A 72,089-nucleotide genomic window follows, 5' to 3' on the forward strand; every position below is an offset into this window, starting at 1 on the left:
TAGGAGGCAGGGCCACTCCAGAAACCCCAGACTGGTGGAGATACAAATGTGCAATTCTAGCCTGGGGGAGCCACAGGCACCTGATTACAGCCTGTGAAAGCTTGGGTGTGAGGTGTGCTGAGTGAAGCTATGGGTGTAAGGTTTTCCAGAGTCTTGGGGTGCCAGTAGCTGCCCCAGGATGTCCAGAAGGCAAAGTATCAAAGTATCAAGTCAAACCTTAATGTTTTGGACCTGCCCAGAATCTCTAATCCTTCTTTTCTAACCTACTTCTCGCCTTTGGGATGGGAATGTCTATCCTATGCTTGTCTCTGTATTGTATTTTGGAAGCACATAACATGGTTGATTTCATAATTTCACAGATAAAGAGAATTTTGCCTCAGAATGAATTGTACCTTGAGTCTCATCCATATATGATTTAAATGCTTTAAATGATATTAGATGAGACTTTGACTTAGACTTTTGAGATAATTCTGGATATGAGTTAAAATTTGGGGAGCTATTGGGATAAAATGAATGTGTTTTGCATGTGAGAAGGGCATGGATTTTGAAGAGACCAGAAGTTGAATGGTATGGTCTAAATGTGTTCTCCCAAACTTTGTATGTTGAAAATCTAATTACCAATGTGATGGTAGTAGATAGAGCTGTTGGGAATTGATTATATCCCCAGGGCAGAACGCTCATAAGTAAGATTAGTGTCTCTATTAAAGAGAACCCAGAGAGCTGTCCCTTCCACAATGTAAGGACGGAGAGAAGGCATCATCTATCAAGCAGGAAATGGACCCGCACTGGACACCCAATCTGCTGACACTTTGATCTTAAACATCCCAGCTTCCAAAAGGTGAGAAGTAAATTTCTGTTGTTTATAAGCCCCTTTGCTTATGGTATTTTTATAACAACCTGAATAGACTATGACACCTGAATTCCTAGAAAATAAGAGCAAACTTTCTAAGCTCTCGAATCCTTGTCATTAACTACTATCTTCCATAAGCTCCCTATTTGTGGCCAAACGGTCACAACACTTAAAGTCTCAGGAAGTTATTTTTAGCAGTTTTCTCATTTTCAAGAGGTCAATGCCTAATCTCTCCAGAACTGATGTGTCTGTGTGTTTAATAAACATCAGAGATGAGACATAATTCATTTGATATGTACAGTCCTGAGAGGTCAGTAAATATAAAATTTAACTATATATTTATTTATGAATGATATATAGATCCACCTGATAGTTTTCTGATACCGATGCCCTTTATGATTGAAATATAGGCAGAATCCTTCAGCTCTATCCTGGTGTCTATAATGACTATAGCCACAGGTAATTTACAAGAATAATTTTAGACTTTGGTAAACTAGCATTGCCCAATGTTTCAAGGACAACATTTTAAAATGTATTATTATTATTATTATTATTATTTTGTAGAATGAAATGGTTCCATGGTGAAAACAGTGATAAAATCACAGGAATAAATAAATGTGTAAAGATACATTTAGTAAAAATAGTTTTGGTCATTAAAGTGATAAAAGTTTAGTGTAACTCCAAGTGAGAACAGCCTTTCTCAAAATTATTTATCACAACATTTTTTTTTCCCTACAGAGCAAAGGATACTGAGTATTCCATTTTACATGGTTTGAGAAATTCTGCCCAGAATCATGGGATGAAAAATAAATAATAGGCAAATTTAAGACATATCCTGGAATTATATATAGCAGTTTGAAAATAGACTGAATATGAAGGATGAATAAGAATTAGGGATGTGATTCCTATGGTTTTGGTTTGAGATGGTAACAGGATATATATATATATATATATATATATACGTATATATATATATGTATATACACACACAACACATATGTATGTGTATATATATACGTATATGTATACACACATTACGTTTTATGTAATATACAACATTTAAATCAAAGAGATTGAAATCATCCTGGAAGGGGGAATGGATAGAGAAGAGGTAAGACTCTAACATGTTAGCAGTTGAAGTACAAACAAAACAAAATTTTGAATACAAATGTTCAGTTATGTAAGGGGAAAATCAACAGAGTATTAACAAAAGAAAAAGTCTTTGTAAAATTAGAGTGTGATAACCTGTATTAAATGCTGTTGAAAACTTAACTGGCAAAAAAGAAGCATATACAGTAATTAGAAACATGGAAGATTCTGATAACTCTAAGAAAATAGTGACTGGAAGAAGAGGTAAACATTTTCAATTGCTTATTTACTGATCTTTTCACAATCAATAAATATTGTAAGGACAGGATTCCATGACCTACAGACAGAACATGAAGTCAAACTGCTAATAGTTTATTTTATTTTATTTCTAATGAAGGAGTGTCTAAAAGAAGTCATAATATGTTTTTATTTTTATGTACAAAGTAAGCATATATAATTATTTTCCAACAAATTTATAACATACAAACTACTAATTTGGTATTGAATAACTTATTAACACAAGAGCTGTAAGAATTCTGATTTTAAATACTGCTTCAGAGGAATTAATATCTCAAATTGCCATACTAATATTAAGAAAGTATATTCTATAAAATGTACATTATGTCATACTTAGTTATTAACTAACTTTCATTTCCATGAATATAAATCAGCAACTATATTTTAGCACTTTGATTAAATCATAAAGAAATATTAATGAAATGACTTTTAGTTTTGGTTACCAGTGTCTAAATCTTTAGACTATTGTTCAGTGGATTCTAGAGTATAGCCTAGTCATCTTTAAATACAAATTCCCCAGGTCTTCTAATGTACACGAAACTTTGAGATTTGTTTTTGTTAATTTAATCCAAATAAATAGCAATAATGTAAAAACATTTTCTTCTTTAATTTTCAATATGGCTATTCAGAAAAATTCACCTAAATGTAAAGTGTCAAGGCTACAGAAGATACTTAGTAATTATTTAATTGGGTCTTTAATTAATTGGAAACATTGCCCAGCTTCCTAATCTAATCATGTTCCTACAGGCTCCATGGAGACTCACTGACATAATACATAAGATTTGAATCTTTAAGGCACATTTATAAAACAACTCTAAGGTTCTGATAAAATCTTCCCTCCTAACATTTATATATTTCCAACATGCAATAAACAAGCAGTTCATCTTAACGGTACCTGAGCAGCTGGAGCTCTGAGATTTACATCTTGATACCTTCAGTTATCTCCATCTTTGTTCCTCTAATTCTAGCTACACATAATCTCATTCTTTATATTTCACTTTCTCATGTTTGCTGATTATTCATGGCTTTTGATGGTATGTGGCTTGCATTGCCGATGATGTTTGTGAATTGCTTTTCTGTGTGCTTATCTTTTAGTGTCGACTTATTTATGAACGATAAAAGCATGACTGGCCCAAATCATTACTGCTGTTATTTGGGGAGATATTTCTTCCCTCTTAATCCCTTATTGGTTGATTTTTATTCTATATTCCACTCAACTGTGACTAGGGAGATGATTTACATGTCAGGCAACATAGTCATTTATCCATTAAAAACAAAAACAAAAACAAAAAACACTGTTAGGCAATTTCCTCAATGGCAGCTGGCGGATGACATAGTTTCCTTCCAAAAGAAAACTGAGACCATTTGAGATATTTGAGAAAACAACAACAAACAAATGAATAACTCCCCCAGTGTATCAGAACAAATCAATGCTTGAAATTCGTTGTAACACAACAAAACTATGATACCTTTCCTTAAAGATGGATTTATTGTTTAGAATAAGGAATTATATGCCTGTTCATTTATTTAAGATGTAATAAAACCCCAAATCACTATTATCAAATATAAATACGTAAAGTGCTTATCACATAATTTCACATTCTTAATAAGAAATTTCCCTATGTGTAGGAAAAATCAGCAAAGAAGGGCAGGATATTTTTTAAAAATTCATCAGTTGAGAGATTCAATATAATCACTTACTCAAATTGTCATTACTTTTAAAATAGTATCTATTAAAACCAAGTAGGTATTTTTAATTTATAAATAAGCTGTTGCTGAACAAATTATTTTTTAAAAATCAGTCATTGAATTCATATCTAAAAATGAACAACTGAATTAGAATTATAAAATTAGAATTATAAAATTTGTATATTTGAACTTATATAAGAAGGCAAAAGATTATTGCAGAGTGAGTCCTTAATCTGTCTTTTTTCCTTCTTAACATTACAGATAAAATTAATTTTAAAGTTTCGGTATCTAACAACACCATTTTCATATATATATGCTTTTATAAAGTTCTAAACCAAAAAAATAGCTGTTAATTAGTTTTGCTTTTAGTGTTAGCCTTAAACTTTTCAATTTTCAATTACTTCAAACATCTCGTAAGTTAAAAACAATTCATTTTGGCAGTAGCTATATTTGAACAAACCATATATTTGATCAAGAAATAAATTCATAATGAGTTGAAGCTGAAGTTTTGTAACTTAACTGTCTAGCATATATTAAAATCTCTAAAAGTCATTTTGTCAATTATAAGTTAATTTCTTCTTCAATAAGAAAATTGTAATGTCGCGTTCTGACCATGAGTTTTATAACACAATATGTTCAGTGATTAGTTTCTTCATTTAAAACTGTTACATTTGGAGTAATTTCATCACCAATATAGTAACTTCTTAAATTGAATATGTGAACCAACTGCTAATTTAGAGAAATGAAAAATGAAAAAAAAAAGCCTGTTTTTAAGTCTTACAAAGAGCATCTCATTTAATGTGAATGTTCCAGTTGAGAAGCCAAAAACACCCTGCCTCATACTATTTGCCTTTTCCTCTTTCACATTGAACGTTCCGTAAATTACGGGGGTAATGCCTGATTTTCCATCACGCACGTGAATTTCTACTTCTACTAATAGGTCCTGGAGAGAAAATCTGCTTTCCTTCGCTCATTATCCCTGTCGCCTCTTACTTAATTCTCTAAATATCAGTTACAAAGGAGAATTTATTTTATTCAATGTCATTTTACCTTCCTGTCCCTTGATGCAAATGTCCAAATAACTTTGGGCTAGCTTATTAAAACTTTCATTAGCCTTAAAAGTATATTTCAAATTAATGAAGATTTCTCACACTACACACTAACATATACTGGATACTTACAGTGAATAAAGAAAGAATTGGCCATTGGTTACAACTAGCACCATTAACTCCAATTTTCTAATTCCTGCTCTTCAGACAGAATATTTTCAGGATGCTGACATTTTTTCACATGGACTAAATATGCTGGCAGGATATGTTACATAAATCCCCCTTTAAAACTGCAGTGTAATTGTCTTTCAACCTATGCCAAGCCTGCCCATGGAGTGCTGAAACTACTTTATGCCAACAACTCAAATAGTTTAGTAACATTTCACAGCTGAAATCTTTATAGATCTTTAAAGTACTTTTCACTACTACACATTTTCAATAGGGCAAGCCAGCTTCTCAGGAGTCATTTTTCTCCAAAATCTTACATCAGAAGCAGGAGCTTAGTTACCCCTAATATCTGATAAAAAAAGCAGATTGATAGTTAAAATTCTATTGACTCAATGCTTCATTTTAATTACAGGAACACACTTTGTCATACTATGGAAATCAAAACTATCTCTAGCAGTTTTCAATGGTACAAAGTTTTTATTGATTCATTGTAAGCTGTAACTACATAAGAAAAACGTATCTTGTATCCCCAGAACCTAATAAAGAAATTTGGAACATATTAGTCAAATATTATTAAATGAATTTCTAAATTAATGGTATATTTAAACAAAAGCATATCTATCCATGAAGCCTAAATATAGTCAATGTAAGTTTCTCATATTTCTTAATCACGTTTTCTTTTCCCCTAAAGAAAGATAAACATAATAATAATGCTGAAATCTCTCAACTACAAGTAGACATTTTCATCACCTGTTTGGATATCTTTCAAGGACATGTTTTATGTATATTTATACACATACATCAGGTATATGTTTCAGGTATATATAAGAATAATCTTTGTCAGAACTTTTTAAAAAATATAATCATGAGATTATAATTTTTTAATTTTAGATATGTTTTTTTTAGATTAAATCCATGGAATATCTTATTTATTTTTATTTTTTATTTTTGAGATGGAGTCTCACTCAGTCGTCCAGGCTAGAGTGCAATGGCAGGATCTCGGCTCACTGCAAGCTCTGCCTCCCGGGTTCAGGCCATTCTCCTGCCTCAGCCTCTTGGGTAGCTGGGACTACAGGCGCCCGCCACCATGCCCAGCTAATTTTTTTTTGTATTTTTAGTAGAGACAGGGTTTCACCGTGTTAGCCAGGATGGTCTCGATCTCCTGACCTCGTGATCCGTCCATCTCGGCCTCCCAAAGTGCTAGGATTACTGGCGTGAGCCACCACGCCCAGCCTGGAATATTTTATTTTTAATCCAGGAAATTGACTATTAAAATACATTATGATAGAAGTTTCTGTGTTAACTTCATTATTTAAAAAGCTTGGAAGTCATCATTCTAATTCTTGGGAGAAAAAAACTGGACAAACTGACAATCAATTTCTCTTGGCCCTGTCTGAGAACTGAGTTTGCAGAGCAAATGGAAAACTGCCATCCTGAAATCTGCAGCCACAAGCAATCCAGAGAGACACGGTCCAGATCTGCTTACATGGATCAGAAACCACTGGAGCCATAGATTTATAGGAACAGTTAAATGTTAATTTTGACAAATTACTTGAGACTAAGTGTGGTCTATTTGATGGTAAGAAACTCTAGGCTCCAATCCTTGAGCTTTACATCCAATGAATACCATTAGGGTCTCACAGTAAAGAACTGAGGGTTACAAAACTATTTTCTATGATACTGAATTGGTGAATACATGACATTTAGCATTTATTAAAACCCACAGAAATTTAAAACAGAATTAATGTTAGTGTATGAAAGGTTTTAAAAAATGTAAATCAGGAGGTCAGTTAATTCCAAGATCATTAATGCAAGATGTGAGGAAAGAAGCTACATGTATTACAAATGTATGAAACAACCTCTCTCAAGCAGATGGGAGAATAAGATACTGACCTAAGTAATTTTGGAAATGAATCATATCCCTAAAACTAAAGGAAAAAGAACTGTACTTAAGCGCTGTACTCCAGTCGATATATTAGTTCCCCGTGGGGGTACAGGTTGGCAATTTTGAAGGCACTAGTATTCTGTAAATGAAAAAATACACAAATGGATGGCGATGGTAGAAACCAGGGATTTTACTTTTAAAGTGGGAGTTTACAGATAAGTCATGGAATGTGACTAGGATGATTCATGTCAGAGAGTTGGTAACATCAATATGAATATAGATTTTGCTTAAGATAGACACATATAATTACATATAGGAATATTTATAGATATGAGCATATGACACAGGCAGCTTACATACATATATCACCCTGCTTGATTAGACTAGAGGGCCTAGAAGCCACAATACCCAGTAACAATGAGCCAGTGAGCACACTTGGTTCCTGATGGTGGTTTCTCATGTCATTCTCCAGTAAGAGGAATAATGGCTTCCTGGATAAATGGCTGATTTTAGGACTGGGGCAAAAAATATACAAGATAAGCCTGGAGCATCTTGTAGTTACAGAAAGTAAGAGAAGTTAAACGTACACACAAAATCTTCCACAATGATAAGGTATCCCAAAGGAATACAGGAGGAAACTGGAAAATATCCCAATGGCTAAAACTGGAACAATTTAAAAAAAAACAAAGTAAATAAGGAAGTCTTGTATTATTTCCCAAAGTATAACGAATAAATATCCATGTGTCCAAATGGATATGAATAATTCAATAAATGTATGGGGAAAATAGAGCAAACTACTGTCCTTTTAAAATTTCCTGAGATTTCCTTTCTCCCTTCCACCTATCATTGTATCTGCATAATCCAGCAAAGGACCTGGATTCTAGTAGGCAGTCAATTAATATTAGAAGAATGAAGAACAATTGAATAGACCACTTAAATCATCTAGCATCCACTTACCTACATGCCAAATTGATGGTTGACATTTATTGGACCTTGCCCAAGTCTCACAAAGGACACACGACAAAGAACATTTTCTCATACCTTAATTTCAAAATATTCTCAAAGACATTTAACAGCTGAAAAGACAAAGACAGAGTAGTTCATTTTATTACTACAAGGTTTGGCTAGTTGGATTTCCACTGCATATGTTGAAACATTATTACCTTTATATAAATAAATTTACTATATATTGCAGGTGTTTATTTTTAAAATTGAAAGTCTGAAACACTTTGGGAAAAAAACAGGTTTTAGAGGAACATCATTTGTAAGAGAATAAGTGAAAATAACTTTATGACACAGAAACACTTATGTGTTGAGACTCACTGATAATTCTGATAATTCCAAGCTCTCCTAGCCTGTCATCTCTCTTGCTTAAACTCTGAATGCTGTAACAGGAAGTACCCAGATTATTTTCCCTGTCATTTTTGTGAGATTAAAGAGATATGTCATTTAGGTAAATGCCAGTAGTTGTCATTCATTTCAAATAATGAAATTGATATGGTTTGGCTGTGTCCCCACCCAAATCTAATTTTGAATTGTAATAGTCCCCATGTGTCCAGGGAGGGACCCTGTGGGAGGTAACTGAATAATGGGAGTGGATTTTTCCTGCGATGTTCTCCTTATAGTAAGTCTCAGGAGATCTGATGGTTTTATAAAGCAGAGTTCTCCTGCATATGTTCTCTTGCCTGTCACCAAGTAGAAGTCCCTTTGCTCTTCTTCTGTCTTCTGCTGTGGTTGTGAGGCCTTCCCAGCCACGTGGAACTGTGAGTCCATTAAACCTCTTTTTTTTTGTAAATGACCCAGTCTCGGGTATGTCTTTTTATCAGCAGCATGAAAATGGACTAAAACAGGAATCATACACACACACACACACACAGACACACACACACATTTGTCTTCAGGGGGCTAAACACATAGAACATTGGTAATACTAGTTAAAATAAATCACTTTTGAAATGTAGAAACAAACTACTTTTCTTTCAGCATTCTGAATATGTCATTCTGCTGTCTTCCGGACTCCATTTTTCTTAACAAGAACTTAACCATTAATCATATTGTCATGTTCCTATTCATGATTACTTGTTTTTCTCTTGTTTTCAAGATTTTCTTTTATAATCTGACTTTGACTAGTTAAACTCTGATTTTGCCTAGCTGTTAATCTCTGTTTTTGTCCTAATAGGAGTTCATTGAACTTCTTGAATATGTAAATTAATGTATTCTTATCAGTTTTGAGAAAATTTCAGGCGTTAGTTTTCGAATTATTTTTCTGCTCCCTTCTCTCTCCCATCCTTCTCACATTTCCATCACATGCATAGGCACATTTTGTGTGTTTATACAGGTCTCTGAAGCACTGTCGATTTGTCCTCATCTTTATTTCTAGTTTCTTCAGATTAGATAAGTCCTATTGCTCTGGCTTCAAGTTCACTGGATTTTTTTTTCCTGTCATCCCAAATGAACCATATAGCCCCTGGAGAAATTTTACTTTTACTCTCAAATTGGTTTTTCATCCCAGAATTTTCATTTGGCCCTTTTTAATAATTTATATCCCTTTTTGATATTCTCTAATTGTTGATTCTGTTGACACTACACTTCCCATGTTACCTTTATTTCATTAACATTACTTTGGTTCTTTGAATATATTTATATAACTACTTTGAAGTACTTATTTCTGACAAATTCCACATCTAGGCCAACCCAGTGAAAATTACTATTAACTGCTCCTATTTTGCATAGAGTCACACTTTTATGTTTCTTGTTGAAAATATATAATGAGGGAGTATTATGTGGTAACTATTGATTCTGATTCTTTTCCCCTCAGAGTTATTATTGTTTGCTTAATAACTTCCTGAAATAAGCCCCTAGAATATGCTTCTGTCACTGTAGGTATTATTTCAATTCCCTTTTCTGTTTGTTTTGTATTTATTTCTTGTTTATTTACTTATTTTTATATTTGAGCTTGATTTGCTAGGGGACACCTTTGTGTGATGCATCTCAATGGACAGCTTAAATTGGACAGACTTTGTGGTCAAATACGTTGAGCCAGTAAGACTTCAACTCTGTGTGTGGGTTAGAAAATACACTTGATATCTGTCAGTTTTGAGATCTTTCCTGACTCTTACTTTTCACCAGAATTTATTGCATATTTTCTGCTTATTCGTGTAGTGTTTCAGGCAGCCAGAGATGTGCGGATGGCCTGGAACCCTTTCAGTTTCCAGTGCATGTGTGCACAAAGCACCTGAAGAGCTATCAAACTTTTGTATGTCAACCTTATTTCCAGAATCTCCTTATAACATTTCTATCTAGCCTGTTAATCCATTGATTTTTTTTTTTTTCAATCAGGACCACTTCGAGTTAGCACAGTTGCTGTCCTGTTATGTTCATTTGCCACTGATTTCACTACTCTTACTGGGTGCTGCTGATGCAGGTTTTTTACCTTCGTTTCCAACTAAAGTGAGCTACACTGTTCTTATTTGAAGTTCAGTCATTTTCATGAATATATCAATTTGTTCTTTGAGGTATTGCTCCTCACAAGAGGGCATTAGCTGTGGGGGTCTGCCCGCAGACCTTGTCCCAAATGACAGATGAATAAAACGTACACTGACACACAGATATTCTGTTTCACCAGTCCTGCTGAGTGTCCGACCGCCTGCACACCAAGAGAGATTTGTCCCTGAGGCCTGCCCTGAGCAGCTTGCATTCCAGGCATTTATTTAGTATACAATAAACAACAGAAGCTTTGAGTAGACGTGCTTGAAGATAATTAACATGGTTAAGAGAGTAGTTCTACCAGTGATTAAAGCTCAGGTACCCCAGTTTAATGTAAATATTATTAGGGGGCAACATCCTTGGTCGACCTCCCCCAGAGAGGGCCATCTGGCTCAAAGGTTAGTCAATGGAGGCAGGGTAAACAGACTTAACTGGGGAAGTCTCTATTGTCCCTACTATTTACCCTATGACCTAATGCTCTAAGGTAAGAATCGGCTGCCTTCAGCCTGTTCAATTATTACAAGCTATGTAACTTTCCGGCCTTCCAAAAAGGTTTGTGTCTATTCTCTATAACTTTCCCTAATATTTTCTTTTAATATTTCTGCCACCATCCTGAGTGAATCCCAACAGTTCTTTATGGTTGGTCAAATCTGAGAGTTCAGAAACTGTTATTTGTGACATTTTAATCAAGTTCTATTGCTGTTATTTAGAGACAAAGGATTATTTAAACTGGGAAGCCCCCTATACCATATAGTTTTTAAATGACTAGTTGATTTTAGAGCACTTTGTGCACTAGAACTATTACGCTTTTGCCTTTGATGTGATCTGCAAAGAGGCACATACATATACAACATATAAAACCTTCCAATGAATTTATTAATGCACTCAAATTTAATAGTCTTTTTATTGTGTCAAGATTTTAAATTATCATTATGAAACTACTCTCTCATTTAAAAGTATAAGAAATGCAAAACAAGCTTTCTATGAGAAATGATATTGCTTCACCTCTTACATTTTGATATTTGTATTTATCATTGTGAATTGTAAGGTGTATGGATATAACAAATGAGCATGAAAATCTAGAAACCGAACGGAAATATGTATGTACAGATTACTTTCCTTCTCTCTTAGGTCTTTTTTTCTTTATCCTCTTTCTGCTTTCCTTATTTCTTTTTTCCTATGCTTCTTGTTAGTTCCCTTTTTGTTTCTGAAAGTATTTTGTTGGTGACGAACAAGACTACTATAAAACAAAATAGCTCAAATAAAAACTAAGGCAAAATAAAATGTCAAAACATGCTCTATAAATATATTTATTTAGAAAACATTATACCAAAGTCTCATATGTGACTCTTTAGAAGATCATGTAATCAAGGTCACAAAACTCATCAGTGGTAAAACAGGATTTGCAACAGTTAACTGTGATTCCACAAAAGTTTCACAAAACCATTGTGTCTTTAGTATATAAAGCTAATTATCCTAATAGAAAAACGTAAGTTTGAGGTCAAATGCTACCAACATAAAAATAATATTTTTTATGGATAAGAGCATGTTGTATTTTACGATGCCATCTTAGGAAGAATAGCTCCATCCAATTTAAAAATCTTATTATTATACGGATTTTTCTTTTGTAAAGATACTTATTTTACAAGACTTTGCCAGAGTACATTTTACTCTGCAGATTATTCCTTACAGTGATAACAATCAGGTGAGTTTATCTTTTGGTTTTGGAGGCTATTTTACATTTACATTTCCAATTAACACATAACAAAATTGATTTGAAAATGAATTAGGCAAAGGTATGTTTATTGAATTTGTTTATTCATAGTTTTTTGCTGATGAATAAACAAAAGAAGTTGTGGCTAATGATCAAGGAATTTGCTATTGAAAGAAAATCTTTGTATTAAGAGTAAAAGCAACAAAGAAAGAAAATAACAATTTAAGAATTATTCTAAGTGGTTCTTTCTTGCTAGAAAGATACCTGACCTAATTTGTTTTTTCGGTACATCAATCATTTAAAACTTTAATTAGAATACCTAAAGAGCTATGAGCATTTTCAGTTTATTACAAGAAAATAAGATTCACAGGATAGCATGTTAATCAGAAAATTATATTCATAGTTCATAATATTGTATCATTGCCAAATTATCAAGCTGGTACAAAGATGATAAAATACTACTGTGTCTGCTAAAACAAAGAATATTACTTTACTCATCAAAACAAATTAATTTGCTTTAATAATTTTATAAATGCATATGATGATAAGGGAATTTGAAAATACCTAAGGACTTACATTTTATAAATTGTTTCCTATGTGAAAATATGAAATTGGAAAAACATTTTTTAAAAACCAGTGAATTGTTGTTTATGTTTTCCTAGTTATTAGTTATTTCTTTGGTAAATTAAAATATGCAATAGGTTACAAAATAATATTTCATAGATATAAAATATTAAGACATGTATTATTTAAGTTTAAAATGTATTTTATAAAAAAAGTATAGAATCCCTTAATACGAAATGGAGCGTAAGCATTTATTAATATATGATGGCATTATATATAATTTTATATTATGTGCATACAGTAGAAATTAGATACATTACATGTATTGCTTGCAAACTTTTGCAAGAATATAAATGTGTAGGTTTTTATTTTTGATTGGTTGATTTGATTTGTTTGTTTGTTTTTTAAGACACAGTCTCACTCTGTTACCCAGGCTGGAGTGTAGTGGCACTATTATGGCTTACTGTATCCTTGACCTCCTGGGCTCAAGCAATCCCGTCACCTTAGCCTCCAGAGTAGCTGGGACTATAGGAGCACACCAGGAAGACTGGCTATTTTTTTTTTTTATTTTTAGTAGAGACAGGGGTCTCACTATGTTACCCAGGCTCATCTCAGACTCTTGGCCTCAAGCAATCCTCCTGCCTCAGCCTTCTAAACTGCTGGGATTACAGGCACCATGCTCATCAAATGTGTGTTTTTATGGTTTAAGAAAATTAGCCTGCCTGCTAAAATAATTTGCTTCCATTTTGTCTTTGTTTTTGCTATAAAACCTTTTTAAACATTGTTTCTAGTATTTTTCTAGAAATTGTATGTATTTATATACATGTACATATATACATATGTATATAATTCATTAATTTACATGCACAAATATATACATATTTATATGTGTAATGTAAGTATTATTTTGTAACCCAGGTACTAAGCCTAATACCCAATAGTTAGTTTTTCTTCTCCTCTGCCTCATCCTACCCTCCATTCTGAGGTAGAACACAGCGTTTCTTGTTCTTCTCTTTGTGCTCATGAGTTCTCATTATATAGTTCCCACTTATAAGTGAGAACATGTGGTATGTGCTTTTCTGTTCCTGCACTAATTTGCTAAGGATACTGGCCTCCAGCTCCATCCATGTTCCTGCAAAGGACATGATCTTATTCTTTGTTATGGCTACATAGTATTCCATCTTGTATATGTACTACAGTTTTTTTATCCAGTCTACCACTGATGTGCATTTAGATTGATTCCATACCTTTGCTATTGAGAATAGCGCTGCAATGAACATATGCATGCATATATCTTTATGGCAGAAGGATTTATATTTCTTTGGGTGAGTACCCAGTAATGGGATTGCTGGGTTGAATGGTAGTTCTGGTTTTAGCTCTTTAAGGAATTGCCACACTGTTTTCCACAATGCTTGAGCTAATTTACCCTGCCACCAACAGTGTATGTGTTCCTTTCTCCACAACCTTGCCAGCACCTGTTATCTTTGGATTTTTTAGTAATAGCCATTCTGACTGGTATGAGATTGCATCATATTGTGGTTTTGACTTGCATTTCTCTAATAATCAGTGATATTGAGCTTTTTTTCAAATGCTTTGGGGTCATATGTGTGTCTTCTTTGAAAAGTGTCTGTAAATGTCCTTTGCCCACTTCTTAATGGGGTGATTTGTCTTTATTTTGTAAATTTAAGTTCCTTATAGATTGTAGATATTAGACCTTTCTCAGATGCATAGTTTAAAAATATTTTCTTCCATTCTGTAGGTTACCTGTTTATGCTGTTGAAATTTTTTTGCCGTGCAGAAGCTCTTTAGTTTAATTAGATTCTATTTGTCCATTTTTGCTTTTGTTTCAATTGCTTTTGGTGTCTTTGCCATGAAATATTTGTCAGTTCCTATGTCCAGAATGGAATTACTTAGGTTAGTTTCATCATTTACCCAAATGATGTTGTTCAGTTTCCATATAATTGTATAGTTTTGAGTGATTTTCTAAATCTTGAATTTTATTTTTATTGCACTGTGGTCCAAGAAAGTGGTTGGTATAATTTCAGTTCTTTGTATTTGCTGAGGATTGTTTTATGTCTGATTGTGTGGTCAATTTTAGCATATGTATCATGTAATTGTATAGTTTTGAGTGATTTTCTAAATCTTGAATTTTATTTTTATTGCACTGTGTTCCAAGAAAGTGATTGGTACATTTCAGCTCTTTGTATTTGCTGAGGATTGTTTTATGTCTGATTATGTGGTCAATTTTAGCATATGTGCCATGTGGCAATGAGAAGAATGTATATTTTGTTGTTTTTGGATGGAGAGTTCTGTAGAGGTCTATCAGGTCCATGTGGTCTAGTATTGTGTTAAGATCCTGAATATCTTTACAAATTTTCTGCCTTAATGATCTGTCTAATAATGTCAGTGAGGTGTTGAAGTTTCTCAGTGTTATGGTGTGGAAATCAAAATCTTTTTGAAGGTCTCTAAGAATTTGCTTTATGAATCTGGGTGCTCCTCTGTTCAATAAATATCTATTTAAGATAATTAGGTCTTCCTGTTAAATTGAACCCTTTACCATTATGTAATGCCCTTCTTTGTCTTTTTTAATCTTTGTTGATTTACAGTCTGTTTTTTCTAAAATTAGGATCACAACCCTTGTTATTTTCTGTTTTCCATTTGTTTGGTAGATTTTTCTTCATCCCTTTATGTTGAGCCTATGGGTGATACTGCATTTGAGATGGGTATCTTGAAGACAGCATTCCACTGGGTCTTGCACATTTAGCCCGTTTGCATCAAGATTACATTGATATGTGTGGATTTGATATTATCATTATGTTGTTAGCTGCTTATTATGCCAACTTGTTTGTGTGGCTTCTTTATCATGTCACTGATCTGTGTAGTTTAATGTGCTTTTGTAGTGGCTGGTTATGATTTTTCCTTTCTGTATTTAGTGATTCTTTTAAGAATTCTTGTAATGAAGGTCTGAAAAGAAAAAATTCCCCCAGCATTTGCATGTGTGAAAAGGATCTTATTTCTCCTTCACTTATGAAGCTTGGTTTAGTCAGATATGAAATTCTTGGTTGTAATTTCCTTTATTTAAGAATGTTGAATATAGTCACTCAATCTCTCCTGTCTCATAGGGTTTCTCCTCAGGTCAGCTACTAGTCTAATGAGCTTCACTTTTAGGTAACCTGTTCTTTCTCTCTAGCTGCCTTTACCACATTTTCTTTCATTTTGACCTTGGAGAATCTGATGATTTTGTGTCTTGGAGATGATCTTTTTGTGAAGTATTTTGGAGGAGTTCTCTGTGTTTCCTGAATTTAAGTGTTGTCCTCCGTAGCTAGGTTGGGGAAGTTATTCTTGATGATATTATGAAATCTGTCTTCCAAATTTCTTCCATTCTGCCCATCTTTTCCAGGGATGCCAATGAGTAATATATTCATTATCTTTACATAATCTCATATTTCTTAGAGGCTTTGTTCATTCATTTTCATTGTTTTTTCTCTATTCTGTCTGTCTTATTTCAGAAAACCAGACTTCAGACTCTTGAGAGTCTTTCTTCAGGTTTGTCTGTTCAGCTGTTAACACCTGCAACTGCATTATATAATTCTTGTATTGTGTTTTCCAGCTTTCTCTGGTCAGTTATATTTTTTTCCACTTTAAGTTCTAGGATACATGTGCTGAATGTGCAGGTTTGTTACATAGCTATACATGTGCCACAGTGGTTTGCTGAACCTATGAACCCATCATCTAGGTTTTATGCCCTGTATGCATTAGGTATTTATTCTAATACTCTCCCTCCCCCTTTCCCCCACCCCTCCACAGGCCTAGGTGTGTGATGTTCCCCTCCTTGTGTCCATGTGTTCTCATCGTTCAGCTCCCACTTGTGAGTGAGAACATGTGATGTTTGGTTTTCTGTTCCTGTATTAGCTTGCTGAGAATGATAATTTCCAGCCTCATCCATGTTCGTGCAAAGGACATTGACTCATTCTTCTTTATGAATGCATAGTATTCCATGGTGTATAGGTGCCATATTTTCTTTATCCAGTCTATCATTGATGGGCATTTGGGTTGGTTCCAAGTCTTTGCTATTATAAATAGTGCTGCAATAAACATATGTGTGCATGTGTCTTTATAATAGAATGATTTATATTTCTTTGGGTATATACCTAGTAATGGGGTTGCTGGGTCAAATGGTATTTCTGGTTCTAGATCCTAGAGGAATCGCAACAATGTCTTCCACAATGGTTGAACTAATTTACACTCCCACCAACAGTATAAAGGTATTCCTATTTCTCCCCATCCTTGCCAGCATCTGTTATTTCCAGACTTTTTAATGATCACCATTCTAACTGGCATGAGATGGTATCTCATTGTGGTTTTGATTTGCATTTCTCTAATGACCAGTGATGATGAGCTTTTTTTCATATGTCTGTTAGCCACACAAATGTCCTCTTTTAATAAATGTCTGGTCCCCAGCTTTCTTCCAGTTCAGCCTAGCATCTGTGTCTTCTCTCCATTCATTGTCAATGCCTTCCTTCTGAAGATCTGCTACAAGTGCACCAGTCTTTCTGATGTCCTGGTCCCCCAGTGGGAGACATTCCTCCTGGCTTCATCTAATCAGCATCTTGGAGCAGGAATCCACACTTATTTTATAGCAACTGTATAATCAATGTCTAGTTCTTAAAGAAAACAAGCACTAAATAAACTAATCCTGCTATTATTTTGATTAAGTATGATAGAAATTATTTATGGAAAGTTGACATCTTTTTGATAGCAATGTATATTTGGAAATAGAGGAAATCTTGCCATTGATTCAAATAAAAATATGTCTGTTAGTGGCATTTTAAGTATAACTTGTATATTTCTTGCATGTTGTTCCCATCCCGTGTTTGATATTACACCCAAGTAAGTTATTTAATCTCCTTATTTTCCTGCTCATAATAGTAATTTTCTCTCTTATTTTTTATCTTTAAAAAATATAAAATTTCCAATATCTACAACTACAATTGCATATTTTCTTCTATGATAATTCATAGTTCTTTTGCTCCTGGTATGAATCCAAGTGGATATTCCTTTAAATGAGCTATTGCATTCAGATTGTTAATTATTTATTGAGATTTTCAAACAACTGTTACACATGAAATTTGACCAGAGGGTTATTTTTCATAACATCTAAGTCAGGTCAGGTTTGTATAGCAACCTCATGAAAGCATTTTGAATTTTTTCCCACTTTTCTATGTTCTGGACTCTCTTAAATAGCATTAGAATTTGCTTTGTGTTTATGACTTTCCATGGACATGATGCTTTGTAATGGGGCATGGGGAATAGTTTACACATTTGAATATATGTGAAATTAGCTTCTTTGGGGTTTTACATATTTTAGGGAATCAGTTTCAGAGAAAATAATTGATTGTCCAGATCATCAAAATGACCTGAATTTTACTGAAGAAATTAGTCTCTTATTCTTTTCTCAATGATGATCCTCATTCTCATTTCTTCTTTGCATATTTGTAGATGCTCTCCTTTCAATTGATTGAATTGTTTGTTTATCTATTTAACTTTACCTTTTTAAAATTAAATTAAAGAATTAGTTTACATGTGTTTTTACTGTGGATATCATCTTTTTCTCTATTTTGGGGTACCTGAATATATTTCATCCCACTGCAACTTGGTTGTTATTAGAATTATCTTACGTTCTTTCACTTATGTATGACTTGTAACTGTATAAATTTATTATCATTTATTCCAATTATTAAAACAGGTATGTTAGAAAGGAAGAAGTTAAATTTTTCGTGTTTGCAGACAATATGATCTTATATATAGAAAACCCAAAAGAGTCCACCAAAAAACTGTTAGAATTAATAAATGAATTCAGCAAAGTTGCAAGATACAAAATCAACAATAAATGGTGCTGCACAAACTGAATATCCATATGCTGAAGAATGAAATTTGAACTTCATTTCACACCATATGCAAAAATAAACTCAAAATGAATTAAATGCTTAAACATTAAATCAAAACTATAAAGCTACTAAAAGAAAACGTAAGAGAAAACTTTATGAAATTGGTGTGGGCAATGTTTTTTTGGATAGGACCCTGAAAGCACAGGCAACAAAAGCAAAAATAGACAAATAGAATTGCATCAAACTAAAAAGCTTCTGCACAGCAAAGGAAACCATCAATAGAGTGAAGAGACAACTCACAGAATAAGAGAAAATATTTGCAAACTGTACACACCTGATAAAGGTCTAATATCCAAAATATATAAATAACTCAACTTAATAGAAAGAAAATAAATAACATGATCAAAAATAGGCAAAGAACCTAAATAGACATTTCTCAAAAGAAGACATCAAAATGGAAAACAGATTCAGGAAAAAAAAATGCTCAACATCACTAATCATCAGGGAAACGCAAATTAAACCACAATGAGATATCACTTCTTACCTCTTGGAATAACTATTATCAGAGATGAAAGATCCCTGTTGGTGAGGATGTGGAAGAAGGAGAACTCTTTTATACTTTTGTTGGGGATGTAAAGTAGGAAAGTCATTATGGCAAGTAATATTGAGATTCCTAAAATAATTAAAAGCAGAATTATCATAGGACCCAACATTCCCAGTACAAGGTGTATATTCAAAGGAAATAAAATCTGTATGTCAAAGAGAAATCTGCCTTCTTATGTTCACTGCAGCATTATTCACCATAGCCAAGATACGGAAACAACCTAAGTATCCATTAACAAATGAATGGATAAAGAATATCTGGTATATTCACATATTTCAATATTGTTTAACCTTAAAAAAGAAGAAATTCTTTCATTTGTAACAACACTAATGAACATGAGGAGTAAACTAAGCTGGGCACAGAAAGACAAATAGCACGTGACCTTACTTACATGTGGAATCTGAACATCTTGAGAACATAGAAACAGGGAGTATATTGGTAGTCTCTAGAGCCTGGGGGATGGAGGAATTGAACAGTTGTTCAAGGACACAAAATTTTAGTTAGGAAGATAAGAGATACATTAATATGCACATCAATATTTCTCTACATTAATTGGTGACTACAGTTAATGACAGTATATTGTATACTTGAAAATGACTAGGAGAGTAACTTTTAAATCTTCTTAACACACAAAAAAATGATAAGGATGTGAGGTAATACGTATGCCAAATATCTTCATTTAACTGTTCTATAATGCATACATATATCAAAACATCGTATCATTCAACACAAATATATATAATTTTTACTCATCAATTAAAATTAAACAACAAATAAAACAAAACAATAAACATGTATATTCGTTTGAGAAAGTTCCTTTGAGACTTTCTTGATGTGTAGGCCTTAAATACTAATGGACTATGCTCTCATTAATGTTTACTATAACTATTACTTCTTATAATTTCTTTCTCTTCATTTCTCAGCCATATTTTGTTGTATTAATTTGTAATATTTACCTTAAACATTATATACCTGTATGCATATAAGCATATAAGTTAATAATTTAAATAAACCAATTAGTAATTATATTTTCAATAGTTAGTCTCCTAATTTTAATGATTTACTACACAATTATCAATATATTTAAATATATGCTTGCATTTAAATACATACGTGTATTTACAATTTTTAAAATTGTTTTGAATTTAAATGTTATATATTAATATCTAACACAAAATATAAGAGTTCTTGTTTTTATGTTCCTTTTTGTCTCTCCCCTTTCTCTTTCAAAATTGCTTCATCAGTTGTGATCTTCTCCAGTTTATATCATTTACATATTGTTCAGTCACCACAGGTTCAAAGGTTGTTTTAGTCTTATTCCTAAAATGAAACTAAATCAACATGCAGTTCCAGTCGTCCTTCTGTTTTTTATTTTTTTTAACTTTTATTATAAGTTCAGTTACAGGTGCAAGATGTGCTGGTTTCTTACATAGGTAGATGTCTACCATGGTTTTTAACCACACAGATCATCTCATCATCCAGGTATTAAGCCCAGTATTCATTAGCTATTCTTCCTGATGTTCTTCCTTCCCCTAACCTCCCACAGGTGCCCAGTGTGTGCTGCTCCTCGCATGTGTTCTCATTGTTCAGCTCCCACTTATAAATGAGACATGCAGGGTTAGGTTTTCTCTTCCTGCATTAGTCTGCTGAGGATAATGGCTTCCAACTCCACCCATGTCCCTGCGAAGGACATGATCTGAGTCCTTTCTATTGCGCATAATCTTCCATCATGTATATGTACCACATATTCTTTATCCAGTCTATCATTGATAGGCATTTGGGTTGATTCCATGTCTTAGCTATTGTGAATAGTGCTGTAATGAACATATGCATGCGCGTGTCTTTGTAACAGAATAACTTATATTTCTTTAGGCATATACCTAGTAATGGCATTGCTGGGTCAAATGGTATTTCTGCCTCTAGGTGATGTAGTTTGCTACATCATTAAATAACTGATATAGAGGAGGTGACGTTTAACTCGTCATTTAATTAGCATTATTTGAATATGAGATTCCTGGAATACACTATATATTACATAATTACTAGTTTATAATGTAAGAATTCGTTAACATGTGTTTTGTATACTAATCATATGATTTTGTTTCTACTCTAATTAAACTCTCATTACAATTTTCAGTTTTCCCCTTAAGGGAGAGTTGGGAAATTCAAAGTCAAAGAATATAAAGTAGTTAGCCCAAAGACGATAATATAAGACACCTAGGAGCACTTCCTGCCTTCAACCAGATTTAGGAAGCATACTTTCTCTCAATTATGAAAATTACTACTAAAGCAATTTTGTTTATGTTTTTGTTCATATTCTTTCCTGATTTAATTATTTTAATAAATCATGTCAATAATTATTTGACTGAAAAACTGGCCAGACATTAGTACATTTGCTTGTATTCTGGTGCCAAGTGAAATAAAACTAAAGCAGATTTTTCTTTCGATGAAACGCTGTAAGAATTAGTAAAGCTACTGCTTTCTCAGCTGATTCATTAATTGACCTCAGTTAGAAGTTTTGCCAGGAGGAGTAATGACTGCACAATTGACCTTGATGATTAATCCACAAAAGGGTACAAAAGCAAAGGCAAAGAAGATAAAGGGGAAAAATAAAGCCTTGCTGTCTTTCATTTTTTATTCACTGTCAACCTATAGGTCAGTCAGGCAATGAAAAGCTCTCACTTTTCATATATAACACTAAATTCCAACTCAGAAACAAAAGTTTGAAAGAAGCAATTTGTCAAAAAAGTGAGTCAAATACAATCTGACTTATGTAATATTTAAGTGTTTGCTAAGGGAGAAAACACCTACACACATGAAAAGAGATAAAAATGTTGCAAATTAAGTACATTCGATCAAATAAAATTGTCTCTTCAAAATAATTTCTAGTTCATATTTAGATTTTCTTACCAATTCTTATTTAATATAGTTACTTTCTGATGAAAAATAGATTATATTACAAAATGAATTAGTAAAATAAGGGTCAACATTTTTAAATAATTTATTTATTGAGTCATTAATCATTTTTCCCTGAAGCCAAAGACATGTTAGCGTTAATACTGAGATATACAAAAATGAATAAAATATAGTCATATCTTCCCTCTAGGAATTCAGTCATGGAGTGTAGACAAACAGATGACACCTCAGTTACAATGACGGTTATGAGTGCTACACTACAGTCACATAAATTTTATCTAGTGGCACAGAAACTCTGAACTTTCTCTTTCTGAAATTTTAGCAAAAGCTTTATAGGTCAGAAGTTCTCAATAGGAGCTTTACGTTTAGATAGATATTCAACACGCACAAAGTAAGCAAGAGCATTCAAACTGTATGTTTTGTCTATGCAAAAACAAAGTTGGTGCATTATGTCATATTCTGAAAATTATAGGCTTTAATTTGACTGAAGCACAGTAGGAAGGGCCAAAAACTGCTTACAATGAATTTAAAGATTTAGGTAGAAGCTAAATGATAGAAATCTTCCTCCCTCTCTCCCCCATTGAAATAAAATATTGACAGTGCTCTGTGAACAAGAAAAGTCAGTGAAGATTTGTAAAGAAACATCAAAATCAGATTTGCATATTAGAAAATTCATACTCCTAGTGTTAAAGTGTTATGTGGCATTAAAAAATCATTAAAATTCTTTATTCTATATAGATTTCTTTAAATATTTGGTTTTAAAGATAAATTGTTAAGAAAAAGTGTTTATATTTTCCAGTGTCATTATTCATAAAAGTTTTATCTAGAGGGACATAAATCAAGAACAGCTTACAGAGAGATTGCCATGACATGGGCAAAGTGAGTACTTAGTTGAGATGATCAAGGAGGTGACATGGTCAAGGGACTGAATGAGAGGTGCAGCCCAGCCTCTGGAAAGACAGAGAGTCAGTGAGAACTGGGCTGTGCAGAGTAGGCAGGAAAACCACCTGCTTATAACTGTTTTTCATCTACCACAAGCCTCCCCAGGCAGTCTCAGCACAACAAGAGGAAATAGGAGCAGCCAGCCAAAGGGACTCCTTGGCTGCACATATGCATGAGGGGGTTGCAACGTTAATTGGCAATTTTGAGTTTTTCCAGCACACAGAGATGGAGAGTTACTTGTGCAGATTACTTAATCAATCATATAAAATTTTTAAAGTTACATTTTTTATTCATATCTCTTTGAAGGGTGTATTTCTGCCACACAGCACGTGCCACTTTATTCCATTATGATAAGGAAGAAGGAAGCCTTTCATCATTTAGCTTCTATCTAAATCCTTAAATGCATCATAAGCAATTTAAACCCTTCCCACTGTGTTGCAGTCAAGCCAAAGGCTGTAATTTTAAAATTATGCCATGATACATTAACTTCATGTTTCTGCATGTTTTTGCCAGGTCTGTGCTATGCACTTTATGAGCTCTGTGACCTCCGAATCTCTTTTCTCCTTCTTACATAACTACTGTTAGAATTACTATTCTTTTAAGTGAAAGAACTAATGTTTACATAGGGAAAGTAATTGTCCAAGGTAGCAAGTAAAAGAGCATAGCTTTGGATCTATGAAATCAAATTTCAAATCTTCAAATCTTGAAACTACCTTTACCATATACAGAAGGTTAACACAAGTAGAAAGCATAATTAAATGTCTCCTAATGAAGTTCCACTAAGTCAGAACTAGGTTTCTCTACATCCTCCTGCATCCCTGAGCAGATGGGTGTGCATTAAACACTTAGGTATTTAAAATACGTTTGTTCAATGAACAAATGAACAAAGAATCTTCTTCTTAAAACACACAAGTGAAGATCTTGACAAATATAATTCTTTTTCTCACCTTTTTCCATAAAGAACTACATTTACATGCAATCTGTTTATCAACATACTTTCCTGTTATTTATCTTCAAAGTGGTTGCAGATTCTTATTGAAGAATTTGTTACGTACTTTTCACTGCACAACTCATTATTGATTCTCCTCAAGCTTTAAATACTTGAAATAATCAGGTAGATGTACCTTTGGAGGAACAGCTTGGATATGAGTACCAAAGAAATTTCACGTTCTAACATAAATTAATGATGTTAGATTCTAACATTAATTAATTAATTAAATTAATTAATTTAAACAACATACATTTACAAAATGTATATAAACATAAAATGTTACCAATTTGTTTCCTGGTAGAATTTACAAGGACTTCACTAAAAGACTGTGCTTAGAAGAATTTAAAAGACAACAGCTGCATTTGGGAAAACTATCTGAAAAGCATGCAGAATTGTGTAAGACAATTAATGGACCATATGTAATGCACATTAGAAGTATTGTTTAAGGAATCATTAAATCAGACATTAAACTGTGGTGGGTTATTGTTAAGGAACAAGAATAGTGTTATGATTTTCTTCCACTTGCTTTACCCTGGATATGCCTTCCCTTCTCATGCTAGTAAAGTCTCATTTACTACAGAACATGGAGTTACATGATTTGTGGAAGTTACCTTCATATACTATATTTTTCATTGCTGCATAACAAATGACCATAAATATAATGGTTTACACCAACTCACTCACTTAGCTAAAATCAGTGTGTTGACAGTGCTTTCCTTCTTTCTGTTGGCTGTGGGGCAAACCTATTTCCTTGTCTTTTCCAGTTTCTAGAGCCCATCCACAGTCCTTGGCTCATGATTCCCTTTCTCCACTTTGAAAACCAAAAATTTCATTTCTTTATGCTTCTCTTTTATAGTCACATCTACATTTGAATACAATTTTATGACTGCATTAAGCCCACCCAGATGATTAAGGATAATCATCATCTTAAGTTCCTTAACCCTAATCACACTGGCTGTCTTTATCCATTGTTTGTTGCTATAACAAAATATCTAAAACTGGGTACTTTATGAAGAACAGAAATGTATTTCTTACAGATCTGAAGGCTAAGAAGTCCAAAGCCAAGAGCTTCACATCTGGTGAAGGTCTTTGTGTAGCATCATCCAATGGCAGAAAGCAGAAGGGTGAGGAAGTGAAAGGGGGCTGAACTCGTCTTTTTATCAGGAACCCACTACTGCAATAACTAACTTGCTCTTGTGATAACAGCGTAAGTCCAGAGCTCTCATCATCACCTCTTAAAGTTCCATCTCTTGATACTGTTATCATTGGAGATAAATTCTCAACACATGAACTTTGGGGGACACAATTAAATTATAGCATTTTGCCTAGGGCCCCCAAAATTCATGCCCTTCTCACATGCAAAATACATTCCTTTCATCCCAATAGCCACAAAGTCTTCACTCATCCCAACACTAACTCAAAAGTCTAAAATCTTATCTGAATCAGATATGGGTAAAACTCAACATGTGATTCATCCTGAGGCAAATACCTCTCCAGCTGTGAACAAATTATCTGTTCCCAAAATGCCACATGAGACAGGCATAGCATAAACATTGCCATTCTAAAGGAGGAAAATAGGCCAAAAAAAAAAAAAAAAAAAAAAAAGAGTAAAGCCTCCAATTAAGTTTAAAACACAAGAGGGGAACCAACATTAAATCTTCATGCCGGAGAGTAATTTCCTTTTATTTTATGTCACCCATTCTCAGCACACTGAGGTGGCATTAGGCCCCCAAAACCTCTGGAAGCTCTACCACTATGGCTTTGTTGGGCTTAGTCCACCAAGCAGCTCTCACAGGTTGGAGTCCAATGCCTGCAGCTTTCTCAGGCTGGAATTTCATGTTGGTGGCCCTACATTTCTGAGAGTTCTGAAGTGGCCTCTCTCCCAGGAACTCAGGAGGAATTGTCCTAGTTGGGGCTGTATGTAATTGTTCCATCCCTGCAAACAGTCTCTACCTGGATCCTCAGCCTGTCCACAATATCCTTTGTAATCTAGGTGGAGGCTGCCATGGCTCCAAAGCTCATACATTCTGAAGGGTGGAATACCACCAAGGTTTATGGATTGCACCCTCCAGAGCAACACAAGAGCCACACCTGGACCAGCTTGAGGCAAGGCTGGGGTGGTTGAAGTGCTCTGCTCTGGAATGCAGGGAGCAGAGACCTGAGGCAGCGGAGGGCAGTGAATGCTGAGGTTCCATGAGATTGCTCTGGAAATCTTGCCCTCAATGTTTTACCTTACCTGGGAGATCTCTGAAAATGCCTTTGGAATCATCCTCCCATTGTCTTGATGAATAGTACCTGTTTCCCTTCTATCTATACTAGTCTCTTTTGTAAATAGTCTATTGGCTACATCCTTACTTTGCTCTCCTAAAGATACCTTTTTAATCTTTATGTGGCCAGGCTATGAAATTTTCCAGTTTTTCCACTCTGCTTCCCTTTTAATTATAAATTCTGTCTTTAAACAATTTCTCACCTTTTGCATGTTACACATGCAGTTAAAAGTAGTTATACAGTTCCTTCAATATTATACTCAAAAATTTCTCTCACCAGATATCCTAGTTTATCAGTTTTAAATTCTGCCTTCCACAAAGTCCTAGGACACAGGTAATTTCACCATGTTATTTGCAAATGTATAACAATGATGGTCTTTACTTATGTTACTTTACGTTTTCAATACCTTGTTCCTCAGTACTATCTGAAACCTTGTATTGGTTTGTTCTGACATTGCTATAATAAATACCTGAGACCAGGCAATTTATAAAGAAAAGAGCTTTAATTGGCTTATAGTACTGCAGGATGTACAGAAAGCATGATGCTGGTATCTGTTCAGATTCTGGGGAGGCCTCAGGAAACTTACAATCATGGTGGAAGGCAAAGGGGGGTCAGACATATCATGTGGCTAGAGTAGGAGCAACAGAGGGAGTGAATGGGGAGGTGCTACACACTTTTAAACAACCAGGTCTTACGAGAACTCACTCACTATCAGGATAACAGCACCAAGATGATGATATTAAACCATTCATGAGAAATCTGCTTCTATGATCCAATTACCTCCCACCAGGCCCCACCTCTAACATTGGGAATTACAATTTGACATGAGATTTGGGCAGGGACAGAGATCCATACCATATCAGACCTCGCAGAATGGCCTTTATTATTTATATTTCTACCAACTTTCTGATCACAACCACATAAGTAATTTCTAAGGAGTTCCAGGCTTTCCCCACATTTCTTGACTTCTTGTGAGTACTCACTAAAATTGCCCTTAACTCTCCATTCACAGCAATCTAAACTTTTTTTAACCGATTCCTCCAGAATTTTTCAGCCTTTATCCATTACCTAGTTTCAAAGCCAGTTCTACAGCTTTAGATATTTATTACAGCAACAGCAGCTCAGCTCAGTGGTGATTTTCTCAGTCTGTTTTGTGCAGCTGTAATAGAATAGCTGAGACTGGGAAATTTTAAAGAACGGAGATTTATTTCTTATAGTTTTGTAGGCAAGCAAGTCCAAGATTGAGGGGTCTTTGTGCTGTGTTATCTCATGGTGGAAAGCAGAAGGGCAAGGGAGCAGGAGCAAGGGAGAGTAATGGAGCCAAACTCATCCTTTTATCAGGGACCTACTCCTGCTATAACTAACTCTCTACTGTGATAACAGCATAAATCCATTCATGAAGGCGAGGCCTTCCTGACCTAATCATCTCTTAAAGATTCCCCCCTTTCAACACTGTTGCACTGGGGATTAGGTTTCTTCCACATGAACTTTGAGGGACACATTCAAACCACACTGGATGCAAAGTCCTGTCTGCCATTTAAAGTCACATATCAACATGTTCTAGGATTGTCATCTTTGGGGAGATACCAGTCTGCCTACCCCATAAAGATTGTTTTCTATCCATACAAACAATGGATTTTGCTCATATATATGTGAATCCTTCATCCATTTATACAGTTGTAAAAGAAGAGCAAAATGATTATTAAGAATAACTACTCATATTACACAAGGAAATGTGTAACCTGGAGAAATAGCTATAGAATAAACGAAGGAAGACAAAACCCTGAATAATGGCTAATTTTGTTTGTCAACCTTCATTGCTATAAAGAAATACCTGAGACTGGGTAATTTACAAGAAAAGAGATTTAATTGGCTCATGAATCTGCAGGCTGTAGAGGAATCATGACGTTGGAGTCTGCTTGGCTTCTGGTGAGGGCTTCAGTAAGCTTTCCATCAAGCTTCCTGAAGGTTGGAAGGCAACTTTCATTTTGGGAGGTTGGAAGGTTGGAAGGTGGAAGGCAAAGGGGTAGTAGGCATCTCACATGGTGGGAGCAGGAGCAAGAGAGAGAAAGGTGAGAGGTGCTAAACCCTTTTAAACCACCAGATCTCATAAGAACTCACTCACAATCAGGAGGAAAACACCAAGAAGATGGTGCTAACCATTCATGAGAAATCTGTCTCCAGAATCCATTCATCTCCCACAAGACCTCGCCTCCAGTACTGGGAATTACAATTCAACATGAGATTTGGTGGGGACATATATCCAAACTATACCAGAAGACTATTAAGTTACTAGGTGATAGGAATTTTCCAGCTCCATTTTGATATTATAGGACCATTGTCTAATATGTTGTCCATCATTAAATGAAACATTGTTGTACAGCACATGACTGTATACATATTTGATTGATTCTGTTTCTCTGGAGAAACTAAATTACCAATCCAAAGGCATTTTTTCTATTTAACTTTCAATCACCTTTGTACACAAACCTACCTTCAGCCTTAGTCAACTTACAAATCTCATCAAATAAATTTTAATTATCCTAAAAGATAAATTCCCTCATGCCTCCTTTTAGCACAATGGACTCAGATTCATTTTGAAAGCAATGTGAAGTTTTTCCTATTGAATAACTAAGTGAATGTGGGTTTTCTTTTGTTAGAAATATTAAGTAGTGTTCATTTTAAAAAGTTCAACTGAGATAGTATCATATACTCATATCTTGAGATTGTGCTTACATGATGAATTACACCATTGTCAGTAGAGACTAGCCTGCTCTATATATCCTATCTTCTAATTCGTCCAATAACAATAATCCATCTTCCTATTTCAAATTTCTTCTCTTTGCTGTTATGGAAGAAAATAAAAATTTTAAATACTTACCTGTACATAACAATATCTGAAAAAAATTAGCACTACAAATAATATCTCCAGAATTTTATATGCCTTCTTGAAAGTCGATGTAAAATATAAGAAAATGTAATTTAAATTGTTAAGGTTAATGAAAATTGATGATTTATTTTAACATTATGTCATCTTCTAGACAATCTTATCATTTTTCTATTTTAGCATTTTAGTATTTTTTGGCATAGTTGAAATAATTGTCAAGTAAAAAATAATTCCTAGGGTGATTAAATATCAAATGTTTCAAATACAGAGGAAAATCATATGCCTACAATTTTACATTGTATTTCAGGTTTATAAAATTATCCAATAAGCCAATAAGGTAATTGCAATGTAGAATAAATTTTACATTTTATTTAAATATTTGTTATCTGTATTTAAAAAAAATTCCTAAGAAAGAATACAAGTCATAAAAGATCAATCTTCATAAATAGTTATACATGCTCAAATAAATTTAATAACTAAAATTGGATCCACCAAACTTTGACAGCACTTAAATGATTAATATTTTCTGCATTGAAAAATAATTTAAAATAAGTGTATCGTGCAAGCCAATCCTTGCTCTTAATGTATCTGACAAATGTTGACTTCTTTATTGAATTTTTATTATGCAAATGGATGCTACAGATAATTTTCAGATCTTATGTAGAACACTTTGTCTTTAGATGGCATTGGCAATTCTACCATATGAAGAAATTGGCTAAATCATTATTTTACATTTAGAACAAATGTACATTGAACAGACTGGAAGAAAGACTATTCATTCCTGAAATCATAAAAAAACTTGAAATAATTCTGTGCAGGTAAGTCTACATTATATTTGAATTGGTTTTATAAGATTTGTATTTTATACATATTAACACTCAGATATATATTTACACACATATACATATGTATATACAAACACATATGATATTTTCCGTTTTATATGCATTTTGCAATGGTTTGTATCTCAATTCCCAGACCCTTGTTTAAGTAAAATATGGTCTGAAAACAGACAAGAATTAATAGGCTCAGGTAAATTAACATGCTGCAACAATGCCTCAGGTTTCATTAGTCTTAATGGATTTCTGCTCTAAACATTTATCTACAAAATAAGACATAGGTATTCCTACCCTTATAGGGCAGGTACTAACCTGGAGGTAAACACTTTGAAAAACATTGCATTAATTATTTAGGTAAAGCTACTCTTTAAGAACTATTCAATTCAATCAGTTCTAAAACATATGAGATAGGATAAGGCTGCTTTCAATTCCTGGGAGGTTTGAGCAATTAGCAAAATAGTTTCATCTGATTTTGCAAATTTGTATATACAATCAATTGTTTCAGAAATTCCTAGAAAATATAGGCAGATAGATACAGAGAGTAAAAGATTGATAAAGTCTTTCTTTTATAACATTAAATATGTTAATTATTCTATAGATAGACTGTAATTGTCACATGGTTTCTGTACAAACATGAATGCTCAGGTCTGCAAAGCATATAAACGCTCTTTACTGAGTCTATATTACAATTAATTTGATCTCTTCAATATCAAGTCTAGCCACTATATGTGAGAGTACAAGTGGGCTGTATATATGGATCTAATTCCCCTTCCACTACCTGCCTCAGCAGACTAATTGATTACATTCAATATCAAAACTTTTCTCAAAGCTCTTTTTCAAAAGTCCCCAAGCAATCGTGGACAATTGCATTGCTAGCATATTTCCCAAATCCCCATTCCCCCTCAAGCACTTCTGTAACCAGCTGGAAAAAAACAGGCAGTTATGCAAGTTAAAAATACAACTTAATAAAAACAATTCAGAATAAGGACATTAAATATCACATTCCTAGAGATTCAAAAGACAGAATCTTTTCTTTGTCTATAACTTATACACATGGCTAAGGTAGAGGACCACTTCTAGGGTGCTTCCCAGCGCCTTAGTGTTAAGTGTCATATATTTATTTCTTTGTAGTCCATGGATGCCTCAGTCTTAATATTCCCTCTCTTTTTCCCCCAAAATAAGGTTCAGAAAAAAAATATGTATATAAGGACCTATCCTACTCTTTTAAAACTAGAAGATACGGATAAGCAAAGTCAGAATCAATTATTCCAAATTAAAACTTGGATACCAGTGAGGACTAGTGCAAAGAAATTCAAATGACCAAGTGTGGAATTAATAACAGAGTCATAGAGCCAAACATTTTAAAACTAGCTCAACTACATAGAAAATGGCCAACAAGTTGTGATCAGGGCAGGTGTGGGCATCCTTAAAAAATGATTTCAACCTCAGTAGGTTTTTGTGACTAAACTTCTGGGTTAAATTGCTGTATCCATATGATAGCTTGACACATGAAAATAGAATGCAGCATAGGGCCTAGGGGAGTTAGGGGTAGCATGGAGTCAAGGAAGATGGAAAGAATTTGTATTTCCAAGGCAACTGAAGATAGGAGAAAGTGGATTTGATTGACATGATAATATTTGACCAGCGCTAGCAAGCTATCTTTCAATTTTCATCAGAAGCAGATGGCATGAATGTGTCAGATGGAAAGCCAGGTGGCATTTAGAAATCACATTTTATCTCTGAGAACTCAATTTCTATTAGCATATAATAGGTAACTCTCTTGACATATTGTCAAGTGTCCTATTGAGCTTTTTGTATGTTCTACTCTCCCTCAATACTGTCCTGGTACTGATTGAACATTGCCGTTTTATGGCAAACTTGTTGCAGGAAAGTAGCAGGGTGGAAGGTAAATTTATTAAGGTGGTACAAAAGTAATTGCCGTTTTTGCCATTACTTTCAATGGTTTCTAAAAGATAGAAATATATGCAGTGATTTGCTATGGTAAAGCATTATGACCACCAGAGAAGATGTACGGTTGGTAGTTTTCAATTTCATTTTAATGCAATTGTAATGGTGTAGACATTTTCCCAAGGTCCACTTGACATTTCTGTATAGCAAATGGACTTGGAGTAATGGCAACTACCAATAGAGTTTTGAACACTATTTATCAATATTTTGATACAACCTAGAATGACTAGTTATAATAAAATAGTTCTGGGGAATAGAAACATTCCTTAACAAAACCAGATAAATTTGCTGAGGTAAACCAAAGAGAGGATACGTAGATTTCTAAAGAGACCACATCCCAACAGAAATCATTAGTGGTGTTAGATTGTTTATGAATGTCATTATGACAATATCGTAGGTCACTCAACACGTGAATGGATACAGTAATTTTTGAGCCTATCTATGTCTGGGACACATGTGTAGCAGGACATTGACATACTATTCCATATGCAGAGACATCAAAAGATCTAGTGAAGTATACTTAACATGTTTAATATATTATATTTAGCTCAGAGGATACATATCTCTTGTGAGTAAATTGTTGAAGTACATTTACATGGCTACATGTAATCATTAAATCATGATTGCCTAATTTTAATGACTCATTCTGGATCTTAGCTGGCGGCTGGTATGAGCATTATTTTAGGTACATGGTAACTCTTATTATCTACTATGGCTGAAAAACTACAAATACCTATGTGTGATGAACTCAATGTCTTTTTGGCATTCTGCTTTAGTGAAAAGACACATGTTCAATGGTCCTCTTTTGGTACTACGGGAGACAGAGCAAAACTCTGGGGAAAAATATATATTCACTTCATAAATATGGCATTTCTTTTTTGCTTATGTTGTTACCAGTTTCTGGGTTCAGATGTTAAAGAAATGAGGCACCAAGCCTCATAAAGTCTAGTCAACACATTATCGATCAATGCTTCATGGGTTCCGGCTTCCACCATGTAACTGACCTCTACTGCATATAGCAAGCTTAGTTAGTTATAGGATCATTCATTTTCATGTCTCCCAGAGTCATCCTGAAAACATTTTTGGTCTTTGTGTTAGGGTGGCAGTAGGTGGGCGGGGGTATATGGATTATAGTACACCAGCATCAAGGCATAGATAAACAGGTCATGAATTACTTCAATGCTGTGCCTGAAGCTGATGGAAAGCACCAGAGACTCAAGTCATTCTTGATTTATGGTTTCACCAGGGGGAAGTGTTTTGACTGATGTTTGTCTTGTCACTAAATGCCTGTACCTCTTATCGAGTTAACTCATGCAGGTAGTAATTTAATCACAAATTATTCATGGCACAAACATTGAGATAGGCATTGCTTACTTTTAGCTCAATGAGGATGCAATGTATATTCCAGAGAATCTAGCCTTTGTGGCTTTTAATTTTTGTAGACGGGTTTTCGTGAGTAGTTTGTTTGTTTTGGTGGGTGTAAGGGACAAAGCTAGGTTCAAAATAAGACCAAATTAGTTCCTCCATCATTGGAAGCCTTTGGAGTTCTTAGTAATGGCTCTGATGGTGTTCATACTGAATTCTCATAATTGAAATTACATTTATCCAAAGACAATAAGGAGCAGTTAGTCACTACGTGGTAGGTTGATAAGAAAAATTTAGTCAGAGCATCTGAATACCAAAATCTATATTAGTCAGGGTTTTTGAACAGAATAAATAGGATGTGTGGGTATATCTATGTCTATATATCTGTATCGCCATCTCTATGTGCTTATTTATCTAGGTATCTCTCTTTTTTTCTCTCTCTCTCTTCCTATCTATCTATTGATCTTTTATGGAGCTGGCTCAAATGATTGTCAAAACTAGCAAGTCCAAAAAAGGCATGTCCTAAATGTCCTTATTCCCATCGAATTTTATTCAAGTGTGGTCATGTTGGGGGGAGGAGTTAAATGTATATAAATGTCGCCTAGAATATCAAATGATCATATGTGGAATGGGGAAAAATAAAGCAGGGAAGAGAGAAAAGGGTGTCAGGTAGTCCATCTTAACCTCTCTGAACAGACCTGCTGTTATCTGAGTAGGGCTTTTCATCTTGCTACCAGCCCAAACAAAATAGTTTGTAGTAGCTGGAAAAGACCACCTACTTTAGAACGTAATTTTTAATTATTTTTTAGAGACTAGATAAAGGCTGTGTCTGGAGATGACAAAGAAAAAGTCCAACTTAAACCTCAACTTGGATCATTGGCTTTCAAAAGTGTACAACCCTTAGAAAGCCAAATTTTCATTTCATGTGTCATATTTCCAAGTCCAAGAGATAAAAAATTGTGACTTTTTTATCATCCGGTGGGGCAAAACAGTGGATTTTCAGCAAGTTATTCAAATTCAACCTTCACCTGAAGAATTGAAGCTGACTCAAAAGGGATATGGATTAAATGTAAAAGGTGAAGGTTTAAGTTCCATAAGGCTTAGATGAGAGCGAAGTTTTCTCTTAATAATGGAAGGTGTACAGTGCAAATGCTCAGTGCTACCAAAAATGTATTAATAGACTAGTCTCTTTTTTGGATAAGACAAATCCGTTAAGAGAAGATGAGGTTTAACAACTAAGAAGGTTATTATAAACAAGAAATGCAAACAGCAAGAAATCTACTTGCTAGAAACAATTAAGTTAAATACAGAACAGGTAAAGAATATGTAGGATAGGAAGAAGTTCCTAAGTATAGTGTTAGATTAATTTCAAGGCCAATGTGGCTATGAAGTAGGAATATTAGTTTATCTTAAAGAATAGAGAAAACATGGGCAAAATCAGCTGATTCTACCTAATGGTTTTAATAGAAAGTAAAAGACTCTTCCAAGATTGTTTCCATTCTTGAAAACATTCTTGAATATTTTTTATGATGCCACATTTTAAATCTCTTTTTTTGGCCATTTCTGGCCAAAATGTTAAGTTCCCCTTAATATGTGTCTTTCAGTTTTATTCACCCGACTGTGTATTACATTACTGTGACATCTGGTTAAACATCAGCCCAAAAATTACAGAATAGCTTAATTACGGAAAATGTGACTCTTCAATATTTATTTAGATATTGAAATGAGTAATGATTTTCTTGGATAATTAGAAAATTACAAATAAATTATTGGTAACTATTAAGTGTATAAATGAAGCAAAACGGAAAACTACAATCTGTTATGCTAAGAAAAGTACGCATTCTTTAGCCATGGAAAATACTACATGGAAGAGATCTTCATACCATTTTGTAGAAAACAATTTTTGTGTGAATCTAAAAAGTAAGGCATGAGGTAGGGTACCAGAAATACACGAATTGGTTATGGAAAGCATATAAACATTATGACAGTAATAAACCTTATCACATGACCAGACGTTCTACTCTGGAGCAAGCCTGACTAGAAGCCACACACCAATGAACAGGATATTCTTCCTGAGAAATTTCCACTCTTGCCTCACAGGGAGGGTAATTTAACCAAATAAAGTAGGATCAAGCAGCCTCGACGTGTGAAACATTCTGACCCCACTGGATTGTGTTGTAGGAAAAGTAGATAAAAATATATCTACAGGCTTCTTATTAAAATTTTTGGGACCATATGACAATTTTTAGAATAGAAAATAATACTTTGAAAGTCACCAACGCCTTTATTGATTTTTATTTCACTTCAGTTAACCCTTTCTTGGTAACTGTAGAGTTTTGGTAATCACATGGTTGAACAGTAACTTTCAAATATTTTAACAGCAGAATATTTTTGAGTCAATATTTCCCAAAACAAAGAAAAGCTACACTAGTTGAATTAAAACTGGGAAGTCAACAACCATGACTACTCAGCATTCTTTTCATTCCCTATAGCAGAGACTCATTAGCGACTTCTATGGAGCCCAGAGCTGAGTGGGGCTCAGTTTGGAAACCACTCATCTGAAAAATCTCTAGAGGACACAATTTAATGAATTATGATAATGGTTCTTTGAAACTGGCAGCTTGGAGAACAATATTATCAGCTACTCGTTTAAATCAATGGGGAGAACATGGTATAGTGCAACATTTAAAAACTGCAGTTCATAATCAGCCTACACATTTTTAGAAATATGCTACAATATTTACAAAAGCTGTTGTGTATTTACAAATCCGTGATCTGGCTCAAAATGGAAAATCCTGCAATTCTGAACCCACAATACTGCAATGCAATAATTAACTGAATTTAAGCTTATCTGTGCTTATGAACTGGGCACACACTCTTGATTTGCCAAATTTTTGTCTTCTATTTTTATACACACTTTATGATTCACTGATTTACTCTTATCTGACAGCTGGTATGAGTTTGCAACCAGTGTAGAAGAAAGACTAAGGATACCTAAGTCAGAAATATTTGATTCCTGTTTCCTAACAGTAAGTGTTATAATACACAGAATCTTGGGCAAGTTAATAATGTTGGACCCCTTATCTGTACAATGAGGGTAAAACAAAACAGGTTTCACACATTTGAGTGAGAATTAAACGTGTTAACAAGTCGTATTTAGAAGGTAAAAATGGAGATGCTCACTTCATTAACAAAGCAGAGATTACTTACTTAACATGAATATTTACGAACGTAAATTAAACATTAAAAAGCAAATCAAACCTGTTATGATTATATACTTATTCACCACTTTTTATTCTTCACTCCCTAGACATAGTCCCTTGGACACTGTTACAAACTTAACATAAAATTCATAAGGAAAACATATGATGTACTCTTCAGTTTGGGTAAATGAAGCTGGCATCTTATGCAATTACATCAATATTGATAAGTTCGTTGAGCTACTGACTAGTGAAGCAGTGCCATGCCCAGAAACATGTTCTTGATTTGAGGTTATGCTAATCTTGTAACCTTGACCAAAGAACTTTTAAATTGAAAATCAGATAACTTATAAGGTGGAATTAACTACTTTAAGCACTCAACAGCCAATTAACTTAGTGACCTTCTAGGCATGACATGGGGAGATTGTGTAAAAGAATGCAGATAGAAAAGAGTATTGGACTAGTGCCCTTTAGGATTAAAGAAAATTCTAATGATGAGTATAATGAAGACAGTTTCATTAGCAGGTAATCCATGCATTTGATATATACCAGTTAATTGACTGGAATAATTACTTGGCTCTGAATTTTTTCTTTTAATTTTATTCCCTTATTTTACATGGCTTTAAAAAGCACAGTTATTGCTAAGATTCTCTGAATTCTAGTACACATTATTTGGCAGGGGGGTTAGTTAGGCACTGTAGGTAATACACAAAAGCTATAGCCCAAGAACCATTTATTGTATGTTAAATTGTTTTCATCTTATAGTTGACTTATAACTAAAAACTGTAATCACATTTGTTGTATTTAGGCTTATTAAGAAATTCAAAAATATCAAATAGACATCTATTATGTAGCAGGCACTGTTCCACATGCTGGGATACAGTAAACAAAACACACATGAAATACTGCCATCGTGAAGAAGAGATACAAGTTGAGAAGAGAGTTAATAAATAAATAAGTAAAACATGTAGTATTTTAGATAACAGGTACTATGGCAAGCAAATAAGTTACAAAGGTATAGGGTTTACTGGTTTGTTAGCAGAGAGGAGCTTAAAACTTAACTAGAGTATTAGGCTTTGTGGAGAAGATGACATAAGGCAATGACTTGGATGTTGTCAGGGAGCAAACTGTGTATATCTGTTTGAAAAAAACAATCAGGCTAGACTAAAAATCTTGAGATAATAAAAACTCCTGGAATGTTTCAGATACAGAAAAAGATTGAATGTCTGGAGAGGAATGATTGAGGGTGATATTAACAGAGATGAAGACCAAGATATAATAAGGGTGCCAATCACATAGGAAATTTAGACACTATAGGGCTTTTGTCTTTGATTATGAGATAGAAAGCCATTGAACAGAAAATCCATATGACCTTCCTTGTATTTTAAAAGGATTCTGCTACCTCGCCTGTGGGAAATAGTCTGTGACAGAAAAATTTGGAAGCAGAAATATCATCTTGAAGTTTATATGATAGTGGTTGGTGACATGGTGGTAGTGTTAGAAGCAGAGAGATATAACTATATTCTAAATACATTTTGAAAACAGCCAATAGGAACTAGGCATTGAACATGGAGACTGAGAAAAACAGAGGTATCAAAGGTGATTACAGGTTTTCTACCTTAAGCAACTAGATTAGAAAATACAATTGTCAATTACTAATGAAATGTTCTTATTGTCTTAAAATATAGTTTAAAATTTAACTTATGACTAAATCTAATAAAATATGCAGTGACAAAGTCAAATAATGATAAGCTATTCCTTATATTATGATAAAATTAGAAATTTTCTAACAGACAAAGAGTAGAATAGACTATAATTCTTATGATATTTATTCTTGACTGTCTTAAATAAGTCCTTGACTTAGTAATTTTGGTAAACCTTAACTTGACAGATCTCATTAATAGACTATTTTGACCTCATAAGCTATTTAAAAATTTTTACTTCTATTACATACTTTTTTGGATTGCAGCAAATTAGCTTTCACTTCTGGAGCTAAAACAAAGACACCAATTCTTCTACCTACCTGATTCATTTAAAAAATCTAATTTAAGAGCATAAAGGATTATTGAAGCAAGGCTTCATCTATTCTGCAAATGTGACCGAACTATTTCTATAAACTTTTGCTAATTTTAAAATAACCTCGGATATCTGAACGTAGTTTATCAGAAGAGAAAAGTGAAATAAATCCAGAATTTTCCAATGGGGAAAAAACAAAGAAATTTCGTAGTGTTTTATAACTGGACAACACTTGAATTGATACAACTTCAAATCTATGACTTGAAGCACTTTTCTCCTTGCTTCATTCTAACAATCAACTGATTAGATTAATGGGGAAAAGTTACCATTTTTAGGATAATAATTTATTCCAGAGAGCTTGTTTTAAATTCCTCATTCTAAAACAGTACTTAGAGTGAAAAGCACCAACTTATTTTACGGTTACAAATGACCTTATAAATTTAAATTTAGGAAACTAACCTAGTATTTCAAATAACTTTAATAACATTTTTTTACATATCAGAAAAAACTCATTGAAGATGCAAAATACATGACGCTTAATTTTGAAAATACAAGTTAGTCAGATCATGGGAATGAATCTACCTGAGACATCTTGTTGGAACTCCATTTATAAAGAAAATTCAGGGACAAAATATTTTAACATGTTTATTTTATTATTCTGTTTTCATGCTGCAATAAAGACATACGCATAAGGGAAAGAGATTTAATTGACACAATTCTGCATGACTGGGGGGACCTCAGGAAATTAACAACTGTGGTGGAAAGGGAAGCAAACACATCCTTCACATGCCCGAAGAAGTGTAGAGCAAAGGGGAGAAATGCCCCTTTTAAAACCATCATATCTCGTGAGAACTCATTCACTATCACGACAACAGCATAGGCGAACCACCGGCATGATTTAATCACCTCCGACAAGGTCCCTCTCCTAGCATGTGGGGATGACAATTTGGATTACAATTCAAGATGAGATTTAGATGGGGACACAGAACTGTACCATACCATTTATGTTTGTAAGAAACTTTATTTTATAGAAGAACTGAGCTACCTGAATTAAAGGCACAGCAGATTTTAGGAAAAAAAAAAATAAAAGAAACCCCACAGCTTACCAAAGTTAGTGATAAGCTCTACATAATGCAAAAACATGGCAGTGATTTTCCCCAGTATTATCATATCTGCAAAAATCATCTCACATCTACAGATATCAGTATTTGAAAGGAAAAAAGTTAAAGTTATGTTTCATAGGGATTTAGAAACTTAAAGGGCTCAAGGCATTATCATTTGGTGACCTATTGATAGACCATGACTGTCTTTTTCACTTGTGTTTCTTTGTAGTAAACCCATTCCCCTCACTCCCAGAACGTGACGGGCATTGGTATACTTTCTGTCTGTGTGATATTTTTTTTCCAAAATGTCCAATGAATAGAACAATTGAGTAATTATTGTTTTGTGTTTCTCGTCTTTCAGTTTTTACACTACTTTTGAGATTCGCCCTGGTCTTGCATTTATCAGCAGTTTATTTCTTTTTTTTGAGTATCATTCTATTGTACTGGTGTAACAGTTTATCAATTTACCAGTTGATGGACGTAAGGAATATTTGTGATTTCTGGTAATTATAAGCACACCTTTAATGAAAGGTAATGAATGCGCACATGCTTTTACTTCTTTCAGGTAAATACCAAGTAGTGGTATTGTTAGAATATGTAAATGTTGCCTAACTTTATAGGAACTTCAAAACTGTTTTCTAAACTGGCTGCTCTATTTTGCATTCCCTGTGACAACATGAGTGTTCAGATGCTCATCTACACTTGGTATTGTCAATGTTGATGATTTTAGCCATTTTAATATGTGTGCAATGACACTACATTACGATTTTAATTTACATTTCACTCATGACTAATGAGGGTTCCTCATTAGTGACTCAAGGTTAGTGAAAGAGATTTTCATCTTTCATTTATTCATTATGGGCATGTTAATTGGTGAAATGTCTGTTTAAATCTTTTGTCAATTTTATTATTGGGTTATTTGTCTTTTATGACTGAATTCTGATTAGCAGTCCTTTATCAGGAATGAAGATTGCAAACACAGTCCATGGCTTGTGTTTTTATTTTCTGAATAGAACATTTGAAAAGAAGAATTTTAAAAATTTTGATGAAGTTTAATTTATTAACTTACTCGTTGATGTTTTGGGCTTAATATGTCCTATGAAATGAATCTATATTTAATTTTAAACTATATTGTTGTCTAGAGGTTTTATTATTTTTGGTCTTGCTTTTAGGTCTATGATCTATCTCAAGTTTAGCTTTATATAAGGTAAGAGCTGATGCACTTTCTTGCCTTTCATTCTCTTTCTCTCTGTCTCCCTCTTTTACATCTCTTTTCATAAGAATATCGAATTTTTCCAACTTTTTTTGGAAAGACTATGTCTACCATTGAACTACCTAAACAACTTTAGCCAAAATCAAATTAACATGTACATGTGGATCTATTTTGGGACATTCTATTCTAATTAATATATATGTCTTCTTATGCAATTATTCGTGTCTCGATTTACAGTAAGCATTGATATCAGAGAGGACAAGTCATATTACTTTATTCTTCTTTTACAAAATTGTTTTGGCTAGCTCATGAACTCTGTACTTCCAAATAATTTAGTTAATTAAACTATCTCATTTTGAGATACTTGTAAATTTACATAAAGATGTAAGAAATAACATAGATATATCCCATATACTCTTTTCCCAACCTCCACCAATGTTAACATCTTGCACAATTCTAGATCTCGTAAACAATATATTGACATTGATGAAAATCACCAATCTTATGCTAATTTTTGACTTAGTTACATGAACTGATACACGTTTTGGTGTGTGTGTGTGTGTGGGTGTGTGTGCAGGGGATGTTTGCATTTAGTGCTATGAGATTTTGTCACATACATAAATTGGTATAATCATTACTGCAGCAAGATACAGAAAAGTTTCATAACCCCAAGGATTTCGTGTGCTACTCCTTTAAGAAAATGTTATTATTTTACATCAATTTTATATGTAAAGGAAATCTGTGGATATAGAAGAGATGATTTCTATATACTTCTCACTCAGTTTCCTCAATAATTAACATCTTACATCCGTATGGTATATTTTTTGTAGTTAATGAGCCATATTGATACATTATTACTAACTAAAGCCCATACTTAACACACATTACCTTAGTTTTAATCTGTTCTTTTTTTGTTCCAGGATCCTGTCCAGGATAACACATTACATTTAGTTTTTATGTGACATTCGTCTTTCCTTAGTTCTGGCAGTCTTTCAGACTTTCTTTGCTTTTGATAATCTTGACTTTTTTGAGGAATTCTGGTCAGGTGTTTTGTAGTATACTTCCCAAATGGGGTTTGACTGATGTGTTTTCTCATAATTGAACTGAGTTTATGGATCTTTAGGAGAAAGACCACAAAGGTTAAATGTCATTTTCATCACAAAGTATCAAGAGCAGAAACATGCAATCAACATGACTTGATGTTGATGTTGGTCTTGATCACATGACTGCTGAGAGAGTGTTTGTCAGGTTTCATTACTGTAAAGTTACCCTTCTCTCATTCCTCTTTCATATATATTGTGTGCTTTGGAAGAAAATCACTATGAGTGTCTCATAGTAGTGAGAGAGTGGAGAGTTATGCTCCACTTTCTTGAGGTCAGGGAATCTGCATATGAGTGTTTCTGATCCATTTGAGTCTAATATATGAATTATCATACCAAACTCATAGCTAAATATAATTCTCGATAGCGATTATTATTCTTTCCTACTCCAATATCTCCCATTCTCAGTTTAATGACATTGCTTGGGTAGAGAAGCTGTAAGCTTAATTTCATCTCTGTCAGCAAAATGAGTCTTTGTTCTCAGAAGATTTTTAATTCTTTTTTTATTATTTGGAACTTAGAAGCATAAGTTTTTTTTTTTCAAATCTCTAACCTTCTGTATTGATATACCACTATTCTTTCCTTTCTGTTTCCAAATGGTGTACTCCTTTCCTGAACTCACACTTTTTTCTGATACCTTATTAAATATAACCAGTAATGACCAAAGACACACTTCTATGATTTTCTTTTTGAATCTCTTCTTCTGGAGCCCCAGGGTCTATAAGCATGTTTTCTGCCTTTGAAGTTATTATAGGCAACCAATTCATTACTTCCTATGTTAGTTTTGCCAAACTACCACTTGCTCAGTAAGCCAAAGTCATACAACTTAATTTTTTTTTGTTATTGTAGAATCTTACTTCAAAGGACCTGTACCGGCATTCCCCATAGTATGCTAACTGCTGTAGAAACAGCTCCAGATTTCCATGCTTGACACATCAAAAGTTGATCTCTTGCTCACATAGTAGCCCAGTATAAGAGTTCCAACGCAGGACAGATGGGTTTAACATATATTGTTAGACATTAATGATTGAGATATGAAGCTTAGAGACTATGAGATTTCAGACTTGACTACCGGATTTCTGGCTTACCACCTGGATTTCTAGAAATGTCCTTTACTAAGTAAGAAAGCGCAAGAGTTGGATCAGGTTTTAGAGGAGTGAACATGAATAAAGTGTATGCATGTTGAATTTAAAGGGTCATTGACATGTTTAAGAATTGTATGTAAAGGCAGTTGCATAAATGACGCAAAAGAGACGTCTGGGTTCAACAGGCCTAATATTATTTGGCCATGTACTTAACTTAGTACTGTGCTTCTAACTGAAGAAGGCAGATGTTTCAGTTTAGGTTTTTTTGTTTTTTTGTTTTGTTTTGTTTTTGCTAAGGAGGTGACATTGAAAGTATAGAGGGTCAACAAAATATATGGCATTTGTGTTGGGTGATATTCTAAGATGACCCCTAAGACTCCCACTGTTGGTATATCTGTGATTAAGTTCCATTCTATGACAACGTTTAAGGTGATGTTCAGTTGTGAATAAGGTTTTAATCAGTTCGACAGAGTTAACAGTAGATTAACCTGAATAGGTCTTGCCTACTCTGTTGGTCCCTATAAAAGCGCTTACACCTTTCCAAATTCAGGGATGCTTTCCTATTCTTCTTGAAAAAGCACACTATTATGAGCTCCATAGGTACAAGGAGTGAATTCTGCTAGTAATAACATGAGCTTGGGAGAGGACCCTGAGCGTCAAATGAGATCAGAGAAGTGATGAATATTTTAACTGCCACTTTGTGAGAGATAAGCAGAGGAGCTAGGCAAACTATTCCTGGTTTCCTGACTTGTTAATATAAGAATTTAACAATTTTCTTTTCACACCCGTAAATGTACGGTTGTTATATAGCATAAAAAGTAAAAATAACATTTATAAGCGTTATTAAATCACTAAACTTGTAATTTTAGTGAAATGAAAAGAAAAATGAAAGCAAAATTGCTCACAATATTCAGTTAGAGGGATTGATGTACTTTTCATCAAAATGATGTTGAAGGACAGATACTTGAATACATATAATGAGGACAATGTAGTCAAAATGGTGATATTTTAATGCAATAAATTTCTACAGTCAACCTGAATAAAAGTGCACCAGTAATTAGAAGAGATTGAACGAGAAGTTTATTGCATATAAAGAACTAAAAAAAAATGGCCTAGGTTATTGGATCAGCCATCCACATCTATGTCCAAAGGACCCAATAGTAGCAAGGCATTATAAGAAGCAAGAAATGGAGCCTGGTGTTAAAGCTCTTCAAACAACTACGCACAAGGGGCTAGGAGGTAGATGAATCCTAGTGATGACAATAAGGAAGATTGACATTAGGCTCAAAGGAGCAGCAGTTTTTCTGAGAATGTGATCAAGTACTTCTCTTGAAGATTTCTTGTAGAGAAAGAAAGCCTGAGTTCCTCGGGAAGTGAGAAAATAATGAATGCTTATTTCATGGAGGTAGTTTTAGATTCTATGTCATCAAATCCAGCCAGATTTCTAAAAAAGCAAAATGGCCAAAAGGTGGAGCATGCAGGGAATTTCTGTATCATGAAACAAGAGTTTGATGAAACACCGTGACTGAGTTTAGAAGGGAAGGTAGAAGACAATAGGATGGTCCTTCCAGGATATGTAATAAAAGAATATTTATTTGGACACTAAAAAGAAGAAAGTAGGAATATGAGGGATGATGAATTTAAATCTGAAAATGTTGTGGTTGAAAAATATGCACTTCAGTCGTTCAGATTCAACCGAGTAATGTGACCTTCAGTAATAAAATATCAGTGATCTACTAGCAAACCAATGCAAATATAGCTTCAAATTGAGAGGGCTTTCTAAGCATCAAAGCAAAGGAAAATAAATCAGAATGTGGAACTGTAAAGTTCAAAATAAAAACTTTATATCAAACTCTCCACAAACACATTTAAAAGGAAAATTTTTTAAAGTACTTGGGAAAAAGATTTACTATTATATAAGAAGCATAAAGATCATTTTAATATATTCCAAAAGAAAAAAAAATCACTGAATGATAAAAGTAAGCTGAGAGTAGACTAAAACAAATTCTAGGCCAGGCACGGTGGCTCACGCCTGTAATCTCAGCACTTTGGGAAGCCGAGGCAGGAGGATCATGAGGTCAGGAGATCGAGACCATCCTGGCTAACACAGTGAAACCCCATATCTACTAAAAATACAAAAAAAAAAAAAAATAGCCAGGCGTGGTGGTGGGCGCCTGGAGTCCCAGCTACTGGGGAGGCTGAGGCAGGAGAATGGCGTGAGCCTGGGAGGCAGAGCTTGCAATGAGCTGAGATCACGCCACTGCACTCCAGCCTGGGTGACAGAGGGAGACTCCGTCTCAAAAAAAAAAAAAAAAAAAAACTTATTCCCCAAAATACGAAGTATTAAAGTCATAAGAATTCAAATAATTAAAAATTAAACTAAAATATTTTTATTTATTTGATAGTAATTTTAAATGACAATATATAACAATTATATTTGTTATCTATTGTTGCATAAAACATTGCCACAAACATAGCAGCATAAAACAGCACAATTTATTATTTCAAAGTTTCTCTGAGTCAGGACTCACAGTGTTCTCTACTTGGAGGTTTCTGCTTGTGGTCTCAAAAAAATGAATTGAAGGAGCTGGCTGACCTGCCTGTATTCCTCATGTGATTTTTGTAAGAGTTGATTTTCTTGCAGCTGTAGGACTAAGGTTTCCGTGTTCCAGTTAGCTGTCCATTGGGGACCACTTTCATCTCCCAGCGGCTGCCCTCAGTTCTTTGTCATGTGCCTCCTGTGGGCAGTTTACAACATGGCTATTTGCTTTTTTCCGTACCAGCAGGACCTCTTCCCTCTGATTTCTTCTTTGCCTCCAGTCAGCTATAACAGAGACTTCTATAACATAATGCAATCACAGGAGGGACTATTCCATCACCATTTGTCACATAGCGTAACCTGATCAAGGGAGCTACTACCCCATCATATGCATAGGTTATATCGGTGCTCAGGTGCAGGGGCTATACAAGAGTTATACGCCAGGGGGCAGGATTACTCTGATCACTCTAGAATTTGCCTACTACAATTACCAGGGAATAGAAAAACAGGAATTCATGTTTTCTGAGATTATAAGTCGATATTTTAAAATGTTTCTGTAAATATATAGAAATTATTAAATTTAAATATAACTTGATAAATTAATTTTATATTTTAAGGCTTTGACTTTTTTCCGAAGAAATAATCTGCTAGGGTGCTCAACAAAGTGCTTTGTGAAATGCTAAATAAGATTTTTTTTAAAGTGTTCAAGGATATGTGATTGATTATATAGATTTTTGATACAATACAGCAAATGAAATATTTTAAATACTTTAAGTAGTGGATAATGCTAACTAAAAAAGAAGCGTTTAAACAACGTGGCCATTAATTATGCAAAGGAAAATGCCAGTGAATGGATCCTCTATTTGGCTGTAACAATGATTATTTAAATCTTTCTGATTATTTCTAGACTTAAAAATTTTTAATGTTATAATTATTACTGATTTATGCTGTATTAATAAGATAGCTTAGCTGTAATTGCACAAAATAAAATTTATTTTTCCATTTCATATATGTATCCATGCACTCATTATATTTCTAAGTAATTGCAAAAACTATGTAATTTATTAATACTTAGAAATTATTTTCATTGAAAAACACCAAGACATTGACCTTTCACATTTGTAACACTTCAGATATTCTATGATTATATAAATTGCCAAAAATATAAATTTTAAGTTTTGAGGTGAATTAAAGGCAAAATTCTTGGTAAAGCATTACTAATACCTTAGAAACAGAGAAAGCCCTTAGTATTTCATCTGTTGTGAATTCCTTGATGTCCTCCATTATAAATATTTCTTATAGCAAATAGACTTTTGCATGATATAGATTTATCCATAATAATCATCTTAGTACATATTCGAGAAACACCCTTTTGTCTAGTACTCAAGTATAAAATTTTTTGAAATTTAAAAAATTATTTTGTTTTTCATGAGAAATTAATTTACTCTAAATTGATGCTTTCATTTATAACATTTAAGTATAAAAAGCAGCAAATTTGTACCATTTTTGGCCTTGGTGGATTTCTAAAATACTATTAGTACAGAGTGGTATTAATGATGAAGACTTAAAATTTATTTTTAACTCTGGTTATTAGGTATATTTTGGTTTTGTGTTGACCAGATGGATTATAATAGTCATTAAACTGCTGAACAGAAAAAATGGGAATATGTCTTGATGATAATGTTTTGTATCATGCTTAACATCTGCATTTCTAATTTGTCTTAATTATGTACATATACAATTTGGTCTATGTTTTGCATTTCAAAAATCCTTTCTAATTTCAAATGTATTTGATAGTTCATAAGAGCAATTATGTATTTAAATGAGACAATCATTGTCTAACTGGCATATTTCAATTTCCACTGAGATGGGCCAATTAACTAGAATCCACTGTAGACCATAACATCTCCAACGGAGGATTTATGGACTATCAGCTAAACACAGCAGTTTTGAAGCAGAATATCCTAAAGTTTGTTTCTGAAATTGGCTTTCACCAAGAGGATTTGTGCTGAAATGCATAAATTGCACGTAAACTAAAACATATATCATCATTCACTATGCTTTGTTTACCTTTATACTTCATGTCCTTTTGTTTTCTTCAAGCAAATATAATGGAGTTAGGGTGTCGGAATAATGTTCAATCATCATATTTTAATTTAACATATTAAGAACATTGTACTAACTTCTCGAGGTGCCTGAGAAGCAAAGCCAGATGTTGTCTTCACATTCTTAAAACTACCCAAACCAGTGGTGATTCTGCTTATCCATCTATCTATCCATCATCTGTCGATTTATCTACCGTATGTATGGCAGTTTATGATTAACTGTGACAATAATTTATATGGGATATTAGAGCTATTGTGTTTCAGATGAGATTGCCTAAGTTTGTTTTTTTAATCTTAAGATGGGTGCATTGAAATATTTATTTAAACCGGTACAAAATATCATAATTTACAAATTCATAAAGTAAAAAAACTACAAATGTAATGTAAAGGCAGACCATTATTAACTGATATGATTTGGCTTTGTCCTCATCCAAATCTCATCTTAAATTCTCATGTGTTATGGGAGGGACCCAGTGGGAGGTAATCCAGTCATGGGGGTAGGTCTTTCCTGTGCTGTTCTCATGATAGTGAATAAATTTCAGGAGATCTGATGGTTTTGAAAAATGGGAATCTCCCTGCACAAGCTCTCTCTTTGCCTGCCACCATCCACATAAGATGTGACTTTGCTCCTCCTTGCCTTCCACCGTGATTGTGAGGCCTCCCCAGCCACGTGGAACTGTGAGTCCAATTAAACCTCTTTCTTTTGTAAATTGCTCAGTCTCAGCTATGTCATTATTAGCAGCGTGAAAACAGTCTAGTACACTAACTTATCACATGGCCCTAAGAATTATAATCTATATTTCATTGAGACAATCAATCATGCTTGCTGTATAGATTCATAAGAGGCCTAATGTCAGTTTTTGCCATCGTATTTTGGTACATCTTAGTCTCTATCTTTCCCTCATAAATTTTACTTCTTTTTCTTCTTAGTATGAAACACTCCTATATTTTTGTCTCATTTTCGTAAAGATAATGTAGCCAAATACTTCTCATTTAAACTAGTCGCTTTAAAAATCTTTTTAAAAACTTGGTCAAAATTTAAATTAATATAAGCAAATTCTCCAATTGGGAGTATACCAATCTTTAATTTTATTGTTATTGCTTCTTTTTTAAATTTTTTACATAATGAAAACTTGCACTAAAAATATGATGTGAAATAGTGATTTATATAAAGAATGCTCTCATGTATAAAAACTGAATTCCAATTTCAAATTTTGTCTTTTTAACATTATATTTCATATTATACTAGCATGACTTTGATAAGTTTAGCCATTGCTTGATAGTAGCAATTTATGTTTAGTATTATGACCTTATTCTGAAGGATTATAACTGTTAGTGTTGATTTCTGAGTCTCACCTCAAGAATGTCTCATCTATACTCTTAAAGTAAATCCAGGGAGTTTGAATGTGAACATTTTAGTGTCACAGATCTAAGAATTATACATTGAGAAGCATTGAGCTATTTCTATGTAGGCATAAAAGAACCCTAAATCTCTAATCATCATTCACATATTTATGAACACAGAATGACATAAAATTAAATTAAGCATTCAATAAAAATGCATCATTTTCAGATGATCTTAATGTTCTTGAACTTCAGAATAAGAAAACATCAGTTCCCTTAAATATTTATCTCACCTGTACTTTTCACTCCAACCTCTCTGTTTCGACTCTCTCTTTCTGCTTATACATAAGAAGCTACATAGCAAGATGTAACATCTTTCTAAGAACATTTCTAAATATAGGCCATGCTATTTGGAAAACTGTTAACACAAATAAACACAGAATGAGAAAGTAACTAGCAAACTACTACTCTAGAAGTCATAGATTTAAAAGGTGACTACATACAGCTTCTTTCACAATTAAGCTTAGAACTTATGAAATGCTAATACAAGTTTTGGTGAAAACTAAGCTTTGGATTTTAAGAGAGGACATGCTAACGCATTGCCCTGCTTTTCAAAACCTGAACTTACCGATGCAACTTGTTTTCAAATAAATTTTCTAAAACTTTTATTTTAATTACGTCAGTGTACTCTAAAACATTTCTGAACTTTTGGTTCTTTATATGCCTGGAATTTTACATTTAGTCTTTACAATTTTACATTTAGTCTTTACAGGTTTTCTTCTGCCATCTGTGACAGCTTCTTGATCTGTCCCCAGGTGGGTGGCTGTGTTCAACGGGTATTGCTCGTGACAGTTGGGGTCCTCCTCAGCATGAGTCTCGACATGGCGGCAACCGGGGGGTCCTCGGGATCCTTCCGGAATCTCTTCCTTGGCATCTGGCTCATGATAAGTTTTCAGGTGTCTTGATGGTATCCAAATCAGCTGTTGATTTTGGCCTGGAGAAACATAAGCATAACCTCTACCGCAAGTTATTATTTTATCGATTTCCCAACTTTTTGTTATAGGATCTCTCCACCAAACCAGTTGTTCTGCTTCTGTCTTTGCAGCTGGTTTCTGTAGATGCTGTTCAGCTGCTGATAACATCTGGGCTTTGGGCAGGCTCAAAAAATTTAAAGTTAATAATGCTAGATTCAATTGTGTATGAGCTGTCCTGTAATCCGTATTTCTCTGCCTTTTTTGTTTTTGTCATCAGTTGTTTATCAGTATGAAATAGTAACTGAGCATTTTTAATTAACTGTGTGGAATGAATCACGTATGAAGAATCAGAAATCACATTAATAAGCATATTAAAAACAGTTAATACCTCAATTACAGCTACAAGCTCCGCTTTTTGAACTGAAGTATAGGGCATCTGAAAAACTTTACCTTTTGAACCAGAATAAGAAACTTTACCATTACTAGACCCATCTGTAAGACAATGAAAACGCTTAACAGGCTGCAGGTTGTTTACTGCAGAAATTGTAAATGCAGACTGTTCACAGTTTTGCTCAGCTAAAAGAAACAGTCTTTTAAATCTGACTATTAAAGGCCAATTTTTTGGAATTATAGCAGGAGAAGGCAATTCTGGCTGTAATGCTACCATAGGTTGTGTAACTGAATTGATGGCTCTTAAGTCAATTAACATTCTCCATTTACTTGATTTTTTCTTAATTACAAAAACTGGAGAATTCCAAAGGGAAAATGTTGGAGCTGTGTGGCCATTTTCTAATTGTTCAGTAACTAATTTCTCTAACGCCTCCAGTTTCTCTTTACTTAGCGGCCATTGTTCTATCCAAATTGGCTTATCTTTTCACCATTTTAAAGGTATAGGTTCTGGAGGCTTAACAATGGCCGCCATCAAAAATTATATCCTAATCCTTGGTGGGAACTTTGTCTTTCCGCTTAAAGTGGTTTTTTCAAAACTTGCAAATTTTTTTCTAGTCCCATACCAGGGACATACTCCATTTCGTGCATTGTATGTTGACTTTGAGGGCTACATAATTGTTATGGAATTAGAACTTGTGCTCCCCATTGTTGTAATAAATCTCTCCCCCATAAATTTATAGGTACAGAAGTTATAATTGGTTGAATAGTCCCAGGTTGTCCATCGGGCCCTTCACAATGCGAAATATAACTACTTTGATATACTTCAGGGGCTTTACCAACTCCAACTATGTTAAATTGAGCAGGTTGAACTGGCCACTTGGGCAGCCAGTGCTGTAGAGAAATGCTTGAAATGTCTGCTCCTGTATCTAGCAAACATTTAAATTTCTTTCCCTGAATAGTTATTTCACAGGTAGGGTGTTTATCAGTAATTTGATTTACCCAATAAACTGCTTTGCCTTGTTTATTCATGCTTCCAAATCCTCCTGTTCTTTTAATTTCACTTTTTCCCATTCCTACATACGACGCAATCAGGAGTTGTGCTATGCACTTTCCTGGCTCTGCTTTCCAGGGAACAGAAGTAGACATAACAATTTGAATTTCCTCATTGTAATCTGAATCAATGACTCCCGTATATATTTGTACCCCTTTTAAATTTAAACTAGAACTTCCTAGAAGTAATCTTATCTTCCCACTGGCAAGGGTCCACAGATTCCTGTTGGGACCTTTTGTGGGGGTTCCCCAGGCAGAAGGCTCACAGTTTTGTGCAGCATAAATCTACTGTGGCACTACCGGCTGTGGCGGGGGACAGACATTGTACAGGGGTGAGGGAATGGCCTGAGCTGGAAATGCCCAGGTTTGAAATGGGGCCTGGGATGGGCCCCTCATGATGTTTCCTGAAATTGGGTTCCCATCTTTATCAAACTTAGAGTGACACTGATTAGCCCAGTGTTTTCCTTTTCTACATTTTGGACATTTTTCAGGTTCAGCTCTTTTCTTTTTTCCCCTATTTGGCAGTCTGACTCACTGATTTTTTCTACATTATTTTTTAGTGTGACCATGCTTCCCACAGTTAAAACAAGCTCCAGGAAATGGAGTATTTCCTTTATCCACTCTCAGTCCTGCCATTGCCTGTGCTAGCAGATTAGCCTTATGGAGATTAACTCTGATACCATCACAGGCCTTGATATAATAAACTAAATGTGCTTTCCCTCTGATAGGTCACACAGCAGCCTGGCAATAAGGATTAGCATTGTTGAAAGCCAAAAACTGCAACACTATATCCTGCGCAGCCGAATATGCAATCATCTTTTTAAGAGACTCCTGTAACCGAGCTATAAAATCCACGTATGATTCTATTGGTCCCTGTTTTATAGCACTAAAGGAAGGGTATTGTTCTCCACATGAAGTGATTTTTTTCCCAAGCTCTAATACACACTCCTCTAGCTGTTCTGTGGCATCATCCTGCATGACCAGTTGTGCATCTAAACCAGCCCAGCCGCCAACCCCCAAAAGTTGGTCTGCAGTTATATTAATTTGAGGTTGGTCCTGGGCATTGTGAGCAGCTTGAATGGAAGCTTCATCTGCCCACCAAGTTTTAAATTGTAAGAACTGAGCAGCAGTTAGACAAGCTGGAGTAAGAGCATCCCAGTCAGTAGGAATCATGTGACTGGAAATGGCAACATTCTTTAGCGGTCCCATTAGAAAAGGAGAACCTGGTCCATACTGATTTATAGCTTGTTTAAATTCTTTGAGTAATTTAAAAGAAAAGGCTGAAATGTAGCTATAATATTTCCCTGTTGATCTGGGGGGTGTATTCTAAAAGGGAACTGCCAAGCCTCTAAATCACCCTCTCATCTAGCATGCTGAATTCCTGCCTGAATAAAACTAAGAGTGGTCACTCGAGGAGCTGCTTGAACAGTCACTGGGGCAACTACTTTTCACCCAGTGTCCTCCAGAAAAGAAAGATCTGGAGGGTCATTTTCTTCAAAATAATAATGAGGGGGTGTAGAAGGGTAGGGATGAACCTCTCCTTCCTTTGCTGCTTTAGCTTTAGCTGGCAAATAAACCTGCTCTGTAACCACTTCTGTTACTTCGTTATACTCTCCTTCCTCCTCATTATCAGTGTGAAAAAGTTCCAAGGTGGAACGAACCAGACTCCACGCTTGTCCCATTGTTACCCTGATGCTTCCGAGCTCCCCTTCTTACTCACCACGGGGATTGCTTGAGTACTCGGGTGTCCTCCAGCTTAGTTCCACATTCTCCAACCATCACTCCGGTGGCTCTTCAACCTGGATTCAAGCCCCCATGATGGACACCACTTGCCGAGACCAGCTTGGTCAGGGAGATCCTAACCCAGCAGCGTTAGAGGAATTAAAGACACACACACAGAAATATAGAGGTGTGAAGTGGGAAATCAGGGGTCTCATCTCACAGCCTTCAGAGCTGAGAGCCTTGAACAGAGATTTACCCATGTATTTATTAACAGCAAACCAGTCATTAGCATTGTTTTTATAGATATTAGATTAACTAGAAGTATCCTTTATGGGAAACAAAGGGATTGGATGAAATAAAGGGATGGGTTGGGCTAGTTATCTGCAGCAGGAGCATGTCCCTAAGGCACAAATTGCTCATGCTATTGTTTGTGGTTTAAGAACACCTTTAAGTGGTTTTCCACCCTGGGGGGGCCAGGTGTTCCTTGCCCTCTTTCCAGTAAACCCACAGCCTTCCAGCGTGAGCATTATGGCCATCATGAACATGTCACATTGCTGCAGAGATTTTGTTTATGGCCAGTTTAGGGGCCAGTTTATGGCCAGATTTTGGGGGGCCTGTTCCCAACAAAAAATATTATCAGTAAGATAAACGGAATAATGCTCCTCCAAAATGCTCATGCCTTAATCCCCAATCACCTGTGAATATGGTATCTTACATGGCAAAAGGGACATTACAGATGTGGTTAAGGTAAGGACTTTGAGATGAGGGGATTATCCTGGATCACCCAAGTGTGTCCAATATAATGACAAGAATCTTCATAAGAGGAGGCAGGAAAATCTGATTCAGAAAAGGCAAGATGATGATAGAAGCAAAGAGAGAGAAAGAGAGAGATTTGAAGATGCTAGCTTTGGAGATGGAGAAGGGTCATCAGCCAAGGAATCCAGGCACCCTCTAGAAGGTAGAAAAGCTAAAAATATGGATTCTTACTGAGAGCCTCTAGAAGAAACCAGCCTTGCCAACATCTTGAAACTAATTTTGACTTCTGTCTTCCAGAACAGATAATAAAAGTGTGTCATTTTATTATAGCACCAACACTTAACAAGATCTTAAAAATGGGTCAGAATTCACTTGGCAAAGAGAAGAGCAAAGAGGATCCTGTGCAGAGGAAAAAAAAAAATCCTTTGGTAAGAGGCAGTGCCCATTTAAGAAGAAATGGGAGAAAAAAGAAACACAGTTCTTTTGTGGACAGAGGGGAAGAGAAGAGAAACATTCTGAAAGAAAATGGAAAGGGAGGGAGTGGGCATGAAGCAAAGGGCTCTGCAGGCCATGTTTAGGATACTAGGAAGCCATGGATACATTTTTATTAGGAGACTGTCTGGGTGGGACATGACAGACATGAACTTTTGAAACTATTTATCTAACTTCACTCTAGAGAATGATTAGTGTTTCTGTTGGGTGTGGGGAATTTTATAGAATTACTTAAAGTCTGGAGAATGATTTAGATATGGGTGTGAGTGGAGGACTGCTCCATATTGAACATTTAGGAACTATTGTAAAAACACAAGCAAAAGATGGCAGAAATTGACCTGAATGGAAATGTTGAAACTACCTGGAGGTTGATATATCTGAGAGATATTTGGAAAATGAAATTCACAGGGCATATGGGTGCTGAATGTTTTATTACATTATCTCCAAAAATGTTATAGGATATGTGTCAAAACTGAGAAGGTTCTGAAAGAATCCTGTGGGTGTGGAGAAAGATTGCTAGCAGCTGGAAAGAACTTAATAGCAATGCAGACACAAGAGGACAAGAGGAGAGGGAGGGGATGGGAGGGGAATTCGACAAAGAAACAGAGATAGGTTGTTTAGAACCCTGAATCCAGAGGTCTCTGGGTCAATTTCAACCTTGGCACTTTTCGTGTTTTGGTTAGATGAGCTCAAAATGTTCCCCTTATTTTTATTTTTTAATTAGTCTTCTAGGAGTTGCTCTTGACAAACACAAATGCAGTATAGACTTGAAACACAAGTTTCAAATGTAAATGTTAAACAAATAGGCATCATCTCCTATTGTCTACTAAGATCTATGCCTAGCTTCCTGGCTAAACTCTAAGATTATAAAGAGATTATTTAACCACCAGCCACCTCCCTCCCACACACTTAGCAGTTTCATATGTGGCAATTAATGGGCAGTTAATACTAACTCTCTGAAGAGGCTGCCCTGCCTGCACAAGTACTGAAGTGCTTGAGATCCACCCTGCTGAGTCCTGCCACTAGACACTTTTCTCAGTTTCCATTGATTCACAGGAATTGATGCAATTCCACTACAAGTTTTTGAATTCAAGTGTTTTTGGTGTTATCTTCCTTATTATAAACAATTATTGTCTTCATTATTATAGACAAATATCCAAACTTCCATTGAGTTAAATCTTATGTTGAATTGTAATCCTTGATGCTGGGGGTGGGGCCTAGTGGGATGTAACTTGGTCATGGCAGCAGATCCCTCATGGCTTAGTGCTTTCTTCACAAGAGTGAGTGAGTTCTTATGAGATCCAGTTGTTTAAAAGTGTGTGGCACCTCCTGACACACTCTTTTTCTCTCTCTTGCTCCTGCTTCTGTCATGTGAGATGCCTTCTCCTCTTTCACCTTCTACATGATTTTAGGCTTCCTGAGGCCTTTGCAGAAGCAGATGCTGGAGCTATGCTTCTTGTATAGCCTGCATAATCATGAGCCAATTAAACTTCTTTTCTTATAAATTAGTTAGTCTCAAGTATTCCTTTATAACAGTGCAAGAATGGTCTGATACAAAAAATTTGTACTAGGAGTTTGATATTGTTATAAAGCTATCTGAAAATGTGGAAACAACTTTTGAAGTGGAAAATGAGCAGAGGTCAGAAGAGTTTGGAGTGCTCAGAAGAAGAGAGGAAGATGAGAGAAAATTTGAAACTTCTTAGAGATTTGTTAATTGGTTGTGACCAAAGTGCTGATAGCAATATGGATAGTAAAGACCAGGCTGATGAGGTCTCAGATGAAAATGAGAAACATATTGGGAACTGGAGCAAAGGTCACCCTTGTTATATCTTAGCAAAGAACTTGGCTGCATTGTATTCCTGCCCTAGGGATCTCTGGAAATTTGAACTTTACAGTGATGAATTAGGATACCTGGCAAAAGAAATTTCTAAGCAGCAAAGTGTTCAATATGTGGCCTGGCTGCTTCTAATAGTCTAACTCAGATGCAGAAACAAATGAATGACTTGAAGTTGAAATTTACATTTAAACAGTAAGCAGAGCATAAATATTTCGAAAATTTGCAGTCTGGTCTTGTGGCAGAGAAGGAAAAAGCTTTTTCTGGACAAGAATTCAAGGAGGCTGTGCAGCAAAAAATGGGCTAGAAATATTTGCATAACTAAAAAGGAACCAAGTGCTAATAGCCAAGAAAATAGGGAAACAGCCTCAAAGGCATTTCAGAGATCTTTGTGGCAGCCCCTCCTATCACAGATCTTGAGGCTTAGGAGGACTGATTGGTTTCATGGGCCAGGACCAGGGCCCTGCTGTCCTGTGTAGCATCAAGACAATCGTCTCCATATCCTAGCCAATCCAGCTCCAACTGTGGATCAAAGAGGCCCAGGTACAACTCATGCTGCCACTTTCCTCCATGAGGGAAGCATGCTGTATGTCTTGGATGCTTCCATGTGGTGTTAAGCTTGTAGACAGAATGCAAGAATGAGGAATACTTGAAAGAGTCTACCTAGATTTCAAAAGATGTATGAGGAAGCCTGGGTGGCAAGGCAGAAATGTGCTGCAGGGACAGACCCCTCACAAAGAATCTCTACTAGGGCAGCATCATGGGGAAATGTGGGGTTGGAGATCCCACAGAGTCCACAATGGGGAATTGTCTAGTGGAGCTGTGAGAAAAGTGCCACCATCCTCCAGACCCCAGAATAGTAGACCCACCAGCAGCTTGCACCCTGTGCCTGAAAGAGCTGCAGGCATTCAACTCCAACCTGTGAGAACAGCCCTGGGGGATGAACCCTGTAAACCCACAGAGGTGGAGCTTACCATTGCCTTGACAACTCACCCCTTGCAGCAGTGTCTTGGGATGTAGGGCTTAGAGTTAAAGGAGATTATTTTGGAGCTTTAAGATTTAATGGCTTCCCTGCTAGGTTTTGAATTTGTGTGGGGTCTGTAGCCCCTTTATTTTGGCCAGTTTCTCCCTTTTGGAGTGGCAATGTTTACCCAATACCTACACCTCATTGTATCTTGGAAGTAAGTAATTTGTTTTTGACCTTACAGGCTCACAGGTGGAAGGGGCGTGCCTTGTCTCAGGTAAGACTTTGGACTTTGGACTTTTGAGTTGTTGATGCAACAAGTTAAAACTTTGGGGAATTATTGAGAAGGCATAACTATATTTTGCAATGTGAAAAGGACATGAGATTAGGAGGTCCCAGGGCAAAATGATATAGTTTGGATATTTGTCCCTGCCTAAATGCCCAACTCTCATATTGAAATGTAATACCCAATGCTGGCGATGGGGCCTGGTGGAGAGGGTAGAGATCATTGTGATGGGTTCCACATGGTTTAGTGCTGTATTGACCATAGTGAGTGAGTTGTCATGAGATCTGGTCATTTAAAAGTGTGTGGAACTTCCCCACCCAATCTCTCTCTCTCTTTTTCCCACTCCTGTTATGTGAGGAGATTCCTGCTCCTCTTTCAACTTCTGCTGTAATTATAAGCTTCCTAAGGCCTCCCCAGAAACAGACACTGGTGCTAGGCTTTCTCTGCCGCCTGCAGAATTGTGAGCCAATTAAGCCTCTTTTCTTATATATTACCCAGTCCCAGGTATTTTTTATAGCAATGCAAGAATGGTCTAATAAAATTATTAAATTCAAATATATAGAATGTAAGTTACATAGATTTTTTTCTGTCATCCATTAGAGAATTTTGTGGATATAAATAGCTTCTTAGGCCCCTGTGATCTAATATGAGAACAAATGTTAAGAACAAGAAAGGGCATGCAAAGTGTCTAGTTTTTATTTTAGTAGAAACTCTGTAGAGGTCATAGAACTTGAAGTTCATAAAGTAATGTTTAATAATTTGACTATAGTTTTCAAAAACATAGCTTTTAGTTTATTAGAAACATCATCCAAAGCCCTTAATCCCAAAATTAACCACTGATAATATTTGATGTATATACTTTAGATTGTATCATAATGCACATTTCATTATTTTTACCTACAAGACTTCATACATGTATATTGGTATATATTTTTCCTTTTACTTAATTACATATATTAAGTAGTTCCTACTTCACCAAGCTACCTTATTGTGTTATTTTATAACTTGTGATTTTTGTAATAATTTTTGAACACTACACATTCATGTGGAAATACACATTCAATGTTGAAAGAATGGAATATCTTGATTGTCAAAATTCTACCATAAGAGATAATCACTGTTAACATTTGATATATATCCTTATGGATATGTTAATACTTTATTGTATAAACATTAACATATCCATAGGATATATATCAAATGTATTGCAAATGTATAGCAAAATTTAGGTCATATTGCATATAGTATTTTATATTTTTTGACTTACATAGTATTATAGCCTAAATGTATTTCTATACCAACAAATGTATATTAACAGCTTTATTTTTATGATTAAGAATTCACTTTCAAGAGTGTTATAATTTATTCAAACAATTTCCTGTTAGTAATCATTTGTATTGCTGTAAATGTTTTAATATATTGAAATAGTGCTATAAAGAGCATCCTTGTAGCTATCTTTGGCTTAAATTCACATAACTGTAAATTCTGGATCAAATTTTGCAAGAAAATTATGTTTGGCTTTGATATCAAATTTTATGTTGAAAAACAATAATAGTCTCTCCTCTTCTTCCATTCCTCTTATGTGTTTTGTTTAGAGGATTTTATACAGCTTTACTTAATTGCCTTTTTCTCATTATAATACCCAAATGACTCTTAAAAGTTACATCTTTATCTGAAGCTGATTTCAACATTCAAAATGACATTGAAACAGTTTTAGACTCTCCAGAGTGCCATTTAAATGTCACTAGGTTTGTATTTTCTAAACATTGACTTAAAAGGATTAATAGTGCTTTTTTAAAAAAAATCTAGTGTTGCTTTTTGCACCAAGTGCATGTACAAAAGTAAATTTTATAACAAAATCAATTTAAGCATAATTCTTCTAATTTAGTAACTTCAATAACTTAACAATAGAACAATATTTATTTTTCTCTTTATCCTAAGATTTTATGCTATCTTGTTACTTGACAATATTTAATGTATATAATAACAACACTTTTAGTGCCTCAAAATTGTGATTGCCAATTATTTATATCAAAAACACTTTCTATCTAATTATTGTTTTTTAAGTTATTTATGTATTTATGTATTTATTTATTTAGTTATTTTTTAGAGAATGAGTCTCACTTAGTCACCCAGGCTGAAATATAGTGCTGTGATCATAGCTCACTGCAACCTTGAACTCCTGGGCTAAAGGGATCCTCCTGCCTCATTCTCCAGAGTTGCTGGGATTACACACACTTGCCAGCACAACTGGATAATTTTTAAATTTTTGTAGAGACAGAGCTTTGCTATGTTGACTTCGCTAGTCTCAAATCTCAGGTGGTCTTCTCGCCTCAGCCTCCCAAAGTGTTGGGATTACAGGTGTGAGCTAATTCACCCAGCCTCATTTATTTATCGATTTATTTACTTACATGCTCCTAGTACAATATTGTGTGTGTACGTGTGTGTGTGTGTGTGTGTGTGGAGGGGGACAGAGAGCGAGAGATTCACTCCCATTTCTACCATTTAAAGTAGATTGTGACATAGACTGCAAAACATTCCTCAGTAACCACAATCCTCATAAATCGTCTCCTTCGTAATAATAGCACACTTACCTGAACATACAGTCACTCTGAATAAAGACTGTATTTTCTACCTTCTTTTTCAGGACATGATCATAAGTTTAAATTGTGACAAAAGAAACGTCCATGGAAGCTGTGAGTGCAAACTCTAGGAAGTGTCTTTAAAGGCAAGAGCGTACTTTTCTTCTGTTTTGTGTTCCTGTCAACATCAATAGGAATTTTAGTAAATGGAGCTAGAGAAACCATTTCAGGCCACCTGGGGATGGAGACGGCACACAAGGGAGAAATGACACCGAGAAAACCTGAGTCCCTGACAATGTAGAGCAACACATGGGCTCTGAACTGTTCCCTCGGGCTTTTACACAGAAGAAAAGTAAACATCTATATTGGGTTTTCTGTCACAGTGTAAACAAAATCTACCTACGTATAGGGGAAATACAAAACAACTATTTGTAATACCTAAATTAGCCATCACTTTTTATCATTTTTTAAAAGATATATGTGAAATATATACATAAACACATATGTGTGTTTATATATAATGTTATTACTTAAAATAGAAATTATATAGATAAGCAACTGCAAAATTTTCAAATCATTGATGTTCTAAATATAAGATATAATGATGTAATATAAGTTTTGTTATAATATGACTACAGGATGCTAAAAAACTTTAAGGAGCTATATTTTTAATCTATGTTATCATTTTAATATTTTAAACTATTGCATAAATGTGACTGCTGGCCATAAATGAAATTGTTTTCTTTAGACATAAGGATAGGCTTTTATATCCAGAGCATAAAAATGCTCTAGTTTTGTCCTTTTCTTTATGCAGAGATAATATTCAAAAGATTAAAATAAAAATATATATGTAAATCTACCAGACTTTAAAATTCTCCTTCAGTTTCTGAAGGGGGCTTTTAAGAACTGACAGGGGAGATGCTGTAGAAATCTTTTGAAACATAAGCATTCAGTTTTGTTCTATGTTCCGAGGCAGAAATCTTGCTATAAAAGAATTTCTAATTTACCCCAGTGGACATGTTAGTGAATGTAGAATAAGGCGCTTTCTTACCTGCTACTGTTTACTTTGTTATTGCCTATTAAAAATCATTCACTGCTATAATTCCTGTGAATGAGACAGCATTTCTATGTTACCAGAAAACTTTCAAGGGCAAGTCAATATATTTAAAATGGAGCTTTGCTGAGAGTTTGGCTTTCTGCAAAGTTAAACTTTCTAATTGTCTCATTCATTTGATAGAGAATAGTAATGAGCTTGGCTGGAAAAGTAGGATTCTGTAAAATTGCAAAAGCAATAGAATTCTAGCCTTGATGAAATCATTGCTTATTTCTAAATAAGTGTGTATCCACAACATGGCTATTCTTTCCATTTTGATTAGTGACTTAAAATACCTATTGTCAAAGTTTGCCAAACTCATTCCTCAGCTCCCTCAAATTTAGTAAGATGAAGATATGTGTCAAAATTTTCACTCCCATACTTAAAGATGAAACCATTTTAATGGTAGTTAGTTCAGGGTCAAATTTAAAAAAGTATTTTATTACTCCCACTCTTGGATACCACAGTCCTGTCTTGGGTTCTAAGTATTTAGTTTCTCAAATAAACCCTTATTTACTTACACATGTTTTTCCTGATAATATCTTTAATCCTTAGATGGATTCTCTCTCTCTCTTTTTTTTTTCTTCTCTAATTTGCATGAATTCCAGTAACCTTGATTCTTTCTTTCCAGTCAATCCCTAGTGTTAGTGTTCCCTTACTGGACCATCACCATTCAAGTCTTCGAAGTAGATTCAAGGATATGGCCAGGCACGTTGGCTCACGCCTGTAATCCCAGCACTTTGGGAGGCTGAGGTGGGTGGATCACCCAAGATCAGGAGTTCGAGGCCAGCCTGTCCAACACGGTGAAATCCCGTCTCTACTAAAAATAAAAAACTTAGCCGGGTGTGGTGGTGCGTGCTTTGTAGTCCCAGCTACTCAGGAGCCTGAGGCAGGAGAATCTCTTGAGCTCAAGAGGTGGAGGTTGAAGTGAGCCGAGATTGCGCCACAGCACTCCAGCCTGGGTGACAGAGTGAGTGAGACTCCATGTAAACAAACAAACAAACAAACAACAACAACAACAAAGCAAACTCAGTGATACTGATAGGTATTCTTTATTTCTTTTAAGTGGGAAATGCTTTTGAAATATTAATTCTGATGCCTTGTTCTACACACTCTCCAAATTTTCTTAGAAAGTGTTTTAGTATGCTCTTAAAAATAAGAAATGGTCTCTAATCCATACACTACAAGAATGGATTAAGCTACAGGAACAGAGCTTGTCTTGCACCTGAAGAGAGGCAGAAATGTGCTGACTATTCTGATAAAAACACTAGTGCGGCCAGGCACGATGGCTCACGCCTGTAATCCCAACAGTTTGGGAGGCCGAGGCGGGCAGATCACGAGGTCAGGAGATCGAGACCATCCTGGCTAACACGGTGAAACCCCGTCTCTACCAAAAATACAAAAAATTAGCCGGGCGTGGTGGCGGGTGCCTGTAGTCCCAGCTACTTGGGAGGCTGAGGCAGGAGAATGGCGTGAACCCCAGAGGCGGAGCTTGCAGTGAGCCGAGATCATGCCACTGCCCTCCAGCCTGGGCCACAGAGAGAGACTCTGTCAAAAAACAAACAAACAAACAAAAAAATAAGTGCTTGTATAATAATACACACTTATGCAGACCACACAAATGACTCCAGTTTAAAAATTGATAATATCATGTGCTGCTGAGGATGTGGAGCAGCAATTAGAAGTTTTATACAATTCTGGTGGGAGTGATAGTTGAAACCAATGCTTGGGAGAATTCATGGGCAATGGATATTAAAGTTGATCCTATGCATAGTGTATATTCCAGAAATTATACTCCTAGGTATAAACTCAACAAGAATGTGTAGTCCAGAGGCTGAGGCAGGAGAATGGCGTGAACCCGGGAGGCGGAGCTCGCAGTGAGCCGAGATTGCGCCACTGCACTCCAGCCTGGGCGACAGAGCGAGACGCTGTCTCAAAAAAAAAAAAAAAAAAAAAAAAAAAGAATGTGTAGATATCTGCCAAATAACACTTTCAAGAATGCTTATAGCAGCATTACAACACGGTCATTGACTTACAATTGTTTGACTTTATAATAGTGCAAAAGAGATAGGCATTTGGTACCTCCTCAGACATCTATATAAATCCATTGTTATGATAGGTTTATTGAGATATAACTCCATCACACATAGAGGGGCACCTGTATTGCCAATGTCCTCAACACAGAAACAATCCAAATATTTGACAACAGCATGATTAAAATTAACTTCTGGTACATTTGCACAATGAAATAATATACAGCATGAAAATGAATGAAATACAGCTATAATGTAATGGCATAATCAATCTCACAAACATAATATTGAAAGAAGCTAGACACAAAAGATTGAATTTATGCAGAGTTCAAAAAGAGATACAACTAATGTAGACATTTTTAAATCAGGATAAAGATTCTGAGGAGGAGAAGACAGTGATTGGGAAAAGGCAACAGAGCAGCTTATAGGATATTGGAAATGCTGATTTCCAGGTGTGGCTGATGATTCATGATTATTGTGTTCATTTTGTAGTAATTCATCAATACATACATTTATGATTATGAATTTTTCTGTGTTACATTTCAATTCTAAAATGTTTATAAAGAAAAATTAAACCAGTGCTGAATGATTTACTCTTATTTAAATATGTTATATTGTATAGATTTAAACTCTTCCCCATAAATCTCCAGATATATTTATAATTGGATACAGTCTAGATTATTCTACAAAATTTGAAACAATTTTGTAATACATTTTAGTGGTTTTTGCTAAGCCTGAGAAGTTGGGCTATTTATGTCAGCATAATTTAAAATAACAAAGAAGCTGTTGGAATAAACTCTCCTGAATTGCAGAATTAAATTTATAGCCTCTATGAAGGAGTAAAACTTCTGTATTCATACCTCAGGAACCATCAACTAGGATAGTTAGTACGTTATTGCTGAAGTGCAGCTCATGTTCCTCTTGCTGTCTGAGCAATTCAATGGATATTTATTGAGTATCCAACATGTCCAAGTCACTGTATTAATCTTCCCAGGCAGTACACATAGTAAGACACAGTGACTCTTAAGATGTGTAGAGAAAACTAGAGGTTAAATCATAACTCTACTTACTAGATGTAATTTTTAAATAAATTTCTTTCTAGTTTGAAACAGGTTTAAACTGGTGTGGCTGGTGTTAAGGAAAAAAATAATAAAATAAACAACAGCTTTATAACACTGATGAAAGGAAGATTACACTTACATGGCAAAAATAAAAGAAGACGCAACAATAAGTATACCCATTCAATTTCTGATGATTTACATTTTTTGTTAACTAATTCCAATTACAACTAACAAATAACTTGTATTATGAAACAGAATAAAGAATTGTGTTGACTAATTGCAGTACTTATGCACCCATATGGATATGTTCCTCACAGTCTTTATCCTAAGAATTCTCACAAATCATCAAAACATTTTGTTCTTCACGAATAGCAAAAAGCCTTAGAAAACATCTGCTTAATTAAAACTTTTTTCTATGAAATTGTCTATCCTTGAAATTATAATCTGAATTAATAAATACAACTGGCTATTATTATTATTCAATGACCCATAACAATAATTGTTGTTGATTCATGGTCAATATCACATCAAATATGGATAATTTAATAAGAAATGAAGCTATCTACAATATCAGGATATTTTTATGGTTTTTCCAAATTTATCTGTAACATCTTTAAAGCTGTTTGAAAAATAAAAAAGTCTTCGGGTTATTAGTCTGTTTAGGTATTGGTTATTATATTTGAAATCAATTAAGAAACATTAATTCATTCAAGCTGTTTTTTGAGATAGGGTCTCGCTCTGTTGCCCAGGCTGGGGTGTAGTGACACAATCATGACTCACTGCAGCCTCAATCTCTTGGGCTCAAGCAAGCCTCCAATCTATGCCTCCCAAGTAGCTGGGACCTCAGGCACGTGCCACATGCCACCATGGCTGGCTAATTTTTGTAGTGGTCTTTTTGATTTGTTTTGTTTGTTTGTTTATTTTTGTAGAGATAGAGTTTTGCCATATTGACCAGGCAGGTCTTCAACTCCTAGGCTCAAGCTGTCCAACCACTGCATCTTCCCAAAGTGCTGGGATTATAGGCATAAACCACCACTCCCAGCATTGCTCATACTTCTAAGGATAAAAAATAACGTCTTCTGATGGACTAAGAATTAGCAAATCTGACTCTTTCGGCCATGTGACCTTAGAAAATTACATATTTCTGAATTTAAGTACTCATTTGATAAAGAAAAATGTTGAAATGGAGGAGCTGGAAATCTAAATTACTGTAAGCCTATCCATAAGATATTTGTGAGTTCTTCACATTCAAAGGATTAGGAGATGAAATAATTTTGAACTTGAACATGTGTTGATTTATATGTTTTTACCAATTTGTTTCATTGGGTCATAGAGAACTGATGCTCCTATTCATTTAAAAATATAACAAATAAAAATGAAGACATTCTACTGTCAGTCTTAATTTTACACTCAAATGTCAGTAAACTTCAAAAACCTATTTGTTATCTTTTATGATAATAATACATGGCCAAGCGCGGTGGCTCATGCTTGTAATTCCAGCACTGTGGGAGGCCGAGGCAGGAGGATCACTTTAGGTCAGGAGTTCAAGACCATCCTCACCAACATTGTGAAACCCCATCTCTACTAAAAATACAAAAATTAGCCAAGTGTGGTGGCACACACCTGTAATCCCAGCTACTCAGGAGGCTGAGGCAAGAGAATTGCTGGAACTCAAGAGGCAGAAGTTGCAGTGAGCTGAGATCAGGCCACTGCACTCCAGCCTGGTGACAGAGCGAGACCCTCTCCCCCCCAAACTAATAATAATAATAATACACACAGGAGGTAATAATATAAAAATGATAATTTTAAAAATGATAATTACATGAGTTTTGTTAGGTTCTTATTTACGTAAAATAACTTTAGATTCTCATGTGTTAGATAACAGAGACCATGTAATTAAGAAGACATTCAATTCAATAAAAATGCTAGCATTTTGAAATGAAATTTAATTAACAATCAATTTATAGGGGTCCAGGTAAAATATTTATTTATTAAATATAATCAAATGTTTCAAATATCTATATGTATCTTGCTATTGTTACTCCAACATCATTTTGTGTTCTGGGAACTTTTCAGTTAAGATGCTTTTTTTGTCAAGAGTATATGGGGTCCAGAGAGATAATATAAATGAGATTTTGACTGGAAGAATAATAGTGCTGGGAATTCTATAGAACACAAGGAGTCTAAAGTGGGAAGTCACTCTTGCCTTAGCTTATTGTTTCCATGAAGGAATGTGAGCCATGTAATCATGAATGAACACTTTAAGTGGAATCAGAAATCTGCAGCATTATGATAGAAAAGTAAGCTAATAATTAAAAATAACTATAATAGGAACCACAAACCAAAACCCACTAGGAGTCAAAGAAAATGCATATGGCAAAAATGTTCTTATACCAAAATTAATGTAAACTTGTAAGATAACCCTAAAATTTTCTCTAAAAATATACAATCTAGACAATGAAATATTTAAGCAGTCAGAATTTTCTAAGGTGATTAGTAACAGCATTCAAACCTAAATATGAAACCTATAATCAAAATAAAGTACAATTGCCAGATAGGATTCAAAGGAACTTTGAGTATCTTTCAGCTTTTGGTAAAGAAACATTCAAGTAACATAATTTGGGGACCTTTTTTGGAATTTAATATATTGGCTGTGATTAGAAGTGGAATGAAAAAAAGTAGATCAAGCTTAGAACATTCGGTCTTACGGAACTCCATAATAAAGCAGATGGAGATTGGGAAAGCATGGATTAGAATGAAATGTCACAAAAGAAGACTTGCTAGAAAGGGATTAATTAATGTCGGCAAATGACTATCAAGAAGAAAAAAGAAGATGACAAATAAGCTTTTGCAACTTCTTCTGTTTGCATAAATCACTCTGTTCTTTTTCTCTCATTGACTGTTGCTCTCATGTTACTGATACTCCAAACTCTGTGTTTTCTTAGTATAACAGGGTCACATCCTCAGTTAAATATTTTTCCATTTTGCTCAGATTATTGCACAGGTATTATTATCATTATTATTATTATTTAATCAGATGTCCTTAGTTGATAAATTGCATACTGTGACCTTCAACCTCTGCAGGTGCATGTACAAATGTCATGCCAGCCAGGGTCTAAGATAAAGGAAATGGTAAACTGGAAGGCGAAGAGTAATGTCAAACTACTAACACTACACAGATAAGAGGACAGAGGAGAGTCCACATAGTTGACAGAAAGCCATTAATGTATTCTCAGGTAAGAATATGTGAGCTGTAGCTGCCAGAGTTACCTGAGGGTCAGAAGTCCGCCTATTGGTTGGCAGACATCCAAGAGGGTCAATCCCTTGTCAACCATCAGGTATCCAATAGAAATGAAAGGACAGGTGTTGCCTGCTCAGAAGGGAAGCTGTGCCATTCAATCTGAATGACCCAGAGAAATTCTGTTTTTATATTTGGGAATAAATAACTCTTTGGAGATTTTTTCTTTTCCTGTTCTCTAAACACTTCCTCTTGACAAAAGAGCATTTTTGAAAAATCAGTTGTATTTTGAGCCTATAAAAAAGTTATTTCACATTTGCTTGCCTGAAAAGGATCTTTCTTCTCCTTCACTTATGAAGTGTAGTTTGGCTAGATATAAAAGTATTGGTGGGAAATTCTATTCTTTAATTATGCCTCATTTGTAAATGGGTTAAGTGCCTCAATTAAAAGGCACCGAGAGGCAAGTTGGATAAAGAAGTAAGATCCTATACTTATACTGTCTTCAAGAGACCCATATTGTAGGCAGTACAAGAGAAATAAAAAAACAGAGAGAGGAAAAGAGGAAGTCAAACTATCACTTTCTGCAGACAGTATGATTCTATGACTAGAAAACCTCATAGTCTCTGTCTCAAAACTCCCCAATATGATAAAAAGCTTTAGAAGTTTTAGGATACAAAATCAATGTACAAAAATCAGTAGCTTTTCTATACACCTTCAACATCCATGCTGAGATCCAAATTAAGAATGTAATCCCATTCATAATAGCCACAAAAAGGATAAAATACCTAGAAATATAGCTAACCAGGGAAGTGAAAGATCTCTACAACAAGAATTACAAAACACTGCTCAAGGAAATCAGAGATGACACAAACAAATGGAGAAACATTCCATCCTCACAGATAGAAACAGTCAATATTGTTAAGATGGCCACACTGCCCAAAGCAATTTACAGATTCAATGCTATTTGTATGAAACCTCCAATGAGATTCTTCACAGAATTAGAAAAAAAATTATTTTCAAAATTCATATGGAACCAAAATAGAACCAAAATAACCAAGGCAATCCTAAGCAAAAAGAAGAAAGCAGAAGGCATCATGCTACCTGACTTCAAACTATACTAAAAGGTACAGAAAGCAAAACAGCATGGCAGTGGGGCAAAAACAAACAAATCAATGAAACACAATAGAGAGATCAGAAATAATGCTATACACTTACAATGATCTGATCTTCAAGAAAATTGGCAAAAAAAAACAAGCAATGAGGAAAGGATTTCCTATTCAGTAAATGTTGTTGGGAGAACTGGTGAGCTATCTGCAGAAGATTGAAACTGGACCACTTTCTTACACAATATACAAAAATCTACTCAAGATGGATTAAAGACTTAAATATTAACTTTAAAAGGATCAAAAACCCTGGAAGATAACTGTGAATTACCATTGTGAACACAGGAACCCTGCAAAGATTTTATGATGAAGATGCCAAAAGCAATTGCAGTAAAAACAAAAATTGACAAATGGTACATAATTAAACTAAATGGTTTCTGCACAACAAAATAAAACTATCAACAGAGTAAACAAACAACATACAGAATGGGAGAAAGTATTTTCAAACTATGCATCCAACAAAGGTCCAATATCCAGAATATATACGGAAGTGAAACAAATTCACAAGCAAAAAACAATTAATGCCATTAAAAAGTTGGCATATGACATAAACAGACATTTTTTAAAAGAAGACATTCATAAGGCTAACAAGCATATGAAAAAAATGCTCAGCATCACTAATCATTACAGGAATGCAAGTCAAAACCGCAATGAGATACCATTTCACACCAGTCATATTGGCTCTTCCTAAGAAGTCAAAAAATAACAGATGCTGGCAAGATTGTGGAGAAAAGGGAATGCTTATACACTGCTGGTGGGAATGTAAATTATTTCAGCCATCATGGAAAGCAGTGTGCTGATTCCTCAAAGAACTTAAAACAGAATTACCATTTGACCCAACAATCTTCTTATTGGGTATATGCCCAAAGGAATGTAAATTATTCTACCATAAAGACACATGCAAGTGTGGTTCATCACAGCGCTATTCATAATAGCAAACACATCAACCTAAACGTCCATTAATAGTAGATAGGACAAAGAAAATGTGGTAAACATATATGCTGGAATACTACGCAGCCATAAAAATTAGCAAGATCATGTCCTTTCCAGAAACATGGATGGAGTTATCCTAAGCCATCTAACATAGGAACAGAAAACCAAATATCATATGTTTTCACTTATAAGTGGGAGCTAAACATTGAGTACATATGAACACAAAAAGAGGAAAAGCAGACACTGGGGCCTACCTGAGGGTAAGAGTTGGGGAAAGAGAGCATCAAAAAACTAGGTATCAGGTACTATGCTTATTATCTGGATGATGAAATAATCTGTACACCAAGTCCCCATAACACACAGTTTACCTATGTAACAAACATGCACATGTACCCGTGAACCTAAAATAAAAAATTAAAAGAAGCTACTTAAAGATTATAACATATTAAAATAATTTCCTTTAAAAATGAGGCTGGAAGCTGAAGATCATTTTAAGTATGCAAACAAAGGGATTAAATAAATATAACTTTTTAAAACTTTCCTAATAAACCACAATGTTCAGCTTCTAAACAACAATAAATCAATAAAAAATTCTGCTGGGTATTTAAAATGGAAATGATCCTATGAGACATGAGGGAATGTCTGTATCCCAACTGAGGGATGCATAGGTTTCCTCTCATTTGTCGTTTTGATAAAGTCTGTGTGCTGCTGCAATCTCCCCTTAAAAACCCAATCTCTATATTCTTACAGAATTTTCTTTTCCATCCATTATATATTTTTGTTATCATCTAGATTTCTTTATTCACTTCCTTTTCTTTTCAAGCCATAAGTTGATACATTTTTCTTTAAATGCAGTCAAACCAAAGAAAAAGAGTCTCTTGACCTCATATCATTCCTACTAATTATCAAGTTCCTTTACCCACTAGAAGTCCAACTTCTGAAAAGAAAAATCTATTTCAGAGGTCTTCACACTTTTTTAGTAAAGGGCCAGATAGCAACTAATTTTGGCTTTGAAGTCCATACAGTCTCCATTCCAACTACTCAAGTCTTCTGTTGTAATATGAAAACAGCAGCCATAGACAACGTGGAAATGAACAGGCTTGGCTTTGTTCCAATAATAGTTTATTTACCAAAGTCATTGGTAGGATGGTTTTGGCATATGGGCAGTAGATTGTTGATCTTTGTTCTATATACTCACTGACTTTACTTCTTCCTACCAGCATATACATCTTCATACTTTACTCAGATTTCACCCTGTTTAAACTAGTTCAATTATGTCAACTAAATAAAGTGTATATGGTCTTTTTAAAAGCCAGACCCTCCACTTGATCACTAGATGCCTTCCCCTGCATTTATCATAGAAATGCATCTAATAATTCTCCTTTTCTGTTTACACAACTTCACTTTTCTAATACCTGTTGGATCATTGGTATCAACATAGCACTATCATTTCTACCATCTTTAGAAATAAACATAAATATCGATGACTTCCTCTGATGGTTATTGTCCTGTTATTTGATAATCTTGAAACATTTTTCTGAACTCACTGTCTCCAATTCATTTTATTCCATTTTCTTTTAAATCCACTTCAGTCAAGATTTTTCTTCCATCACTACACTAAAATTTCTCCCATAGAGGTCACAAGTGACTTCCATGGGGCATAATTGAAAGCTTAATTTTTGATCATTATCTCACTTGATGTATAAGCAGCATTTGGCAAAGTGAAATCGTCTCTCCCTAAGTATGTTTTCATTTGAGTTTCTATTGTTTTTCCTGTGACATCAATGGTTGCTTATTCTCAGTCGACACTGGCAGTCTCTGAGGCTTGGGAATACTTCAGATTTCCATCCTTTCTTTTTTTCATCTCTTTTTTAGCCATTTATTCTCCCTAGGTGATTTCATCTTGTTTTATGCCTTTAAGTGACAACTCTATGTTTAGCATGTCCAACTTTATTTTTCCAACCTAAACTTCTCTCCAAAACTCCAATTTTGTATATTAAATGTTTTTGTTTAACAGATATCTTAAGCCCAACCTGTTTACGTCTGAATTCTAATTTCTCTATCTATGTTTAACTTGATGAGAATGATATCCTTCTCATTGTGTGAGTCTAAAATTTTGGAATTATTTTTAATAATTATCTTTCTTAAATCCTTTATATTGTCTACATCAAAAAATGTTGTTGGTGCTGCCTTGAAAATATGAACAGAATCCGATTATTTCTTAACTGTCTCTACTGCTATTTTTCTGAAATAAGCTTTATCATCTCTTACCTAGAGGTAATCACTTCCTAAGAGGTCTCCTTATTTCTACCCTTGCCCTTTACATGCCTACAGTATATCCCCAAAATGACAGC

This window comes from Hylobates moloch, unplaced genomic scaffold (assembly GCF_009828535.3).
Source record: "Hylobates moloch isolate HMO894 unplaced genomic scaffold, HMol_V3 SCAFFOLD_30, whole genome shotgun sequence".
In the NCBI taxonomy this organism is placed as follows: Eukaryota; Metazoa; Chordata; class Mammalia; order Primates; family Hylobatidae; genus Hylobates; species Hylobates moloch.